Raw genomic sequence first — 72,089 nt, forward strand, 5'->3', positions numbered from 1 at the left:
TTTCATTAACTAATAGATCTACTCAAGATCAGACATGCCTTAACCGCACACTATGCACGATTAAGATTGACGCGAAACAGCCGATAAAAAAAACTCATCACTTAAGATGTAGATTAGATCAGTTTTAGATTAGCAAACGATGAGTTATACAAGATATAAGGCCGATCCAGATCAATCTCAATCGAATAGAGTGATATTGTTGTAATTAGATAAACAACGAAAGTAATAAGCAATATCGGTAACTTAATGAATCTACCAAAGACTGCCATACTAATGTAGAGTCGATAACTTGACCTTGATCTAATTCAAACAGTGGGTGTGTGAGACAGAATCACACAGGTCATACTTGAATTAGACAAGAATCGATAACTAGCCTATACCAGAGTCACAGTGGGGGTTGATCGGATCGATATAGCCATACGAATAGAGGTATAAACCATGACGGTACTTATAGACAAGTAGTGGAGGTCAACCAGATCGATGCAGCCATACTCGCTTAAGAACTCACCGAGATCTACTCTACTCCTACTCCTAAGGGGTGGCCGGAGCCGAAAAAAGTAATTGACTTTGTATTTGATTGATTATTCTTTTTACAATAGCCGGGGTTTGGTATTTATATCCAAAGTCTAAACATGAACCTTACTCGAGTATGACTCAATACAATCTTTGGTATAATGAAAATATTCCTAATTTAAGATAACTTAGACTCTAATCTTTCTCTTTTTGTAGAGTCTAGTATGTCTCGTCCCAGCGCCGATCGTAGCCTCTGTCGTTATCTACTAGCGCTATCTGAAGAAAGCCGACTCTAGTGCATCTGAATCAACTAGTTCTGATCTCCACATAGCTGATTCCTTGATGATGACATGATTTTCGGGAGCTTCCGAACCCCTGTAACTCTTCTTCTAAATTTTGGTGTAAATAGTCTTTTTCTTTCTTCGTCGTAGAGGATGAACCATCTTGTGGTGTGATGTGCATGTACATCTCATGAGCATTGATCTTTCCTAAGATTTATGTTGGTGTAGCGGTGGAAAGATCACCTTGATGAAGCATCATCACAATATGTCCATATTTATCAATCGGGAGGACACTCAAGATTTTTCTTACAACATCGGATGGTTGCATTTGAGTGAGTCCAAGTCCATTGACTTCCTCTACAAGAACATTCAAACGTGAGTACATCTCTGTGGGGGTATTAACCCCTATACCCTTACGGCTAGGCTTAGGCCGACCCGGATTAGGAGGTCTGGTCCACTAGAAGACAACGCGTGGCCCGGCCAACCTGTTTGGAATCCCACACAAGGAGTCAAGGCAGATTTGGAGATCAAGCAAGATCCTGGTCGGTTAGAATAGAAATCCTTATCCGGCCACCTATGGCAATTGTAACTGGCTAGGATTAGTTTCTAGATCTGTAACCCTGCCCCTCAGACTATATAAGGTGGGCAGGGGACCCCTCTAAAAAACATCTCTCATTGACATACAGCAATACAATCAGACGCAGGACGTAGGTGTTACGCCTTCACGGCGGCCAAACCTGGATAAAACCTTGTGTCTGTCTTGCGTCACCATCTTGTTTGTGGCTTGCGCATCTGTCTGCCGACAATCTACTACCTTGGGCATACCTCTAGGTAGACTGCCAACCATATTTCATCGATAGTGGCGCGCCAGGTAGGGGTCCCCTTTAGGGGTGTGCGTGCTGATCCTCCAGCGAACCATATGGGATTTTCTTCACCAACTTCATCCGTGGCAACCTGGCGACTAGTGTCGGCATCCCTCGACAGACGGATCTGATTTCGCATCTACTGCACTCCAACGATAAAGCGGCGGCCAGCAATAAAGCAACATGGAGCTATGTTTCCATCAAAGATCCTAATCGGCCGTACGAGCAAACTAGAGCAATCGAAGAAATATTCGAGCACGTATGCATCTAGATCTACGGAGCGGTGGGATGTAGGCTGCTCGATGTTGTCACATGCAGTTTCATCTTGAAAGTATGGATCTCATCGGGAGTGATCAGTAATCCTACAAGCTACTATATGTCGGCGGCATAGCTCCAGGTCTCGTGGCCACCTTGTACGGATTAGCCAGATCAGTGGGACCAAGGAGGAACAAGCGAGAAAAAAGAAGCCAACTCCAGATGAGATCAACATGCATGGACATGCATCACAACACACGGCTACATGCAGGAGCGGCTAGCAACCAGGCACGATCGATCAGGATCTGCACCGATGACACTTATCATTGACCAATCAAGGAGGCCCGACATGGGTTCAATCTACAGAGTCATGCTCTGGCCGCGTGATGGGCCTAGGCATCACAGCCATGCACCGGATCAGAGTCAACCATCGACAGCATGCAAGATCTGAAAAGCTCTAGTTAATTCTGGCTTTGCATGCAGCAAGGATGCATGATCTACCCAAGCCATGCAAAGCTAACAAGATACGTAGCATGTATATACGTATATACATCTGCACGGAAGGAAGCAAAGCAACTACACATGAGGTCTACTTGCACGTATCCATCATCACGGAGCCAAATACGACGACTCCAACAGCGAGCGGTCTCAGCCAAAGGCAAGCCACGTCAAGCCATCTAGTGAGCCACGTCAAGCCAAGCGAGCCGCTGAGCGAGCCGCGTCGAGCCACGTCGACCACGGACCACGTCGACCATGTCCCGAGCGGCTCCCCCAAGACCACCTCGACCACCAGACCACGTCGACCACATCCCGAGCGGCTCCACCAAGCTTCGACCACCAGACCACGTCGACCACGTCCCAAGCGGCCACGCCGAGCTCTGACCACCAGACCACGTCGACCACGTCCCGAGCGGCTCTGTCAAGCTCTGACCACCAGACCACGTCGCAATGATGATTGCCACGAAGAACGGTGCTATGACAACCACGACCACTGTCACAACAGGCTGAAAAGTACGAGGATCGGACAACTTTATCGCCATCGACCAGATTTCTATCCAAAGATAAGTACACTTCTAATATTTATATTTAATATAATTTTCATTACGACGTTTCTCCACAATGTCCTTGTCATGATTATTCTTCAAATAACATTTGTCCATGTATACAATCTTAAATATAACATACAACTATACTTAATGCAAATCCTCGACCATTCATGTTGACGCTCGATGTCTCTAGAAAAGGCCCTGTCTCCGGCTCCTCCCTACACGTGCATGAGCGTCTACCCTCTGCGTTATGGGTGATTGGCAGCGGCTCCTTAGCGACGCTTTGTTCTTCCTACACGTGCACGGGCTCCGCGCCCCGCGTTATGGTTAACGGGCTAACTAGGGCTGAAGACTTAGCTACATACTAACTGGTCGGGCGGTTTATATTAAGTATAAACACAAACTTCATATTAACACTGATGTTTACAAAGCACCAACTGCTTTATCACATCATGCTCATTTGCAAATGACTGCTGAGCGTTGTTTCTTCACTGCTGATTTTTTCTCCATAATTTATTATTTTGTACATCATGTACTACCATTCTACATATTTATATTGCAGAAATTTCAAGCTATGCTCGGGGACTTCATCGCTCGCTTCTCGACCTACGCTCGGGGACTACCTCGATCACTCTCCGACCACAGCTCGGGGACTTCGTCGCTCGCTTCTCGACCTGTGCTCGAGGACTGCCTCGATCACTCTCCGACCACAGCTCGGGGACTTCGTCGCTCGCTTCTCGACCTACGCTCGGGGACTGCCTCGATCACTCTCCGACCACAGCTTGGGGATTTCGTTGCTCGCTCCTCGACCTATGCTCGGGGACTGCCTCGACCACTCTCCGACCACAGCTCGAGGACTTTGCGTCTCAACTACATGCGACTAGCGACTCACATACAGTTGGGATATTCTTTCTCGTTTAGACCTTGCTACAAGGCTCATACCTCACCTTCTAGCAAGCTTGGGGACTACATCGGTACGATGCACCTGCCGGTGCATCTCGTATCGCCTGTACGACGATTGGATTCTCAACTTAACTGAGAATTCTTTTTAGACCCTGGCGCCACGTGCCTACGTCACCTACTATCAGGCTCGGGGACTAAGTGGGCACACTTCACCTTGCGGCGGCGAATGGTAATGGGGCTCGGTAAAAAGTAACTTACTAATTCTATACTATATTTAACAAAGAGTTCCATCATTTCATCTGCTCGAGATTCTTTGGAGATGTGCGCACGCGCCGCAGACGGTTGTTTTTACAACCTTGAGATCTATGCCAATATATGCACCTCTTCGTTATCAGTGTATGCGCCTCTTCGTTAACAGTGTGAGAGGGCCCACACTGACGCACCTCCTTACAGGTGCCATGTGACTGTTTGCTTGAAAGGACAAGAAGGCAGTATGACGTGCTATACCCGTCTACTTTTTTGACCAGATGTGTTAGATTGGACTTGACAAAGTAAGAAGATAAATAAATACACCAAATAATAGTACAAGTGGCATTTGGTTCTTCGCCGCACGTCTCGTGCTCAGGGATGGTCCAGACCACTATCGTGCTCGGGGATTGCCCAGACCACTACCATGCTCGGGGACTGTCTAGACCACTATGGTACTCGGGGACTGCTTCGACCACTACCGTGCTCAGGGACTGCTCCGACCACTACTGTGCTCGGGGACTGCTCCGACCACTACCATGCTCGGGGACTGTTCCGACCACTGCTCGGAGACCGCTCTCCTCGGCTACATGTGATTTGTACTCACATACAGTCGAGAGGCATTTATTTAGACCTTGCTACAAGGCTTATACTTCGCCTTCCAGCAAGCTCGGGGACTACATCGGTACGATGCACCTGCCGGTGCATCCCGTATTGCTTGTACGACGATTGGATTCTTAACTTAAGTGGAAATTCTTTTTAGACCCTGGCACCACATGCCTACGTCACCTACTACCAGGCTCGGGGACTAAGTGGGCACACTTCACCTTGCGGTGAATGTGTTTATTTTATCGACCCCTACGCTTTGACTGATTGCCAGAATTACTACTGTCCAAGGGTCACTTACATTTCTTTTCAGAAATACAAGTGGGCACACTTGATAAGGAAAGAAATCTTTTTCTTTTTTCTTTAAGAGCGCCATACATTCTTCGGACAACCGGAATCTTTGGCTATAATCGTGGTCTATTGCTCTCTGTTCTGACCAGAATGTTGGCGCATTCAATTGGTTAATGTTTCAATCAGTTGGAGATGACATGAAGACGGATCGCATTAGTCGAAGGAGATCAAACAGCGTGTCACAGCATAATACATGGTGCTCGGGGACTAGCTGTGGGGGTATTAACCCCTATACCCTTATGGCTAGGCTTAGGCTGGCTCGGATCAGGGGGTCCGGTCCACTAGAAGACAATGCGTGGCCCGGCCAACCTGTTCGGAATCCCGCGCAAGGAGTCAAGGTAGATTTAGAGATCAAGCAAGATCCTGGTCGATTAGAATAGGAATCCTTATCCGGCCACCCATGACAATTGTAACTGGCTAGGATTAGTTTCCAAATCTGTAACCCTGCCCCCGGACTATATAAGGCGGGCAGGGGACCCCTCTAAAAAACATCTCTCATTGACATACAGCAATACAATCAGACGCAGGACGTAGGTGTTACGCCTTCGCGGCGGCCAAACCTGGATAAAACCTCGTGTCTGTCTTGCGTCACCATCTTGCTTGTGGCTTGCGCATCTGTCTGCCGACAATCTACTACCTTGGGCATACCCCTAGGTAGACTACCAACCATATTTCATCGACAATCTCATTAGCACATTCTTTAAGAAGCATCTCAAAAGAGTTAAGTTTTTTCATGACAAGATGATAGCGTTCCTCATGCTCACTCTTTGTTCCCTCATGGAGCGCACAAATGTCCGACCATAGTGCATGGGCGTCTTTGTGGTTCCTCACCCGGTTAAACACATTTTTACAAAGGCCTCTAAAGATGGTGTTTCGAGCCTTTGCATTCTATTTCTCGTAATTCACCTCATCGCCTTGTAGGTGTGTAGCATCCTGAGGTTTTGGGAAGCCTTGTGAGGCGGCTCTAAGTATTCCAACATCTAGAGCTTCTAAATACGCCTCCATATGGATTTTCCAATATGGAAAATCATCCCACTCAAAGATAGGAGGAGGTCCATCCCCGTGAGACATCTTTCTCTAGACGGTTAAGTCTAATTCGTGAGCACAAGGCTCTGATACCAATTGAAAGGATCAAGATGCCCAAGAGGGGGGGTGAATTAGGCTAATTCTAAATTTTTTTGCAATAATTAAGTCCTATGGTTAGCCCAATTAACCCCTTATGCCTAGAAAGTGTTTCTAATGATCTACCGCACAAAAGTTTAGCAACCTATGTTCCAATCATACTCTAATATGGCAATTCTATGAATGTAAATGACAAGAATTGAATTGCTCAAAGTAAGTGCTCAAAGTAAAGAGAGAAGGAGGAATGCTGCGATATTTTGTCGAGGTATCGGAGAGTCGCCACTCCCCACTAGTCCTTGTTGGAGCAGCCACGCAATGGTGTAGCGCCCCCTTGATCCGCGCAAGGATCAAGTGCTCTCTACGGGTTGATTCTTTGACACTTCGTCATGGTCAATCACCCACAACCGCACACAACTTGAGTTAGGTCATCCACAAGCTCCGCTAGATGTTCACCAAGCTCCCAATCACCACCAAGCCGTCTAGGTGATGGCGATTACCAAGAGTAACAAGCACGAACTCTCACTTGACCATGACAAGCCTAATGAGAAGGGTGGATGCACACTTTGCTACTCTTACTTTCACTAATGAGGGCTCTTTTTGGGATTCTCAAATCTCAATCACCTCACTAGGACCTTGTTCTTCTTGGCACTCTCAAGGTGTTTCTCAACTGTTGAAATAAGCAAAAGTACCCCCTCACACGAATGGAGGAAGTATTTATAACCTTGGTTGAAAAATGAACCGTTACGTGCCTCTGCGGGGTGACCGAACGCTCCGGTCAGTTCTCCCCGAACTTTAGTGTTTAAGTTTTGACCGAAGGCTGGACAGCATTCGGTCATGATTTTCCCTCTCTGGAACCTTACTGGAGTCGACTGGACGCTGGCACCCAATGTCCGGTCACTCACCTCTCAGCGTCCGGTCACGTCCAGATGATTTCACCTTGATCAAATGAACTGACCGGACTCTGCGTCAACGTTCGGTCACTCCGGAACCAGCGTCCGATCAGCAGTTGACCCTCCATTCACTTCCAACTCTCGATCATACGTGAATGAAGTTTGCTCCAATGGATCTAAGAGCTTTTTAGAAGCTACCTAGTGCTAGATTTAGCAAGTGTGCACCACACCTAACTCACTAGACTCACCTAAGTCAAGCTACCCGTCCATACCCCCCTTAATATTATGGCCAAAGAAAAAACAAAGTCATAAACTACTCTAAGCGTCTCCTCAATACCAAACGACACTTAGAACTAGTCCATCCTTAACCTTGTCGTCCATCCTTTGAAAACCAAAACGATTTCCATTATAGGGGCATGACCACCATGATAGCCCAATCGATCTCCATTACCGTGACCTAACTTAATTGTCTCTGCAAAACACATGTTAGTCACAGTAATCACGTATTGTCATTAATCACTGAAATCCAACCAGGGGCCTAGATGCTTTCAGCTCTTACATGAGTGGGGTCTGGGGAAGGGAAAAACCGAGGCAAGTCTTCCCCCCCTCCCGCAAAATCTGTAGAGAGGCTGCTTCGAACCCGCGACCTGGTAACTCAGTCAGACAGCTCTCACCGCACCAGGACTGCCCTTCTTAACCCTCTCTCTACTTCATTCTATAAAATAGATAGCACCGCACCAAGGTCGCTAGGCTCAGTGTCAGGTTTCAGTTAATTCCAAATAGAGGCAAACAATTGCAAGGTAAGGGGAAAAACTTCTGTTATCTATCATGTTTTCCTGATTAAACTAAAATTATCGTGGCTATGAATTATGGATTTAGAATTAATTATAGTCCGTGTATTTTCCTTAGTCAGCAATCAGAAGACTCACCACAAATTATTGTGGTTGTCTTAGCCTACCAAAAGGCAGTGTACAGTTGCAATGTTGGCTCTTCTAGATGGCAAATGAAAAGATACCTGTGAATTTGATTTTTTAAAAAATTCATTGTGTATCATTCATAGTTGTAAAGAAGTGAAAACATGTAAGATGACACTCCATATACTATATGTCAAGATTGTTTTCTAAATCATGGTTTATGGTCATTTCCTTTGGTAGGCTACAAGCAACAATACAGAGGTTGTTATTGGACCCTAAGAGAATTTGAAGGTAAGTACAAACTACTAAAGAGACCAGCCCTAGCAAGACTACAAAATATATCTCTGAATATACACTACACATATATCTTTGAATATATATCTCTTTAGGTATAGATGGGATGTTACTGGATCACTAGATTTCACAGTAGCAGTAGCAAAGATAGTTTTAGTTTGTGGATGATGTTAACCATCCCGTAATAAAATAATATGTTCAAAATGTGTCTAAAAGAAATTGCCCGTACTGGTTATTATAAGTTCTCTTTGTTTCAATTCTGCAATCTATTTGTGAATAAATATTAGTTTGCTACCACATTCAAAATTTTTTAGATTAATACATCTATAAATTGATGTATCGAAAAGCATCAAGCTCATATTTGTCCAATGTTAAATGATAAAAAAATATTTTAGAAGTGCATCTATCATCGTATTGACGATTAAATAGAAACAATATACCACTGTTATTTAAACATGCTAAATGACTGCTTTCCTAGCAATAGTGTGCCGTGAACTATCTCTGTAATTTTAAAGATTATTTTGAGTATATATACATATATTTGTTATCTAAATATATCACTTATACATACTTGTGTTGACCCATTGTAACGTACGGGCGCTCTACTAGGTGAAGTCAATAACATTGTACTGGTTTTCTTTATTTCAAAGAAATTAGTTTGAATTATGTGTTTTAATGTTAATTATTTGTGATGATATGGGATTTTACATATATTCTACTTATTTAGTTGTATGTCATTAGATGTTTGGTATACCCGTAACAACGGACGGACACTCAACTAGTGCATCTACTATATCCGAACGCAAGTCCCTCACTCGGTCGGTCGACCGGGGCCCGCGTGCACGCAGCACGCACGCATCCATGCATCGCTCGCTCGCCTCAAAAGGCGTTGGCATCGGGCATGCATCGGCAGGTGATCGAGGAACGCCCTCCCTCCCGCACGCACACACAGGCCGCGGCGAACCCACGTGCGTGTCGGCAAGTCGATCGATCGACGCGCGGTCGTTCGCTGCCCGCGGGACCAGCGGGGCAGCGGTGGTATGCATGCATGTGGGACTGGGAGTGGGAGAGAGATCGAGGCCGGCCGGCCGGCCGGCCAGGCGGCGCGCGCGGCGTCGGCGTGTTGCATGGGTAAGGGGCGGCGGGCCGCCGCCCGCGGTCCATGCACGCCGCCGTCGCTTTCGTTCCCTCTTCGTCGCTGGAGACGGAGATCGAATGATCGATGATGGACTAGCATATTATTGGATGGATGATGATGATCGGGGTCGGGTCGGGGCAATGCATCATGGCCGGGACTCGATCGGGAGTGTCGTTGGCCCACGTACGTACTCCTCCATCCCTCGCCGGCTCGCTCGCTGCACATTCCTATCCTAGCTAAAGGCATCCATCAGGATATGGGCACCGGCAACGTCTCTACTACCCACAATCCATCCATTGCATGCATAATGCCATGCCATGCCATGATCCGTCGTCTCTAGACTTGACGAGAACCTGCGAGACGTATACATACGGTACGTCGTCGTCAGGCCGGCCGGCTTCATATATCGTACTGTAGGTTTTATTTCCAGCAAGTATTTTTTGTACATACTTACATCAAACTTGCTAAACCGCTGCAAAAGTCAAATTAAAGAACCCAAGAAGCCAAACTTGCTAAACGGCAGAGAGAGCTACAGCCGCAGCTGCTACATCAACTGCAAAAAATGGCTACCGAAGAGGCCCAATGCAAGAGTCAATCGATACACGACGGACCATTTTTGGGGGTTTAGGTAGCCAGTTTGTTGCGTAGACATCGACAGCTGCGCGTATAATATCTACAGTTAGTTTGTTGCATCGACATTGACCGCTGCGTGCATAATCACCATGTTCGCTTGACCATATCAGTTATGTTTATCAGTCATGATACAATATTTTTCTCTCACAATAAACCAGCATCAGCCGGCTTTCGCTTGCGGACAAATAGGGCATGGGTTCAGAAACAAGCAGAGAGCAATAGGGAAGTGTGTGCTGTTTTTTTTTTAATCGATGTGTGTTCTGTTTTATTTAGCTTGAGGCAGGCTGCGATGCTTTTCCGTTTCTGTGCGCGGTCGCTCACCATGAGACTTCTCTGCTCTGCAGCTCATAGTTCCAGAATCATGGAGTAGCTCTGGATGGATATTGGAGTGAACATCCTAGTCTGATATAGGCCATGTTCGGCTTGTTTTTTCAGCTAGAACAGTGTTTTTCTCTCACAACAATTCAGCCAGTTTCAGCAAGCCGAACGGGCCGTAGCGTCTTTCCAGCTTTCGGCTTCGGGAGTGCTGCTGCTTGTACTGCTGTACATTTCACCCCTTGATCTTCGGAAGATACACGTCGCCGTCGACGACTGGAAGAAACTTTCAGAACAAAAATTGCAGCCATGGAGAAAGAAACTACCACAGTTCAGTTCAACTGCAAGATGGAGTGTCGTCGACGTACACTAATAATGGATTATGGATGGCTGGAGTTGGGCCAAAACCAGGCCTTGGATGCTGCTTCATGTCATGTCAGTGCAACTGCAAGATGACCACCACATACGTATACACCTAACTGCTAACAACAGAAACAGCAATCAAATCAAACGTCTGGGATGAACTGATAACGGCCAGGTGGTAGAGCCCAAACTGATGGCTCCAACACAAGACGAGTCTAACACAGTTCAGAGTCCCGCAGTAAAAGTGGCTTCAGCGGGGCAGGAGAAGCCGCATGTTAAGGTACTGATCACAGGTAAAGAATCATTTCGGAAGCATTTCTTCCACGGGCCATCTACTTTACAAGTTTGAGTAACATCTCCCTACTACCAGGTGTTACAACATCCCCCCCCCGCCCCCCCCCACCCCCCCCCCCCCCCCCCCCCCCCCACCCGAGCACGTTTTGTCTCTAAAAACTAGGAACAGAATCAGAACCTATCATCCTCTTCTACCGGGTTTCCACGGACGACGAATATGGGTAAATGAAAGAATGTATTTGCTTGCTGTGCTGCCTTCACATCACGATGCGGAGAACGGCGAGGCCGACGGCTGAGATCGAAACAATGGTACCTATGCAGTACTTGATGACATCATACTTTGCTGCCTCCAACTGGGCCTTCAGTGAGTGAATTTCCTGCATATGGTGGCAAAACATTTCAGTTGGTCTCTGATGTTAAAAGATGATACGGAAAGCAAGCCTTAGTTTACTGCCACTCACCTTGTCAAGCTTTGTGGTAAGTTCAGTAGTTTCCTCATTCTGATTGGCAAGTTCATCACGTATGCGCCTGGAGCAGTGTTTCAATCAAGTTTCATAATCACACACAACACAAGGCAGTTTAACCGCAAAAGGCATGATACTAAAGAAAAGACCTATCACCGTTCAGTGATTCAGAACTATGACATTAGTGCAAAGTGTAACTCATCAGAAGGGACTATAAAGATTCCTTCAAAAGGCTTAAGGGAGACTGGATAAGAGCATCAACATTCTGCCAGTTAGCAGCGACATTCATCTGAAGATGTTCTATAAAGGTAAGTTTTTCCATTACATTAAGACCACGTGCAAGACACCACTAGAGAATATAGCGCACATGTCATGTCATTATGTGTTCATGATCTAAACATTCTGTACACTGCTAACCAACAGATGGTTGCATCTAAGAGAGAACTATGAGCATCTCAACCAAAGGCGCAAGGCCAAACCATCATTACAAACTTTAAAACCTGAACATGAATGCTTTTTCATATGCAAAGTTGAGCAATGATAATTAAAATAAGCTGAGTATATGTTCATTCAGATTCCTGAGAACCATAATCATAGCCAAAGTCAATACTATAACTTCCTTTATAATGAGCGAGTTATTCATTCTTTGTGCTGTTTGTTCGATACACAAATCTGTAGAAAGTATTGATTCTTGTGTTTTAGTGATAAGTGCAGGTGGTAGCCAGATAACGGGAAAAGAACTGAACAGTGCAGAGAGCGTATCTAAATAGAGACAAATGACCTTACCCTCTTTCAAGGTTCAGATCCAACCGCTGCCCAGCAGTGACCTTGTCAATCTCATACCTGATTCACATAATGAACAATTAGACTGAGTATATGTTCATTCAGATTCCTGATATAAACAGTTCTTGAACTTAATACTGACTTCAGTTCACTTCTCATCTTATCAATATCTCCACGAAGTTTCTCTGTCTCCCGCTGTAACAAAGAGAAATGGTTTTCCTACAGAAAGGAAAGGACCTTTGTAAGTGATTGGCCATTGTAATAATCATTATAAATAAGAATAAGTACATGACGAAGTACTCAAGACAACAGTTTTGAATACTGAAACTGTAAAGAGAAAAGCAGCAAGACGAGGACATGTGAACTGAAATCCATGCAAACACATTGCACACAAAAAGCAAGAACTATTTTTAGGTAAGATTTCAATTATCAGATTGAAATCTACAGTTCTGAAGTCTTAGGTTCAGCTAAAACATTGCAGAGCACACAACAACAACAATGCCTTTTGCTCCCAACTCCCATCTAAGTGAGAAAAACCTAGCATCATACATACAAAACAGAGTATTAGATATGCAGCTCCTGGCTCTTAAATCCGAGGCAGAATTTCTGGAGCTCCTCTCTCTGAAAGAGGGTTATGAGTATGTTCTCTCGAAAATGCGTCAGAATGGTCCTCCAAACTAGATAATGGATAGTTCAGTGCAAACATGACAGGTAGCTGAAACAATTGTAATAGTTCCATAAGATTGCAGATGAGCAGAACAAAATGATCCTCCTATACATCTAGGAGATCAAGAACCCCAAAAAACAAGTATCCAGTCTATCTCAACAATAACACATGAAAAGATGAACGGAACATTAGATAACAAGTTGGCAAGTCCAGCCAATGAACACAATCAGTAAGACATCTTGAAGTTCACAGCACGCAATAAAATATTAAAATATCTGCTACTCAATTGGATAGGGAGTAGGGATTAACTTAACCCAACACTAACGTTTCTCAAGACTATTTTCCAAAACATTATTATTAAAAAACGGTAGACTGGATTTGCAATTCCTGTGGCAAAAAATTGAAGATTCTATTGTGTTCCAATTACTAAGCATTTGTTTGTGCTTGACATTGGAACCAATGTTTTTGTAGGCGCTAGGCGGTTTCTAGGCGGTGACCCATCGCCTAGCGCCTAGGCGCGCCTAGGCAGGCCTAGGCGTTTCAAGGCGTTTTTCTAGGCGTTTTGATAAATTTGCATTCAGCATGTATAGCTGAATAAATATATAAATGTAGTTGCTGAAATGCTGAATAAATAGAAGTTCCTACAGCATGGTATCTTGTGAAAAAATAGAAGTTCTAGGGACTAGAATGTAAGAAATCAGTAAAGGAAATCATAGCAAGAAAATTTGCTGAAATTTTTTACAGAGTGGAGGGGCAAGTCGCAAAATCGCTCGGTCTTATCCACATCTCATCTGCAGCCCGAGCAGTCCGTCTTCTTTCCCGTGACCTTCTTCTCCCTTCTTTCCCGTGACCTCTCTCTCTCTCTCTCTCTCTCGTGGAGGCCGGCTGCAGGCAGGCAGGCCGCAGGCTCAGCCTTCGTGCGTTGCCGCAGCTTCGCCTCGCACCCCCACGCCATCACGACCCAAGGCCTGCCTTTCCTTTCTACTCCCTTCCCCTCTCCTTCAAACGGATGCGCATCTGATGGGATTGGGAGGGAGGCCCGGAGGAAGCGGCCCGGCAATGGATCCGGCGGCGCAGCTCCCTCCCTCGGGCGGCGCGGCTCTGGATCTGGTGGCACGGCGCCTATTCTCCGCTTATCCCCCTAGGAGAGGCGTTACCCCTCCGCCCAGCGCTGAAGCGCGCCTAGGCGAGCGCGGAATCGCGCCTTGTTTTTCATTGATTGGAACTATTTGAAAGTACCAATAAATATTTTATTAGATAAGAATATAATGTATGAGAACAGAATTCTCTTCTGCATAGCAAAGACAATCTATGGATTGTATATGACATGGTAGGAAACTCTAAAAACGCAGGCACTAGCTTCTAGAAGTGCCTATGGATATGGAACCAACAAGTCGCAAGCATGAAACTAACTGTTGAAATAAGAAGTGGTGCGATGCATACATAAAAGTGAACTTAAGTAATTCAAACATGCATGTCCGTGTTATAGTACTAATAATAGTTTTGAAAAGGAAGATTATTCTATTCCTCCCCGACTTTACTGCTGGCATACCCAGGGTATAAGGTATAAGACATTTGTCCAAAGGCTCAGATAGGTACAATACATCCATCCATTACTGTGGGTACCACACTAACATTTCACACGGATGTAAGCTGATTTGAGAAAGGGTGCTGTAACCAATACAAGGCAAGCAGTACATCTGGTAAGTCTGAACTAAAGTAACTTGATGATTTGAGAATAACTTCTACAAGGAAAGCTCAGACCACTGATGTTAACTCAAAATAAAAGGTCAAGTGTTAAGACATGCGAGCAAAATGTACCAATCTCACTGACTGTACTTAAGATGATCAAAATGGTCAAGACATAACACCCACAATAATCTGATACCCAAAAAGGCACAGATAAATGGCTGTTTCAAATGGGTGATCTCAACCCATAATCTCCATTGACCATTCGCACACATCTATTCCACAAACTAATAGCCCCATCATGTTAATGAGCAGCAGCTCTAAATCAGCTTGTACAAACATTCATTCAATCATCCCAGTACTGCTCAAATGAACAATCTAAAACAAACCAGAGAGGAAGCAATGCTAAGTGCCTTCACCCCAAAAGGCCTAAAAACACAGAGTAAGAGCTATGCAACCAATTTCAATTTTAAGCCAGCAACAGTTTATGTCGAACATGTACAAGGTCCCAAATTTAGTTCAATGAAAATCCAGCGACAGCTACTTCTCATGGCCAACATTTTAGCTTCGAACAATACCTGCGAGCTCTGCACTTGCGACTTGAACTTGGAGATATTGGCCTCCTGCAGCATCTCACTCTGCAAAAAGCCAAGCAAGACCAGCAAATGAGGAAGAAAATTAACCAACCAAGAAGAAATCCGCCGCGCAATGTCAAAGCGTTTTACCTTCTGCATCTCGGCCTTGGAGACGAAGGATTCGGAGATGCTCTCGAGGCTGTCGTTGAGGACCTCCGTGATCGCCGAGGTGATCGCCTCCGCCTGCTTGGTGGGCACGCCCTGCGACTCCAGCTTCCTGACCTGCGAGCGACACCATCATCCCGGCGAGCAGGCGCACCCGCATCAGCAACTCGCCGGAGCATTCCGCCGAACACCTCTCGGGCATTGGCGGAAGCCGAAACGGAACGGGAGTAAGATAGGAGACCCCGGAGGCTAGGCTTACCAGGGCGAGGGTGTCGACGAGGAAGGCGCGGCGGCCGTTGGTCTTGACGAGCTGCGAGATGGTGCGGGGGCAGGGCGCGGCCGCCGCACACCGCTGCGGCCACTGCTGGTGCCCGTGCAGGAGCAGCGCGCGCCTGCAGGCGACGGCGGCGGCGGCCATCTCCTCCTCCCCCCACGCGACGCGGCGGCGGACCGGGAGGCGGCGGCGGAGGGGTCGGGGGCGCGAGCCGGTGGGGGGCGGTCCGGGGCCGGGCTATATGGTCGGGTGGGTGGACGGAGGGCGATTCGGGCGGCTCGGCTTCGTTCCCGGCGAGATTGGAAGAGGTGGCAGTGGCGCTAATTTGGGAAAGGCGAGGGGGCGACGGTGCCTATATGCGGAGGCGTGTAGGCGAGGGCCGAAGCCTTGGGGAGGAAGAAGACGCGAAGCAAGGATAAAAGAGGAATAAAAGGGAGACGGTTTTCTTTTCTCTCTGGATATAATTTTGGATTTGGACTTGGACTTGGAAAAATAAATTTGGAAAATGGATTCCCCTAATCCCCTTTGCCGCGTTGTGTGTGTGTGTGGGGGGGGGGGGGGGGGGGGGGGGGGACTTTTGCTAGCCATTTTCAAAGTTCATTGAGAATGGCCTTGGTTTTTTCATTCGTAGGCTCTGTTTGGCTGATTGGAAAAATGATAGATGTTGATTTATTATGAGAAAAAAAATATTATTATTTTATTGAAAAGGTACAACGGATAAGTTAAGCGAATGGGGGCATAGTATGGAATGGAACGAGTAGGCAGTAGGTACACGGGATCACGTGCAATTTCTTCAGTTCCAGGCCAAGTAACCGTGTACTTGTAGAATCAATGAATCATGGTCACGGCTATGTAGAGAATTCGGTACCAAGCACTTGCGACATGGATAATCTACTACCTTTTGTTTTTTTTATTTATAAAATATATTTGTAATTTACAACCAGATGCAAAGAAGCAGAAGAAAAGGGAGTTCATGCAAACGAAACATTCAAATATCTGTGGGTTTTGGTCTGGGCCTCGGCTTTGCTCTGGGCGCACACACGAAATGTAACACTACACCAACGGACCAACCCACCCCAAGTCCCAACCGGCCCGCCGCCGCGGCGCTGGAGTCCCCAGCCTGGTCCACGCTGGGAAGCCGACCCGACGCGACCGTTCCAATCTGGCAGTTGCAGGCAATCACAGCCACCGGCCCACACCACCCACCAGACGCGCACGCACGCAAACGCAAACGCAAACGCCGGCAGCTGGATTCGCTGGATAGAGATCGGGTTTGGATCGCGTCGCGGTGGGCGGTGGCATCCAGACGAGCAGGACCAGCCGGGCGCGGGCCACGCGGTTCACGTTTCCGATCCCATTTCCCAGCAAACGAGGCGCGCCTGCTGACCGCCGTCGTCTTGCCTAATGCCTCCGGAGTCCGGACCACAATCCGGGCGCCGGGCGGGACGGAACGCGGAAACGCGGCGCAGCGGGACGCGGCCCATGGGCAAGAGAAAGCGCAGGTTCGCTCGATCGCATCAGTTTCGCTTATCAATCATGATACAGTATTTTTCTTTTACAATAAAATAATATCAGTCAACTTTTAAGCCACAAAAACGATCCAGCGAACAGGGTCACGGCCTCCCCTGTCCCTATCCTGCTGTGGGCTGTGCTGTGGCCAGTGGCCGTGCGTTCGTCGAGCGAGGACATGGGAGGAGGATACACGTGTCCATCCGATTCACGATGGGTATATCGAAAATGAACTATTCGAATTGACATGTGTCCACGTACTGATCGTGAAAATTGGATTTGTACGCGATTTTTTTCACGAGAACTTGCTGGCGCCCAGATGTCTAATCAGAGGCACTAGCGTCGGACGATGTCCAGATTTGCGAGCGAGCGCCTAGCAGCAGGCCCTGCCACCCAGACTTCGCCCGCGCCGCCAGACCACGCTTGGGGACCGCTCGCGCAACCTCTCTCTTCCCACGTACATCCCATGTATAATATCCCTGATCTATTTTTAAAATATTCAGATATAACACTTACAACATACAAAAGAAGATAGATGAAACACTTGAAACATGTCTCTAAAACACTTACAAAAACACCTGAAAAACTATCGCAAATATTATGCAACATCCAGATAAAACACTTGAAACATATATATAAAACATATGCAACATCCAGATAAACACACTTACAACATACGTCTGGAAACAGATAAAACAGTGGGAACAGATGCTTGCAACATACGTGTACAACCATTGCAATATATGCAACATCCTGATCTACTTTTGCAACATTTGTACGAAACACTTGAAACATACATCTGACACAACTGAAACATTTGAAACATAGGCTTGCACATGTCTGAAACGCACTGAAACACTTGAAACACAGCGTTGCCGATTGTCATGGCCTACCTGGTGGAGAACTGCGGTGGAGCAGGCCTCCCCTTCCCGCTGATGGCGCGAGATGGATGGGACCATAGGCGTAGTTGCAGGCACATGCCTCCCAGGCACAGGCACATGCCTCCCTTCCGCGACGGGCGAGGTGGATGGTGACGTTTCTGATCTCGTGCTAGCACGAGCTATCGCTGCACCGATGGAGAAGGCCATGGCGGTCTGGCGCGAGCTGTCGCTGCTTCGATGGAGAAGGTCGAGGCGGGCCGGAGGCGCGATGGAGAGGGAGGAAGGCAGGCAGCCGCTCTCGAGCACGGAGGAGATGCTGGCCGTCGAGCCCTTGGCTGCCGTGGAGAACACCGAGGCGGCACGACGGACCATGGTCCGTTATGACTGCTCGAGCTGCGGTGATTTGTTCCAGAGAATGGAGACAACAGGTTACGGTTAGGGACGAGTGAATGAGAGGCTACGACTATTGGACCATTGGGCTGATGTTGCGGCCCACGAATGGGAGGGTCCGGACGATCGGACGTCCACCATAGCATTTCCGCTTGAAAATTGGATATGTACGTGATTGCTTCTTGCACAATAACCTCCGCTCAACGAAGAACAATATAGGACGAGGGCGGCGTGCTTGCGAAATGCGCATGATGGTCTAACGGGGTGTTTAGGACTGCTTCGCTTTCGTTTTTGTAGTTCTGCTCCAGCTCTGCGTTGCCAAACACCTTCGGCTCCAAGAACTCCCCTCCAAGCAAAATGTGAAGTTAGAGGCTAACTCCACATTTTTTTTATGAAGCACGTCAAGAGGTACTTCAGGATTTAACCTTCTGTGCTTCGTGGAGTTGTGAAAAAATTACACACTTACCGCTCATTAATGCATCCATTCGCTTTCTCCCTCCATCGGCACGCCTCTCGTTCGCATGCCGCATGGCCCGCCGCTTCAAGTCGCTCGACCTGGACATCGCGCCGCCATTGCTCGCTGCTGACCAGTCCATCTCTGTCGCCCTCCTGAGCTGCACACCATGTCTTTGCTCAAGGAATATCTGCAGCCGGCGACGATCGGATGAACTGCATCCATCACCATAGGCTGGAGGCCCATGGCAGCCAGGACGGATCTATTTGTTCCTTTCTTTTTCTTGTTTTGTTCCAAACTCACGTAACTAATTGGTACGAATACACATTACAATCAGCCTACACGCAGGGAACATACAGTGCATATACGTTAAGTGCAATTTTAATCAGGGGTATAATAGACCATTGGCATGAAAACAATATATTTCTGGAGCTAGAGCTAGGCTGAGTGCCAAACAATACCATCTGCTCCACAAACTCTATAGTAGAGCACTCCACAGTAGAGTTAGTAGAATGAAGTTGCAAAAACGGGAACAGAAGCAGTCTCCAACACCCCTTAAGTAAGTAAGATTCATAGGCCGTAGCAGTACGGTATCTTCTAGCTCCAATTCTCTACTTCCAAGTCCCAATTAAAATCCACGAGATCGGTAGCTCGTGGAGTCGTGGTAACAGCTGCCTGGCCTTCCGATACATTTTTCCAATTCTGTATGTACTCACGCCACATTTTTCCAAACCAAAACGTGAATTGGGACGAAAGAGGGTGTCCCGGACGTGTCCGGGGACGATTCCGAGCAGAGGAAATTAACCGGCTGATAGATTCCCAGCTAGAGTTAGAATTCGACTGGGAACCATGCATGCATCCTTGGAGCACTCATATATGTACTCTCCTTTTGCAATAACGAAATATACTATACTATCCCTCAAAAAAAATCTCTCCGCGAGGAGGCGAGGCGCGGCGCGGCGGCGGCAGATCCACCGACGATCGACGAGGAGCTACGGTTTTGATCATGCTCAGCACCACCAAGAGCAACAGCGTGGAGGAGGACGCTGTGGCGGCAGTGGTTGAGGTTGCAGAGGAGACGAGCTCTTCTTCCATGGAGGACGACGACGCGGAGGCGTATGTTGGTGCGGTGGCGCAGGACGCGGAGGCCGTAGCCGATGTGGAGGATTCTAACGGCGTCGGCGACGACGACGACGACGGTCCGACGGTGATGAGTTGGACGGAATACGTGGTGGCCTACAAGAGGCTATCCGAGTCCGAGATCAACTACATCCTGTCTCAGCCACGGAAGCCCTTCGAGTCCACGGGTGTGTACAAGGACATGGTCGCCGACAGCTCCACCACCAAGGAGGAGCTCGAGCGCGAGGCCGCGGGTTGTTGGAGTTGTTCCAAATTCACTCCAGGATATAGGCCGGGCTTCTGACGGAGCGAAGCGGAGGCCCGTCGCCGGAGGCTTGGGCGGGAGCGTAGCGGAGTCTAAAGCCAGCCCATCAGGTCTCGCCCCTGTGCTCAGCGGGTGCGGGGGGGGCGGAGCCCCCCCGCGGTATGGTACGGTATATACACCCTTGCTAGGGTTTCGTGGAGACTTGATTCTCTTGTAAGCCGCCATAAGCGTGTAACCCAAAACTCTTGAGATAGTAAGATTGTTGCTGGCTGGTGCCCGTGATTTTTCCCCTTCACATCGGAGGGGTTTTCCACGTTAAATCGTGTGTCTTCTCTGTGGCTTGATTCTTTACTTCATATTCCTATACGTCGTTCATAACAAGTGGTATCAGAGCTTTGGTTGCTGTTAGGGTTCATGACGACGTCGATGAAGTTCGATCTTCCACTGCTGAACTACGACACGCAGTTCTTGCTATGGCAAGTCAAGATGCAGGGGATTCTGGCGTAGACTCATGACTATGATGAGGCGCTAGATAGTTTTGGAAAGAGGAAGGCCGAGTGGACTCCAGAAGAGATCCGCAAGGATCAGAAGGTGCTCGCCCTAATTCAGTTGCATCTTCATAATGATATTTTGCAGGAGTGTCTGAAAGAGAAAACTGCTGTAGAACTATGGCTGAAACTGGAATCGATCTGTATGTCCAAGGATCTAACCAGTAAGATGCAGATGAAGATGAAGCTGTTCACCCTGAAGATGAAGGAGGAGGATTCAGTGATGAGCCACATCGCTGAATTCAAGAAGATCGTCGCCGACCTAGTGTCGATGGAGGTGAAGTATGATGATGAGGACTTAGGTCTTTTACTGCTATGTTCTTTGCCAAATTCGTATGCAAATTTTCGTGACACCATACTTTTGAGCCGTGATGAACTAACCCTAAAGGAAGTTTATGAGGCTCTCCAGTCTAGGGAGAAGATGAGAGGCATGGTGCAGAATGACGGGACGTCGTCCTCCAAGGGCGATGCTTTGCATGTGAGAGGCAGAACTGAAAATAGATCCTCCAATGATGGCAATGATGGTAGAAAGAACTACGAAAGGAGAGGCCGTTCAAAGTCCAAGCCGCATGGTAATAAAAAGTTCTGTGTTTATTGCAAGCTGACAAATCATAATGTTGATGATTGCAGAAAAGTACAGAATAAGGAGAAGAGGAAAAACAAGTCGGCTGGTAAGGTCTCTGTTGCTGCTGCTGCGTCTGATGATTCTGGAGATTGTCTGGTAGTATTTGCTGGTTGTGTTGTTGGTCATGATGAATGGATTCTCGATTCCGCATGTTCATTTCATATTTGCACTAACAGAAATTGGTTTAGCTCGTATAAGCCTGTGCAGAAAGGGGATGTTGTGCGGATGGGAGATGATAACCCGTGTGACATTGTGGGGATTGGATCAGTTCAGATCAAGACTGATGATGGCATGACACGCACGCTGAAAAACGTCAGGTATATACCAGAGATGTCCAGAAATCTTATCTCATTGAGCACGCTTGATGCAGAAGGTTACAAATGTTCCGGTTCAGATGGCGTTCTGAAGGTATCAAAAGGTTCTCTTGTTTGCTTGAAAGGTAATCTTAATTCTGCAAAGTTATATGTCCTTAGAGGGTGTACTTTACCTGGTTCTGATTCCGCTGTTGCTGCTATTACTAATGATGAACCTAGTAAAACTAACCTTTGGCATATGCGTTTGGGACATATGAGTCACCATGGTATGACAGAATTGATGAAGAGAAACCTGCTGGATGGCTGCACTTCGAGTAAAATAAAGTTTTGTGAGCATTGTATTTTCGGGAAGCATAAAAGGGTATATTTCAATACTTCTGTTCACACCACTAAAGGTACTCTTGATTATGTTCATACTGATTTATGGGGTCCTTCCCGTAAGTCCTCACTTGGTGGTGCTCGTTACATGCTTACAATTATTGATGATTACTCTAGAAGGGTTTGGCCTTATTTTCTGAAATAGAAATATGATACTTTTGCTGCTTTTAAGGACTAGAAAGTAATGATAGAAAGGCAAACTGAAAGGAAGGTAAAATTGCTTCGTACTGATAATGGTGGAGAATTTTGTTCGCATGAATTTAATGATTATTGCAGATCGAAAGGCATTGTTAGGCATCACACCATACCCCATACTCCACAACAGAATGGTGTGGTCGAACGCATGAACAGAACCATCATGTCCAAGGCCCGTTGCATGTTGTCTAATGCCAGGATGAGCAAGCATTTTTGGGCTGAAGCTGCTAATACTACCTGTTACTTGATAAACATGTCGCCTTCTATTCTACTAAATAAAAGAACTCCCATTGAGGTATGGTCTGGTACGCCTGCTGATTATTCACAGTTGAAAGTTTTTGGATGCACTGCTTATGCTTATGTTGATAATGAAAAATTAGAGCCTAGAGCTGTTAAGTGTCTTTTCCTTGGTTATAGTTCGGGAGTCAAAGGCTATAAATTGTGGAATCCTGAAACAGGAAAGACTTTTATGAGCAGGAGTGTTGTTTTCAATGAATCTGTGATGTTTACTGACAGTTTGCCCTCAGATCATGTTCCAGAAAAAGAGCTGCAGCGTATGCGCATGCAGGTGGAGCATGTTGATGATGATACAGGTGTGCAGGTGGAGCCTGTTGATGAGCATGGTGACCATGATAATGATGTTGCTGAGGATGATGCTCATGATGATGTTCAACAAACTCCTCCTATTTTGCAGTTAGAGGAGGATTTACCTATTGCTCAACGCAAGTCAAAAAGGACAATTGCACCTCCTAAGCGTCTTATTGAAGAGTGTAATTTGTCTTAATATGCTTTGAGTTGTGCTGAACAGGTGGAGAATGTTCATGAGCCAGCAACCTATAAAGAAGCTATTCGTTATGGTGATACTGAGAATTGGATTTCTGCTATGCATGAGGAGATGCAGTCTCTTGAGAAGAACAGTACATGGGAGATTGTACCTTTGCCTAAGAATAAGAAGACCATCAGCTGCAAATGGATCTTCAAGAGAAAGGAGGGTTTATCTCCAAGCGAGCCTCCAAAGTATAAGGCAAGGTTAGTTGCTAAAGGCTACAGTCAAATTCCGGGTGTTGACTATAATGATGTGTTCTCTCCAGTGGTAAAACACAGTTCAATTCGTACTTTCCTTAGTATTATTGCTTCACATGATCTTGAGCTTGAGCAGTTAGATGTGAAGACTACGTTTTTGCATGGAGAGCTTGAGGAGGACATATACATGGACCAACCAGAAGGGTTCATAGTGCCTGGCAAGGAAAAATATGTGTGCAAGTTGAAGAGATCCTTGTATGGTTTGAAACAGTCCCCTCATCAGTGGAACAAGAGGTTTGATTCATTTATGTTAGCACATAGTTTTAAAAGATCTAAGTATGATAGCTGTGTTTATATCAAGCATGTTAATGGATCAACTATATATTTGCTGTTATATGTTGATGATATGCTGATTACTGCCAAGAGTAAGATTGAAATCACTAAGTTAAAGAAGCTATTGAGTAGTGGTTTTGATATGAAAGATCTTGGTAGTGCTAAGAAAATTCTTGGTATGGAAATTAGTAGAGACAGAAAATCTGGTTTGCTATTTCTTAGTCAACAAAATTATATCAAAAAAGTTCTTCAGCGTTTCAACATGCAAAATGCTAAGGCTCTTAGTACCCCTATTGCACCTCACTTTAAGTTGTCAGTTGCTCAGTGTCCTAGTACAGATGCAGAGATTGAATATATGTCAAGGGTTCCTTATTCTAGTGCTGTTGGGTCTTTGATGTATGCCATGGTTTGCTCTCATCCAGATTTGTCATATGCTATGAGTCTTGTTAGTAGATATATGTCTAATCCTGGCAAAGAACATTGGAGGGCAGTTCAGTGGATTTTCAGGTACCTCAGAGGCACAGCAGATTCCTGTTTAAAGTTTGGAAGAACTGATAATGGTCTTATTGGCTATGTGGATTCTGATTATGCTGCTGATCTGGACAGGCGAAGATCACTTACAGGTTATGTGTTTACTGTTGGCAGTTATGCTGTGAGTTGGAGGGCTACTTTACAGTCAGTTGTTGCTTTGTCTACTACTGAAGCAGAATATATGGCTATTTGTGAAGCGTGCAAAGAATTAATTTGGCTGAAAGGTTTGTACGCTGAGCTTTGTGGAGTTGAATCTTGCATAAGTTTGCACTGTGACAGTCAAAGTGCAATTTACCTCACTAAAGATCAGATGTTCCATGAGAGAACTAAGCACATAGATATCAAGTATCATTTTGTGCGTGATGTGATTGAAGAAGGTAAGCTGAAGGTATGCAAGATTAGTACTCATGATAATCCTGCTGATATGATGACAAAGCCTGTTCCTGTTGCTAAGTTTGAGCTGTGCTCAAGCTTAGTTGGTTTAATTGGATAGTCCAAGAGACTATTGTTGGCATCAGTGGTTTTCTATCTTTGTTATATTCAGGATGAAGGGTTGATTTATGATACAAGATGAATTTGTGTCAAGGTGGAGTTTGTTGGAGTTGTTCCAAATTCACTCTAGGATATAGGCCGGGCTTCTGACGGAGCAAAGCGGAGGCCCGTCGCTGGAGGCTTGGGCCGGAGCGTAGCGGAGGAGGAACAGCGTGGAGGTTTTGATCATGCACAGCACCACCAAGAGCAACAGCGTGGAGGAGGACGCTGCGGCAGCAGTGGTTGAGGTTGCAGAGGAGACGAGCTCTTCTTCCACGGAGGACGACGACGCGGAGGCGTATGTTGGTGCGGTGGCGCAGGACGCGGAGGCCGTAGCCGATGTGGAGGATTCTGACGGCGTCGGCGATGACGACGGTCCGACGGTGATGAGTTGGACGGAATATGTGGTGGCCTACAAGAGGCTATCCGAGTCCGAGATCAACTACATCCTGTCTCGGCCATGGAAGCCCTTCGAGTCCACGGGTGTGTACAAGGACATGGTCGCCGACAGCTCCACCACCAAGGAGGAGCTCGAGCGCGAGGGCGCGGGGGTGTTGGAGTTGTTCCAAATTCACTCCAGGATATAGGCGGGGCTTCTGACGGAGCGAAGCGGAGGCCCGTCGCGGGAGGCTTGGGCGGGAGCGTAGCGGAGTCTGAAGCCGGCCCATCAGGTCTCGCCCCTGTGCTCGGGGGGTGCGGGGGGCGGAGCCCCCGCGGTACGGTACGGTATATACACCCTTGCTAGGGTTTCGTGGAGACTTGATTCCTTTGTAAGCCGCCATAGGCGTGTAACCCAAAACTCTTGACATAGTGAGATTGTTGCTGGCTGGTGCCCGTGGTTTTTCCCCTTCACATCGGAGGGGTTTTCCACGTTAAATCGTGTGTCTTCTCTGTGGCTTGATTCTTTACTTCATATTCCTATACGTCGTTCATAACATGGATCACGAGTACGCCCAGGACGCCTTATCCGAGGTGCAGGGAAGTGAGCGCAGGGAGTACGCGGACAAGGGGTTCGTCGCGGTGGACGACGACATGATCGCCGAGAGGCTCGAACTGGAGCAGCATTTCAAGGAAACGTGGTCGGCGATGTTCGCTGAGCTCGGTCTGGATGATACTATGTGAGTTGAGTCACCAAGATGATAACTTCCTCAACAACAAGGAAGAGAAGGCAGATGTGGAGGTTTCTATGTAATCTACCCAGCTGGGGTGATTACAGTCTATCTATCTTTCTACCTTATTAGCAACTAGGAGTATGACTCAATGAGCAGTACATGTCGCATCCCAGACATGCTTTTGTTGATGGAAATGATGTTTTCAAGGTCTCGAGTTCGCCGAGCGTGAAAGTTTGATAAATTTTAGTATCACATCAATCTATGGTGTTATTTGTGCACAATCCTCTGATTACAACAATTCGCTGTTCAATTCTTCAATGGAAGATCTACTAAGCTTACACGAATTGGCTTTTGTGAAGCAATATGCGGGGATGTTAGTTATTTTTAGTATGAGCTGCTTTCCCCCTCGAAGAAAGAATACAATTCTAGCTTAGAGTGTTTAGCCAAACCATCTTTACTTTGATGATTTTTTGAAACTACTAACTAATAATATTCATGATATCAAATAAGTATCATTACATTTATTAAGCTATAAATTTCCTTTGAATATCTATTTGGAATCATAGTTGTTGATACTATTTTTTTTGTAAACTTAGTTAAATTTAAATAGTTTAACTTAGAACAGATCTAGAATCCCCATTCTCTTTTTGACCGAGGTAGTACTATTTTCATAAAGTAAAGTTGTAAATTTGTGTTACTGTAGGTCAGTTGCTAAAACAAACCCCAACCAAAAGCCAGTGTTTATGCATAGTTAGGACCAAATAGTTGAGCTTTTGTGATGTTTACTTTACTAGACAATAGAGTTTCTGTTCTTTCCCTCTACAGTATTTTTTTTTCTTTCAAATGGGTTACAGTTTTCTTTACCGACCAAAAGTTGCAAATATAATTGTTTTTTTGCTTTAAAGTTGATGAAGTTTGTAAAGGCTTGGGACCGCAGGGTCATGCATGATGTAAGAATGATGATGGCCTAGCCTTCCTTCAGTCTGATTAAAATTGGTGCTTTATCAATGTCATATTATCGTCTTATATTAGTAGTGTAGCACTGCCACTCGGCGATCGCGGCCCACAGCACTTTTCTTATACCTGTGTAATCAACGAGTTTGCTGAGTGCCTGAATCTGCAGCAAAATGAGCACCACTGGTCCACTGCAATCAGCCGGTCACAGGCTGGGCATGGGATCAGAATTCAGAACTACAATACAGACACAACAATCAAAGCAGAAAATTGTCAAGGAATCTCATTCTTCCAAGTTCCAACCACCAGCATAAGACCATAGTGTGCCCGGCTTCGTTGGCCACCATTTCACACCTCGCTTACCACACAAAAGGAACCACCAAAAGTACAAAAAAAAAAGACCAATTGATAACATAATTGAGAATACACTGCAAATAACATTGAACACACAAAGGATTTAAGAACACAGAAACATGACGAATCAAAAACTATTATTCCCAAAGACCAGCTCATCTATGCAACCAAACCAGCTAAGCATAGCACAAAATTGCAACCCCACAAGCAAAAACTAAACTCAGGTCCCATATTAGCGAATTAGTTACAGGATGCTAGCAGAAATGGAAACACAAAACATGTCCGAACTCAGCATGAACCGGGCGCCCAGAGGGCACCATTCACATTTATTCTCAGCATAGACAAGCAGCAGGATGGACAGCGACCAAGGCCATTGGGATGCGATGGAAAGCAGAAAAATCTCTACTGGGTCTTGAACATGTGGCGGATCAGGTCGACGACACGGTTGCTGTAGCCCCACTCGTTGTCGTACCACGAGACAAGCTTGATGAAGTTATCGTTCAGGGCGATACCAGCCTTGGCATCGAAGATGCTCGACCTAAGTGGAAGCAGCAAAATGACAAATGAATAAGGAGATTACACAAACGACAGATGAATCAGAGAACACCATCAGAATTCGACATAACAGTGTGCCTAATAATCAGTTATGTTGGCTCCTAAATGATAAGAAGCAAAGGCATACCTGCTGTCACCAACAAAGTCGGTGGAAACCAAATCCTCCTCCACATAGCCAATGATACCCTTGAGTGGGCCCTCAGAAGCAGCCCTGTAAAGCAATAGCAATTAAGTAAATGTTGTTATCAATCCTTACCAAAATAGATGGATAGACTACTATAAGATCAAGAAAGATGCAGGAAACATAAAAAGTGAACATCAAATGTGATAGTAGAGATAAATCCAACAAGGAGTGTTATTACATTCATAGGCATTGGTTTAAAAATAACAATACACGCACATTGACTGAATATTAAAATATAAATGGACTTATCACTTACTTAATAGCTTTCTTGATATCCTCATAGGGGGCACCCTTCTCGATTCTGACAGTGAGGTCAACAACTGACACATCCACGGTGGGAACCCGGAAGGACATACCAGTGAGCTTGCCATTCAAATCAGGAAGAACCTTACCGACAGCCTGCAATTCATCAATATTGAAAGTCAATATACAGCATTCCATCTATAATCATCAGAATAGAATGGATATCGACTTTACACGAAAAAGAAAAATGAGGTGAACAACGACCCAAACTAAAGAGGAAGTATAGGTTCAGTTAGAACTAGGATGGCAATCAACCAGGCCTTTTAATGCTTAATGCTCATTTAGCTATGTCTATGCTCATATGGCTATGAAAATTAGCTATATAATAACTCATGTAGCAACAAGAACCTACATGAAATGCACATACATTGGCATTAAAAATTTATTCATGAAGCTACATGAAACCAAAACACAGCGGAACAATAATTTAGTACAATCAGCTGGCCAAGTCGGTCTGAATAAATGACCAACACTTACAAACAACAACAACAACAACAACAACAAAGCCTTTAAGTCCCAAACAAGTTGGGGTAGGCTAGACTTGAAACCCATCAGAAGCAATCAAGGTTCAGGCACGTGAATAGCTGTCTTCCAAGCACTCCTATCTAAGGCTAAGTCTTTGGGTATATTCCATCCTTTCAAGTCTCCTTTTATTGCCTCTACCCAAGTCAACTTCGGTCTTCCTCTGCCTCTCTTCACGTTACTGTCCTGGCTTAGGATTCCGCTACGCACCGGTGCATCTGGAGGTCTCCGTTGCACATGTCCAAACCATCTCAACCGGTGTTGGACAAGCTTTTCTTCAATTGGCGCTACCCCTAATCTCTCACGTATATCATCATTCCGAACTCGATCCTTTCTTGTATGACCGCAAATCCAACGCAACATACGCATTTCCGCGACACTTAGCTGTTGAACATGTCGTCTTTTCGTAGGCCAACATTCTGCACCATACAACATAGCAGGTCTAATCGCCGTCCTATAAAACTTGCCTTTTAGCTTCTGTGGTACCCTTTTGTCGCATAGGACACCAGACGCTTGCCGCCACTTCATCCACCCTGCTTTGATTCTATGGCTAACATCTTCATCAATATCCCCGTCCCTCTGTAGCATTGATCCTAAATATCGAAAGGTATCCTTCCTAGGCACTACTTGACCTTCCAAACTAACATCTTCCTCCTCCCGAGTAGTAGTGCCGAAATCACATCTCATATACTCAGTTTTAGTTCTACTGAGTCTAAAACCTTTGGACTCCAAAGTCTCCCGCCATAACTCCAGTTTCTGGTTCACTCTTGTCCGGCTTTCATCAACTAGCACTACATCGTCCGCGAAAAGCATACACCAAGGGATGTCCCCTTGTATGTCCCTTGTGACCTCATCCATCACTAAAGCAAATAAATAAGGGCTCAAAGCTGACCCTTGATGTAGTCCTATCCTAATCGGGAAGTCATCCGTGTCTCCATCACTTGTTCGAACTCTAGTCACAACATTGTTGTACATGTCCTTAATGAGCCCGACGTACTTCGTTGGGACTTTATGTTTGTCCAAAGCCCACCACATAACATTCCTTAGTATTTTATCATAAGCCTTCTCCAAGTCAATAAAAACCATGTGTAGGTCCTTCTTCTTCTCCCTATACCGCTCCATAACTTGTCTTACTAAGAAAATGGCTTCCATGGTTGACCTTCCGGACATGAAACCAAATTGGTTCATAGAGACCCGCGTTATTGCTCTCAAGCAATGCTCGATAACTCTTTCCCATAGCTTCATAGTATGGCTCATCAACTTAATTCCCCGGTAATTCATACAACTTTGAATATCCCCTTTATTCTTGTAGATCGGTACCAATATACTTCTCCTCCACTCATCAGGCATCTTGTTCGATCGAAAAATATGGTTGAACAGCTTGGTTAGCCATACTATAGCTATGTCCCCGAGACATCTCCACACCTCGATTGGGATACCATCCGGTCCCATCGCCTTACCTCCTTTTATCCTTTTCAACGCCTCTCTGACCTCAGATTCTTGGATTCTCCGCACAAAGCGCCTATTGATGTCATCAAAAGAGTCATCCAACTGAAATGTTGTGTCCATATTCTCACCATTGAACAATTTGTCAAAATACTCTTGCCATCGATGTCGGATCTCATCCTCCTTCACCAAGAGGTGCTCCCTTTCATCCTTAATGCACTTAACTTGGTTGAAGTCCCGTGTCTTTCTCTCACGAACCCTAAATGACCAACACTTACAAAAAGAACAAATATTAGCTCACTCCGTCCAACATTGTGAATTACTGAATTTATTATATACCTTGGCAGCACCAGTGCTGCTGGGGATGATGTTAAAGCTAGCAGCCCTGCCACCTCTCCAGTCCTTGGCTGAGGGTCCATCAACAGTCTTCTGGGTGGCTGACAGATAAGTACTACACTGTCATTATACAGCCAACTAAATGTATCTTGTCAATAATCCTAGGAGGGGAGATAGCTCGACAGCCAAAGAAAACTTACCAGTGATGGAATGAACAGTTGTCATCAGACCCTCGATGATACCAAAGTTGTCATGGATGACCTAATTAATGACATTAGACACCATTAGTAAATCAAACTACATCAGAAGAGCAGACAACTAAAAAGAACACCCAAATAAGAGGGGGGGAAACACACCTTGGCAAGGGGAGCAAGGCAGTTTGTTGTGCAGCTAGCATTGGAAACAATGTTAATATCCGAGGTGTACCTGTCCTCATTGACACCAACAACGAACATGGGTGCATCTTTGCTTGGGGCAGAGATAACAACCTTCTTGGCACCACCCTATATAATAATTCAAAAAAAGGAAAATACAGCTATCAGAAACATCCAAATTAACAGGGGAATTTACAAGGCTCAAGGTGATCTGACAAGTAAGGCAGCATAGTATAGAAAGTACATGGGTGTATTAGATCCTAGTCACGACACTAAATCATCCTGTCTGATAATTTCTAGATCTCTATAAACACTCCAGTAACTCTTCTTATAACAACAAAACTAACATTAGACAACCACTATGCAATACCAAAACCTCAGGAAGTTACAGCTTACAGAAGCATACGACCAATTGAATACTAAAGAAGGTAGTGTAGTAGTACTAGTATTAGCAGCTCTGCCTGGCTGCAGGTTGCGAGTATGCAAGCAGTACTAATAAGAAAGTTTTCTAGTGAAAATTAGGACACGATTTGCTAAGCCCAAATACTAGGTAGCCATCACTCAATTTGTCCACCGCATGTAAATGATCACACAAATGTATATAGTCAGGAATTGGGAATAAAATGGTATGCAAACAACCTGCAAACATTCTGAAACAGCCATAGGATCATGAAGCAGCAATTATACCTTCAAGTGAGCCGCAGCCTTGTCCTTGTCAGTGAAGACACCAGTGGACTCAACAACATAGTCAGCACCAGCCTCACCCCACGGGATCTCCTCAGGGTTCCTGTAGAATCGCCGCAGTTCAAACATTAGCTCACAGCTTCAACACAAACTCAACCCATCCATGAAAGAAGCAGGAGAGGGGAGTACCTGATGCCAAAGACGGTGACCGGCTTCTCACCGAAGAGGAGGGTCTTGGAGTCCTTGAGTGTGATGTCACTGTGCTTCCAGTGGCCGTGCACTGTGTCATACTTGAACATGTAGGTCTACGCAAGATGGGGAGCACATAAACCATGAGCGCAGCACACAGATTTTCAAAATTCAGAAACTGAAGTAAGCACCAAATCTACAACACCTCAGGCTGATACTGTAATAGAGCAACAGAACCAATAGAACCCCCAGATCTACGGAGAGAACCAGTAAAGAATTGAAGTCAAACGACTCCGAACGCCACGATTAACTGAACCGAGCATGCTTGCTGACGGATCGGTGCTAAACCCACCCTAAAACCTTGTAAACCACCAGATCTACTCGAGGCACGGAACAAACGCAACAGATCGAGGCGCATACCATGTAGTCCGTGGTGATGAAGGGGTCGTTGACGGCGACCAGCTCGACATCCTCGCTCTGGAGCGCGACCCTGGCCACGAGCCTGCCGATCCTTCCGAAACCTGAGCGTAATCACACACGCAGACGCAGGGACAACCAGTCAGATGACTCCAAACCCAACAAACCGAGAAGGAAGAACTAGATTGGGGGTACAAACCCACCGTTGATTCCGATCTTGATCTTGCCTGCATCAGAAATCCATCCAGAAAAAAAATCAAAAAAAAGTCAGCAAAACCCCATTGGTCAGATCTGAGCACGGAGCAGGAGGGAGCAGCAGCAAGCCAGCAACTAGATGGAGAAACCCGGGAGCGAGGAAGTACCCATGGCGAGTTGAGGAGCGAGGACGAGATGCTCGAGACGAAGGAAGCGGATATGGGGTGAGTGGACGGACGGTGGAGAGGGTTTTAGCCCTTGTGTGCTTTTAAAGCCGATACACGAGAGAGAGGGAAAAAAAAAGGCAGATTTATCTATTGCTATAATTATAAATAAATAAATAAATAAAGGAGAGAAAGCGAAATGCAACTAGAGAAAGTGATTTGAGGAAAAATAAACTACGGGATCAAATACTTCCAGGATGAGGTGCGGGGGTGACCTGTCCGTCTGCCTTTTCCAGGAGGCGCAGCAGTCCAGGTGAGGAGTCGTCGATGACGTGTAGGCCCATTCAATGGTATGGCCCACGTATCATTGAAAGCGACGGCCGCTCCAGTGGGTGCCTTTGGCTGCTTGCTGTTGTCCACCCGTGGTTTGTGACCAAGAAGAAGAAAGGCATATTCCCACTTCCTTTCTCGGGGAACAATAATGCCGGTAAAGAATTCCGACTGAGGGCAGGTTTGATTGGAGTTTTGCCGTAGGAATTTCAAACGAACAAGATTTCTCTATTTTACTTATGTCACCATGTGTTTGGATTGCACAAATTGAGCGTCCCTTTCCTTTACAAAGGCTTCGTTTCCTACGCAAAATGAAGGAAAGGAAACATTTCCTGCGCGTGAAGGATGGCCTGATCACCGGCTAATAGCGATCTAGAGCCTCGTTAACAGTACCTACCTGAGCTGCCAGAGCCACCTTTCATGACTCCACTGACGAGGCATTAAAAAATATAAGAAATGAGTGGATCACAGCAGACCATCGGCCTGTTCGCTGGTTGGTTTTTGGGCTGGTTTGGACTGGCTGGTGCTGGTTTATTGTGAGAGGAAAACACTGTTGGCTGGCTGGTTTGGGCTGGCTGAAACCAACAAGCGAACAGGTAATATCTGTACATTTAATAACTAGCATGTGGAACCACTGTGCATTAGTATAAGCACTTAGATTTATTTCTAACTCCCTCAAATTCCTGAGATATTTTAATTCCTTTGTTCCAAACACAACTCCAATGAAATTCCTGAGTTTTTCCAATCCTCTGTTTTACCCATTCATTTAATTCCTGTATTTTCTTGTTCCTGCATTTTTTTCCCATTTCTATATTTTGTATTCATCAGTTCCAAACAGACCTGAGTTTATTTAGGGCCTGTCTCTGTCTGGCACACGTTTTTTTTATCAAATATTTATTTTTAAAATAGCTTTGTGGGTAAAGCTATTTTTCTTTTCATGTCAGGAAGAAATGAGTTGGGATGAAAAGTTTTTTTTAAACATTTATTTTTAAAATAGCTTTTAGATAAAGCTGTTTTTCTTCGGCTCTTAGAAAGATATAAATTGAGACGAAACTGACAAAAGTAGCTCGTCCTAGCTTCACCGGCCACTTTGTGGGCCCCACGCTGTGTAAAGACGAGCTCTGCCCAGTGACGCAGGCGCTGCTACGCGTGAGAAACGGGCGCCGTTCGAGTGCTTGACGACCGCTGCCGGGGCCAGCGAGCGCGCTCAGCTACCGAGAGGACCGCTGGGACACGCGTGGTTGCCGGGCCGGGACATAGCCGCTCGAGCTCGCAGCCATGGCCGGAAGGGCAGGCACGGCCACCGGGGCGCCGGCGCCGCCGCCGACGCACGGGCAGCCGTGGCCGGCGAGGTGCACGCGAGCACGGTCGCCGGGGGTGCGCGCGGCCGGCGCGCGCGAGCACGGCCGCTGGTGGCGCGGCCGGTCACAACTCGCAAGTCGGATCTGAGGGGATTGGATGGCTCGGCCTTGGCGACTCGGTGCCTGCAGCCTTCCAGCCTCCGTCGCTTGCCATGGCAGGTGTGGAAGAGGCCGCGACCGTCGTGGGTGCGGCTGCCGCTGGCGATGTAGGCATGTAGCGGCGCGGCGACCTCTCACGATCAGGAAGACAGGAAAGAGACCATGTGAGGAGACGACGAAAAATAGAGGAAGGAGGAAAAAAATAGAAAAAAGAAAAGCAAAGGGCAATACAGTCATTTTATTGTTTTGGTCTACAATGTATAGCTATTTTGCCGTTCACCAAATAAGCTGCTGATGCTGTTTTCCAAAAAAAAAAATCAGCTTTAGTAGTGAAGTTGAGCTATACGAAATGGGCCTTATATTCAAAAAGAAAAGGAAAAGAAATCCAACCGGGAAAAACAAATGTCAGTATTTGAAAAACATGGGACAAAAATTACTGTCATCGTGTCGCGGTATAAGAATGTTTGACAAAAGTCTTCGGCCATGTTCACTTGTCTTATGAGCCGTGCTATTTTAGCGAACCAACAATATTTTTCTCTCACAACAAATCAGTGAACAATATTTTTGACCATAGATTTTCAGCAAAGCGAACAGGGCCACCTAGCCAAAACCGGTCCAAATTTAATTACCATATTAAATAGTCTGGATCAGGTGTTAATCATTGTGTACATATATTGAATTAATTAGCTATGTCAACAAAATAACTTTTAAACTATTATCGGGACCAAATTAATTAGCATATATGTTCCATAAAATCGAGTAGATGTGCCATCAGCGTGGCCGCTTCAGTATGCTTGTGCTGCAATACTTGCGGCATACGGGTGTCCTAAACTTTAGCGCGGTTTACATAGGATGTTTGATATTAATTTAGAGTATTAAAAATAGACTATCTATAAAACTAATTGCATAGACGAAGACTAATTTGTGAGACGAATCTATTAAACCTAATTAGTCTATGATTTGATAATGTGGTGCTACAGTAAATATATGCTAATGATAAATTAATTAGGTTTAATAGATTCGTCTCATAAATTAGTCTCCATCTGTGCAATTAGTTTTATAATTAACTCATATTTAGTCCTCTTAGTTACCATCCGAATGTTCGATGTGACAAAGACTAAATTTTAGTCCCTAGATCAGCGTGGCTTTATTTGGCTCTGGCTTTTTCTACGATGCACCAAGGAAATAGAGACGATGAAGTGGAATGACAAAAAAAAAAAGTAATTTTATAGGTTTCAAATTTATTTTGAGAAAATAGATAAAATGGCTCGTTGCTATAAAGTAGGATACAATACACAGAGAAGCTAAAGTTAGATGTAGTTCTAACCAAACAAAGCATAATGTAGGATACAATCAGTTAGATGTAGTTCTAACCAAACAAAGCCTGAAATGTGTCAATGTGTACCTTCGTAATTAGGGGAACGAGGACCAAATTAAGATTGCAGGAATGCAGAATATTTGCAGTGGTAAGGAACAGAAGAGGGTAGCTTACTAGCGGATTTGTGTGCCCACAATGAAATGTCGGCTCCTGCAAGCAGCACAAAGGTAGCAAGAGTTTCAAAAATAGGCTCGTGATAGCCATTTTGCACGAGTCAGACCGAGACCAATTAGACAACTAGACAACCAAACAATTCAATCTTGAATAACCCTGTTCGCTTGACTTACAAACCGTACTTTTTCAATTAACAAATAATATTTTTTTCTCACAACAAAGCAGCCAACAATCCTTTCAGCCATGGCTTATGAGTCAAGCGAACAGAGCGACCCGTTAGACATATAGCATTATTACTACAGGTTCTCTCACAATAAATTAGTCAACAGTACTTTCAGTCAACGGTAACATGGAGTGTAAGCTACATTTATTACTGCAGGTTCTCTTACACGTAGCCCTGCTAATGGGTCAGATTCCAGCCCATTTTCAACCCGTTCCAAATCTAATTAATTATTTTCTAACCCCATCCCAACCCATTCCAAATCAACTTATACCCAACCCGCCCCAAGCCACTCTGTCTTGGTTTGCCATGGATTCTGCTGCCGTGGGTTGCCATGGATTCTTCTACCACTGCTGCTTCGCTTCTCCTGTGTTGATGACTTGATGTTCGCTTCTTCATCTCGGCTCCATCGATTTCATCGATACAGGCATACCAACCAAGGAGCAGCGCCGCCATGACGAGCTCGCTAGCAGCCGAGGAGTACCTTCCTTATCTACGCCCCGTGCAGCACTAGTGCATGCGGCACCCCATGAGCATAGCCAGGCGCAGGGCTCCACCCATGGCCGCCGATGCACACTGACTACTCCGGCGGACCACTAGTGCATGCGGAGATCAATTTGACGGTGCTGCACTGCTGCAGGACCATGAGCATAGCCATGCGGTGCTGCTGTGTCCATGCACACTGACTACTCCGGCGCCGCGAGGCCCTCGGCGGCAAGGTCCAGTGCGGCCAGCGCGGAGACGGCGCCGGCGATTACAACGACGCGGCCGCAGCTTTCCGTCCCAAGGACCATGTTAGTTAACTGAGCTGAGCGGCAATGACATGACACGATGCAGCCCCGCTAGGCGAATTCCGCCACTGTTGTAGGAGCACGCACCACAATAGCGTCGACGACGGGACAGCTCTTCGTTTCTCTTCCTACAAGAGCTTGGAGTGACGCGAGGAGCATTACTGCTATAACCCATGCCAACCCGCCCCAACCCGTTTCTCCTGTATACCCAACCCACCTCGACCCATGGTCAGCTATGCTTTCTCAGGTCGGTCTGCGTGACACTGAGGATGACATTGAGTGAGTCGAGTGACCAAGATGACAACTAACTCAACAAGCCAACAACGAGGAAGAGAAGGCAGAAGTGGAGGTTTCTATGTAATCTACCCAGCTGGGGTGATTACAGTCTATCTATCTTTATTTGTGTCTCTTTCTATCTTATTAGCAACTAGGAGTATGACTCAACGAGCAGTGCATGTTGCAGACCAGACATCCTTTTGTTGATTCATATGATGTTTGCAAGGTCTCAGGCTCACCGCTCACCGATCACGAACGTTTGATAGATTATCAGTCTGTTAGCTTATTGGTTTCAGCCAGACAACAATGTTTTCCTTTCACAACAAATCAGCACTAGTCGGGCTTATCAGTCTAGAAACCAACCAGCAAACAGGCTGTATATCAATCTATGGTGGTTATTTGTGTACGATCCTCTATTTATCTTTGAACGAACGGAAGTCCTCTATTTAGGACAATGCACTGTTCAGTTCTTCAATGAAAGATCTAGTAAGCTTACACAAATTGGCTTTTGTTCAGACGTCCTGCTAGAGAAACAGAGACAAGTTCCTGTTCTGGTACTCTGTAGTGCAGCCAATTTGTGGGGTTTCATGTCAGTTATTTTTATTACGAACTATTCCCTGGGTTCTGTAAAGAGTACAATTTGTAGCTAGAGTGTTTAGCCAAACCATCTTTATTTTGATGATTTTTAAATTACTAATTAATAATATTCATGATATCAAATAGGTATCATTGAATTTATTACGCAATATATTTTCTTTGTATATCTATTTGAAATCATAGTTTGCCAGATCTAGAATCACATTCTTTTTTTGCCTGAGGTAGAGTACCATTTTCATAAAGTGAGGTTGTAAATTTGCGTTAATATATGTCCAAATAGTTGCTAAGTAAAACAAACCTCCAACACAAAAGTCAGTGTTTATGTATAGTTATAGGGCCAAATAGTTCAGGTTTTGTGATGTTTACTTTATTAGAAAATAGAGTTGCTGTTGATTCCCTCTCTATATTTTTTTTCCCAAATGGGCTACAGTTTTCTTTACCGATCAAAAGTTGAAGTATAATTGTTTAGTTATAGTTTTTTTTTTACTTTCAGTTGATGAAGTTTCTGAAGGCCTAGGAGTGCAGGGTCATATTGCATGATGTAAGAATGATGATGGCCAAGCCTTCGTCTGATTAATTTTGGTGCTTTATTTATCATTGTTATATATTATCGTCTTATTATAGACTGTCTAATTATCTGGCTTGTCCCATTACAATTGTGCACACTTCCATGTTATCAAGGAAACAGAACATGACGATGCTGGCAGTCAGAACGACTTTCTTGATCAAAGTTATCAAAATGATTGCAATGGGAATTTTTTTGTTATTTCATAGTTTTTTTTCCTATCATTAGAAGAACAAGAAACAATCAATCTTTTTTTCTAATGCGTCCTTCTGAAAGGTTGATTACTTTAGCTATGATATCTTTCCTGCAACTATTGTTGTGAACCATCATAGTTTTTCAGTCATAAGTTCATGATTTTTCTAATGCATCCTTCTGAAAGGTTGCTTATCACAGTCCCTGCAGTTCTTTGCTTCTGCGGAGCAGTGGTGCCTGGGGCATCCTAGCTGCTTGCCACTTGTCTTGCCAGGTGATTGCTCTGTTAGTCTTAGTCTGTTGAAGAGAAGATGTCCCTGTGTTTGGAGTGACTAGTGATTCTAAAGATGTTTTGCTTTCCAAGCTACTAAGCACGGATGAACCCTTGTATCATATTATTTAGGTCTTGCTGAGATTTAATTTGCAACCAATTCTGCTATTGAGAGAGAGTTCTGTACGTTTTCCATATATTTGCTGACATCTATGAAGAAAACTGGGTTTTCATACTGTATCGAAAAATTACCATGGCATATGTGAAATTGAGTTTTAGTAGTACTTCATACATGAACATATGTACTATGAATGAGAGTTAATTTTTCCACAATCTTTAGTTACCTTCAGAGCTACGGCTATCATAAAAGAAACAGGATTTTCAGAAGAGGGCACATCAATAGAAATTACAAATTGGTGCCTTAAAAGAAGGAGAAGCAACACTAGAAGCAAGAGCTTCTGCCGCTTGATGTATTGGAAAAAGAGAAGGGGGAGGAATACATCAATTGCATTCAAACTCCCAGTGTTTAGTTACAGTACCATTAATCGACATCCGTTAGCCAAAGGAGCACACTCACTCACTCCGAATAGTATAGTAGTGTAGCAGTGCTATGTTTAAAATTTCAACTAAGGTTCTGAAAATAAAACAATTGCATTTAGATGACAGCAGCAGGAGTACGCGGACAAGGGATTCCTCCCGGTGGACGACGATTATATTGCCGTGAGGCTCGAATTGGAGGAATATTTCAACCAGACTTTTTTCATGAAGCTCTCTGAGCTTAATCTTGATGACTCCGTCTTCGGTGATGAGTGACCAAGATGACGACTTCCTCAACAAGGAAGGAAAGGGAGATTAATTTGCAAGATGAACCCTTGTATGACATATTAGATCTTTCTGAGAGTTAATTTGCAACCAATTCCGCCATTAAGATTTAAGCTTTGTACGTTTTCCCTATATTTTCTGATATCTATCTATGAAGAAAACTGGTTTTCATGCATCTGTGAGTCAATTTTCCATAGTTAATCAACAGAAATTACAAATTGATGTCTTCAAAACAGAGAAGGGGACTGCAACACTAGAAGCAAGAGCCTCTGTCAGGGAATTTGGCATTGATGTCTTAAAAAAGAGGAGGGACAAGAAATCCGTAGTACATCAATTGCATTGCATCCGAACTCCAAATGTTTAGTTACAACATCATTGACCGATAACCCTCAGCCAAAGGAGCAGCGCTCAATACAGACATGTAAATAGTGGTAGTGCGGCACCGCTATGTTTTAAGCTTAGACAAAGATTCTAAAAGTAGAACAGCTTGCATTTATATAACAATATAACATGTTTTTTCATGTATGATCTATGACAGTTCATTGTTGAAAAATCAGAACTCTGTAACTTCATGTTCGGGTCTCAGATTCGCTTAAACAAACAATGCAGACATATACGAAGCAAATAAATGGCTGCTAGCAAGAGTTTGTTTGCAGCATGAACTTTTAGGCTACAAACTGCACAGCTCTCAAGTGAGCATTTGAACATTTAAATGGCTCCATGCTCCAGCCGACTGTCCAGTACCTGCAAAAACTTGGTCCAGCGCCAATGCATGTTCCCAGCGGACACGGCCGGTCCAATATTCTCGGCGTCACCTGCATGCGGCGCACGGCGACGGCGCCACAGCCGGGCGGGCCGGGGCCTCCACCATCCTGGTCCTGGCATCCTGCCGTACGTGCGTTCGTCGATCGAGCTGAGGACGTGGGTGGAAACACGTGTTCACCCGTGATTGACCTTGGAGGTTGGAGCGGACAGAGGACAGGCAAGCACGCACGACGATGCCGGCCGACGAGTCGAGCAGGAAGAGGCCGTGTACCTTTTAACCACGTACTGCTGCATTCCAATTCCAGCCGTGGACCGGGTGAACTTGTTAGACTAATGTAATTAGGCCTATAATTGTGGATGTAATCACGCCAATTGTGGTAGGCTTGCATGCCACCCAAGCGTGTATATATGTACTCCTGTACTCATACTTGGAATACAATCAATATTCCCACATTTACATGGTATCACCACGGTTACGATCCGCTTCCGCAACCCTAACCTCTACTCGCGCGCCGCCGGTCCAAGCTCGCCGATCCACTCGCCTGGAGCGCCGCCGAGCCGATCGCCGCGCCTGATCGCCCGCCCTGCCTTGCCAGTGCGGCCGTCGATCTTCCTCCCGATTGCCCGCCCGTTGCCTTTCCAGCCGGGAGCGGCCGCCGATCCGAACACGCCATGGCGGACGACGACATCACGGACGAGGCCGCCGCCGCTGCAGCCAAGGCCGCCGAGGAACGTCGCCTCGCCGGCGAGGCTACTGCACGCGCCGACAAGGCGCGCTGTGACGATGAGATCCGCCTCCGCACCGCCGCCCTCGCCGAGTATGAAGCCGCCCACGAAGCCATCTGGGCGCAGGCCACCGCCGTCGTCAACGTGAAGGCGCTCATCCCCATCATCCTCGACAAGGCCACGAACACCTACACTAAGTGGCGCGGGATGTTCCTCACCGTTCTCGGCAAGTACGCGCTGACCCGCCACGTGCTCGAAGATGAGGCGTTCCCCGAGCGCCCCGCATGGCTCCAGGCGGACTGCGTCGTCTTGACGTGGATCTACGGCACCGTCTCCGGCGATTTGCAGCAGTCGCTCATGATCCGCCAACGCCCTGCACGTGAGACATGGTGCTACCTCGAGGATGAGTTCCTTGGCCAGAAGGAGTCTCGGCCCTCCTCCTCGAGACGCAGTTCCGCAACCTCCGCCAAGACTCCATGTCGATCACCGATTTTTGTTGAAGAATAAGGCATTTTCATATTTATTTTAATCCATAAAAATAACGCAATAAAAAAGAGAGTGAAGTCATGAATAAAAAGATAGAAACAATTCATGACAAATGTTAACATGATGATAAGACAAATTATAGAGCCGAAACATATGTGAAACATTGTTTTACATAGCTGAAGCATCACAGACATGATCATAAATATAAAAGATGTGTTCTCAAATATCAAGATCATGATGATCACAAAAATAAAAGAAACCAGAAAACCAGTACTAGCATAATCATCCAAATCAACCAAACAGAGCATGCTGAATATGAAAGCAGTATTGCCTAGGAACATCATAATATTGATGATGAAACTCAGAAGAGGGTGAAGGAGATTATACCCTGCGGCGGAGCCGCTCGCACCAGGAAAAGCCATGGTGGTGCTTTGTTGTTGTAGTCGTCCCGCTCGATGCAGTGCAGAAAAGGACGCCGTGAAGAGACACCGCTACAGGTTCACCAGCGAGTAGTCGTGCCACCACCGACACTCCCCAAAAACGTAATCGCCCGTCTTCACCCGAGCAGGTGAAGCTCACGATGGAGACGCGTTCCGGAGGCCTACTCTTCCATCTCTGGTGCTCGCCGGAGGTGGAACGGGAAGAACTTACGCTGCTGGAAAGTGGTGTATTTCGCCAAGAGAGCTTAACCGAGAGGGGAGGATTTGTTTTATAAGCAGAGGCCAGAAGACGAGAAGCCGACGGCACCGAGGGGTCACACCTCCCTTCTGCGGTGGGAGAGACGGAGACGGAGAGCCAGAAGTCACGGGAGTTAACCTCCAATCAATTCGTCACAGGAAACGGAAACGGAGTTTCAAAAATAAAGGCCTCGCCCGCCCGTCCGCTCGCTCGCCGCCGCCCGCCCGCCCGCCTGCCTCGCCACGCCACGCCCACGCGCACGGGCTCGGGCCGGGCGGCGGCGGCGGCGGCGCGCGCGCGCGCGTGTGGCATCCAGGTGATTCACTTTTACTTCTCAAATAGATCGATCAATGATCAAGTATTTAAGTAGAGTCGCCTCTCGATTAAATTCCCATATGGTATAAAACTATTAATGTACATGTACGGACCATAGAGTTTAATAGAGATATTAAATAAATGGGCCAAGCCCATAATATCTAACAATCCCCACCAAACTCTAGGGTACGCATTTTGAAGTTCTCAGAACCACATTCCTTTTATATACCAGTGTTTCGATGGAGACTGTTAAGTTGAACATCCATCTAGAAAGCTAGCTACACTCATCCACAACTGAACAATTGACAAAACCTTGAATTGACAGTTTTGTGCGAGATGAGTTTCACATAGCCTCTTAACTGATACTAGGCTGCCAAGTACCTTCCCTCTGTTTTGAAGCATATAAGTCACACTTCGAGGCCTTTTCATGAGCATCTAGAGATTACCCACATCTCATAGATTGTGACTAGCAATCGAGCTCATATAGGTGTGTTCCTTATAGGATGTTCTGTAGGACAACATCCCCGCTATACCAAGCCACTCGGATCACATTAAGAACTTAATCATCCTGCCTAACAGTATTGGAGAGACGGTGCATCTCCAACGAACTGAGCTATAATCTAAGGGGTCTCTCCCTCAGTCAATCAACAGCTTGTTTCGCCATCCTAATTCACGGGATCTCCGATCACATAGGATAGGTTACCACTGTTGATGGCTCTATGTGGGTCTCAAACCCAGTTCCCTCGACGCACCTTCTATCACATTGCGTGATAGATCCTTAGTGAATTGATCTGCCAGATTATTTGATGTATGGACATAGTCCAATGCAATTACTCCGGAGTTTCTCAGTTTTCTGACAGTCTTCAAACGTCTCTTCACATGCTTTGTGGACTTCATGTTATCCTTAGAACTGTTTACCTTAGTGATCACAGTTTGATTATCACAGTTCATGGAAATTGCCGGGATTGGTTTCTCAACAATCGGCAAATCCATCAGGAGATCACGGAGCCACTCTGCCTCAGCACTAGCGGTATCCAATGCGGTCAGTTCTGCTTCCATTGTAGACTTCGTTAAGATAGTCTGCTTGCAAGACTTCCAAGAAACAGCACCACCTACAAGTAGAAACACGTATCCACTCGTGGCATACAGCTGATCCACATCAGAAATCCAATTAGCATTACAATAACCCTCTAGTACCCTCGGATACCCGGAAAAGTGAATGCTGTAACTCATTGTCCCTTTCAAGTAGCGCAGCACTCTCTCAAGAGCATTCCAGTGAGTATCTCCCGGATTTGACACAAACCGGCTCAGTTTGCTTACAGCGAACGAGATATCAGGCCTGGTTGCGCTAGCTAGGTACATAAGAGAACCAATTATCTGTGAATATCTCAATTGGTCTCTTGCAATTCTGTGATTCTTCCTTAAATGAACACTTGGATCGTACGGAGTAGGAGCAGGCGTACACTCACTGTACCCAAATCGGTTCAAGACCTTTTCCACATAGTGAGACTGCATAAGAGTTACCCCACCACTTCCTTCCTCCCTTGAAAGCTTAATGTTGAGAATAACATCAGCCTCTCCCAAGTCTTTCATCTCAAAGTTACTCGACAAAAAATCTTTTACTTCTTTAATCATATTTAGATTGTTGCCAAATATTAATATATCATCCACATATAGGCATAATATCACACCATCACCACCACCAAACCGATAATATACACATTTATCAGCTTCATTCACAACAAAGCCGGCTGATGTTAGAGTTTTATCAAACTTCTCATGCCACTGCTTGGGGGCTTGCTTTAGGCCGTACAGGGACTTCAATAACTTACAAACTTTACCCTCTTGACCATTTGCAATAAACCCATCAGGCTGATCCATGTAGATCTCTTCCTCAAGCTCTCCATTTAGGAAGGCTGTCTTAACATCCATCTGATGAATGAAAAGACCATGTGAGGCAGCCAGGGATAGCAACACACGAATGGTCGTCAATCGAGCAACAGGTGAGTAAGTATCAAAGTAATCTTCACCTTCCTTCTGTGTATAACCCTTAGCAACAAGCCTAGCTTTGTACTTCTCAATTGTACCATCAGGCCTCAGCTTCTTTTTAAACACCCATTTGCAGCCCACAGGTTTGCAACCAAATGGACGGTCAACCACTTCCCACGTCCCATTGGACATAATGGAGTCCATCTCACTTTGCACTGCCTCCTTCCACATGTCAGAATCAGGAGAGGAGTATGCCTCAGAAACAGTTGTGGGAGTGTCATCCACGAGATATATAATAAAGTCTTCTCCAAAGGATTTTGCAACTCTTTGCCTCTTACTCCTTCGAGTGACAGTATTATCATCCTCCTCAGGATTTTGCTCAAGCTCATGGGTGTTATCATCAGCGTGTATATTCGATTCGTGAAGTTCAGGAACAGGATCATGACTAGACATGCTAGATGCACCTATTTTCATTGGAAATTCATTCTCAAAGAACGTGGCATCTCTAGACTCCATGACCGTTCCAACAGCCATATCAGGAGCACTAGAATTTATTATTAAAAAATGATAGCCCACACTATGAATGGCATAGCCTAGGAAAACACAATCTACAGTTTTTGGTCCAAGCTTTCGCTTTTTGTTTATTGGCACGTTCACTTTGGCCAAACAACCCCAAACGCGAAGATAAGAAATATTTAATCTCTTTTTCTCCCATTCCTCAAATGGAGTGATTTCTTTGTTCTTTGTGGGCACTCTATTTATGACATGATTCGCAGTTAAAATTGCCTCACCCCACCATTCCTTAGATAAACCAGCTGTCTCCAACATGGCATTCACCAAGTCAGTTAGAGTGCGGTTCTTTCTCTCAGCAATCCCATTGGATTGTGGTGAGTATGGAGGTGTCCTCTCATGAATTATACCGTGCACCGCGCAAAACTCAGAAAATTCATTAGAGAAATATTCTCCCCCGCCATCGGACCGCAACCGTTTGATATGTTTTTCAAGTTGATTCTCAGCCTCAGCTTTAAAGGTTTTAAAATAATGTAATGCCTCATCTTTTGTTTTAATTAGGTACACATAGCAATATCGAGTGCAATCATCTATGAACGTTATGAAGTATCTCTTACCACCTTTTGTCAAAATTCCGTTCATTTCACAAATATCGGAATGGATGAGTTCAAGTGGTGCCAACTCTCTCGCCGCAACTGCCTTGTGAGGCTTGCGAGGTTGTTTTGCCTCAACGCATGTATGACATTTGGAGCTTTTGGCAACGTCAAATTTAGGAATTAAATTCAAACCAGCTAAGCGGGACATGCAACCAAAGTTAACATGACATAATCGAGAATGCCAAACATTCATCTCAACATTAACGTTATTAACGACATTATTCACTACAAGAGGTAAAGTATCAACCAAAGACAAGCGGAACAAGCCTCCGCTCTCATAGCCTTTTCCAACAAAGGTTCCATACTTCGACATAACACATTTATTTGACTCAAACACAAGTTTAAAACCGTCTCGACATAGCAGAGAGCCACTAATAAGATTTTTCCTTATTGAGGGGACATGATGCACGTTCTTGAGTTGCACGGTCTTCCCCGAAGTAAGCTTCAGATCCACCGTACCAACACCATGAACACCAGCACGCGCGCCATTCCCCATCAGCAAGGCTCCACTCCTCCTGACCTGGTAAAAAGAAAACAAGGACTTATCAGCACACACATGTATATTTGCACCTGTATCAACCCACCAATCAGGTGAGGAACAAACTGTAAATGCAGATAAATTACCATACCCAGAAGCGTCTGCATCAGTCTCAATGGTGTTGACTGTCTTTGCCTTTGGTGGGGGCTTCCACTTAGCCTCAGGACACTCTCTAGAAAAGTGCCCAGTGTTCTCACAAGTGAAGCAGTTCATCTTTGCCTTGTCTAATCCCATCTTCTTATTATTACCTTTCTTGAAGAAGGTAGTGGATTTCTGCTTAAGCTCCTGCTGGGGCTTCTTCTTTTGTGGCTTAGGACGAAACTTTTGCACCACATGTGCACTAGTAGTCGCCTCACCATTCCCGCCCTTGCTCTTTCCCTTAACATCCTTTGCTCTTGCCTTGTCCTCAACATCAAGAGTGCCAACAAGTTCAGCAATGCTAAACTGCTGCCTCTTGTGTTTCAAGGTAGTAGCAAAATCAGTCCAGGAAGGTGGCAGCTTAGCAATAATGCACCCTGCCACGAACCTGTCAGGGAGAGGACAGCCGTACAGCTCCAATTCCTTCACCAGTCCCTGTATCTCATGAGCCTGTTCGACTACAGGACGGTTATCAACCATCTTGTAGTCATGGAACTGCTCCATGATGTACAGCTCAGAGCCGGCGTCGGAAAGACCGTACCGGGCCTCAAGGGCTTCCCACACAGCTCTGCCAGTCGGGAGTGGTATGTAGGCATCAACCAGAGAATCATTGATGATGCTCAACAGTGCAGCCTTGCACATGGTCTTAGCATGTCCCCAAGCCTGTTCATCCTCATCGGATCTCACAGTAGCAGGCTGCTCATTGAGCACATGGCCACAGCGCATGGCCGACAACCACAGAAGGGCTTTCTCACGCCACCTCTTGTAGTGAGTGCCCTCAAACGGCGTAGGCTTTAGCATGCCCGCAAAGCCAACAGATGAAAATGGCCTGAAATTACGTTTTTGGAATGTTGAAGAATAAGGCATTTTCATATTTATTTTAATCCATAAAAATAACGCAATAAAAAAGAGAGTGAAGTCATGAATAAAAAGATAGAAACAATTCATGACAAATGTTAACATGATGATAAGACAAATTATAGAGCCGAAACATATGTGAAACATTGTTTTACATAGCTGAAGCATCACAGATATGATCATAAATATAAAAGATGTGTTCTCAAATATCAAGATCATGATGATCACAAAAATAAAAGAAACCAAAAAACAAGTACTAGCATAATCATCCAAATCAACCAAACAGAGCATGCTGAATATGAAAGCAGTATTGCCTAGGAACATCATAATATTGATGATGAAACTCAGAAGAGGGTGAAGGAGATTATACCCTGCGGCAGAGCCGCTCGCACCAGGAAAAGCCATGGTGGTGCTTTGTTGTTGTAGTCGTCCCGCTCGATGCAGTGCAGAAAAGGACGCCGTGAAGAGACACCGCTACAGGTTCACCAGCGAGTAGTCGTGCCACCACCGACACTCCCTAAAAACGTAATCGCCCGTCTTCACCCGAGCAGGTGAAGCCCACGACGGAGACGCGTTCCGGAGGCCTACTCTTCCATCTCTGGTGCTCGCCGGAGGTGGAACGGGAAGAACTTACACTGCTGGAAAGTGGTGTATTTCGCCAAGAGAGCTTAACCGAGAGGGGAGGATTTGTTTTATAAGCAGAGGCCAGAAGACGAGAAGCCGACGGCACCGAGGGGTCACACCTCCCTTCTGTGGTGGGAGAGACGGAGACGGAGAGCCAGAAGTCACGGGAGTTAACCTCCAATCAATTCGTCACAGGAAACGGAAACGGAGTTTCAAAAATAAAGGCCTCGCCCGCCCGTCCGCTCGCTCGCCGCCGCCCGCCCGCCTGCCTGCCTCGCCACGGGCACGGGCTCGGGCTCAGGCCGGGCGGCGGCGGCGGCGCGCGCGCGCGCGTGTGGCATCAAGGTGATTCACTTTTACTTCTCAAATAGATCGATCAATGATCAAGTATTTAAGTAGAGTCGCCTCTCGATTAAATTCCCATATGATATAAAACCATTAATGTACATGTACGGACCATAGAGTTTAATAGAGATATTAAATAAATGGGCCAAGCCCATAATATCTAACAATTTTTGCCGTCGTCTGGAGACCATGGCCGCGTCTCTCGCCGAGTTCGACGACCCCATCGGTGATCGCCAGATGGTCCTCACCCTTATTCGCGGGTTGAGCGGAAAATTCCGCCACATGGGGGCCTTGTAGCGATCCAAAGAACCATCTGCAAGTAGTTTGTGGCAAAAACCCACTTGCCGGTGACCATGTTAACACCAGGAGGCCGTGGCACAAGACTCCAGGTGTCATTGGCAATCAAGGCGTCGTACTCAACTTGCATAGCGGAGCGCCAATTTGGATCGGACAGAGCACCACGGACAGAGTTGGGCAGTGGCGACATATATGGATGACATTGTTCTCACTGCTTCCTCTGCCAGCCTTCTGAAGCAGATTATTGGGGCTCTCCAGCGTGAGTTTGCTATGACCGATATGGGTCCGCTTCACCATTTTCTTGGCATTTCAGTGACACGCTCTGCCAGTGGTTTATTTCTTTCTCAGCGACAATACTCTCAGGACATTTTGGAGCGAGCCGGGATGAGTGAGTGCAAGCCTTGCAGCACCCCTGTCGATGTACACTCCAAATTATCCGCAGATGGACCTCCTGTCGCTGACTCCACACAGTACCGCAGTCTCGATGGCGCCCTGCAGTATCTGACATTTACCCGTCCGAATATTGCTTTTGCTGTTCAGCAAGTGTGCCTCTACATGCATGACCCCAGGGAGCCCCACCTCGCGGCTCTCAAACGGATTCTACGGTACCTACGAGGCACTCTTTCACTTGGTTTGACTATGCGCCGCTCGTCACCTACAGAGTTCATCGTGTACACGGATGCAGACTGGGCTGGATGCCCGGATACCCGTCGCTCCACCTCTGGCTACGTAGTGTTCCTAGGTGACAATCTGGTGTCCTGGTCCTCCAAGCGTCAGCACACGGTCTCACGATCCAGCGCTGAGGCCGAGTACTGTGCTGTGGCGAATGGCGTAGCTGAAGCCACCTGGCTGCAACAGCTACTGTTCGAGCTTCACCGCCCTCCTCGCCAAGCCACTTTGATCTATTATGATAACGTCAGTGCAGTATATCTCTCCAGCAATCCAGTGCAGCATCAGCGAACGAAACATGTAGAGATCGATCTCCATTTTGTTCGAGAGAAAGTTGCACTCGGTCATGCTCGGGTCCTTCATGTTCCCACGACATCACAATACGCTGACATCTTCACCAAGGGTCTTCCTACCTCGCTGTTCCAGGAGTTCCGGTCCAGTCTGACCATTAGCGATGCCCCTGATTAGACTGCGGGGGAGTGTTAGACTAATGTAATTAGGCCTATAATTGTGGATGTAATCACGCCAATTGTGGTAGGCTTGCATGCCACCCAAGCGTGTATATATGTACTCCTGTACTCGTACTTGGAATACAATCAATATTCCCACATTTACAGAACTGGGTGATCAATATAATCAACACCACAAATTCAGTAATGCTGACGGTGACGCTGACGCTGACGCTGAAGCAGAGCTAACTAGTGCTTCACACATAACAAAGCGATACATTGATGTTGATCCACGAGATTCAGATTCAGGGCCTGTTCGTTTGGCCAGGAATGGTCACATGGAACAATTCCCAACTGGATTGATCGTCTAATCTATATAGCTTTTATCAGTGAGATTAATTCTTGGGTCAATCCACCTTAACCGAACAAGCCCTCAGACTTTTGCATAGAAGAAAGGGAAAGACGTGTTACAAGATGGGATCCGCGTTAGACGTGTTACACGATCCTTGAGTACATCGATGCAGCGACACATTCCTGCGTAGAAGAGGTAAGTAACACCAAAAGATTTGTTACGAGAGGAAAACACTGTTTATTCGCTGAAAAGTATTACTAAAGTAGTTCAAGCGAACAGGGTAGCGAAACGAAATACATTCCACGTGGAGATATCGCCTTTAAAAAAATATTTGATATTATGAGCGTGCCGGAAAAAAACCATGACACAACCAACTTTTGGCGTGGCAAGTTCTGATAACGAACCAAACAGGCCCTAAGTTGCACCTAACCTGCAACATCTAGACTTGGTCCATGCCAGCCACCTTCATGCGGTCAAACAAACACGAGCACCGAGAGGAGAGGAAGGCAACCCCTCCGTGCTCCACTGCCATTGCCCTCGACGCCGTCCTCCCTCCCACCGCCGCCAACCAGTCGCCCTCAATCCTTGACCCTGCTCACCCTCGTACCGCAGCCAATCACTCGTCATCAACCCTCGACTCCGCTCGCCCTCGCACTGCTGCCTAGTGGTGGGCATTCGGTTCTTGATTCAGTTCCTCGGTTATTGAAGAAATTATGTTCCCTAGAAAATGGGTTCGATCGTTTCAAAAAAATTTAGGAACCAAGCATTTCGGTTCAGTTCTAATTCTAATCGAACTAACCGAATTTTTTCAGCAAAGGTTTTAAAGCAAATTTAGGCAATACTACCTCTATTTTAGATGAAAATAATAATTGGCAAGGGAACAATATAAGAGCAATATAGTAACACAAATACATAGTAATTCAATATGAGACATCACACATAAATCAAGCATAATCTTATAAAATACAGGTAAGTGAAGTACAATTCATATATTTCGGTTCTTTTGGTTAGTTCGGTTATGTGAGAGTAGGAACAAAAGTTTTCTTAGTTATTTCAGTTCCTTGCAATTTGGAACCGAATAAGAAACTAAACTTTTTTGTTCCGATTCCAGTTCTTTCGGTTCAGTTTCTCGGTTTTGGTTAATTATACCCACCCTACCACAGCCGACGGCTCTTCAATCAGTACGGTATCTCTCTTTTCCTTCCCTATTCCATTCCCAATTATTATTCTAGATCCACTCTGTTGTCGTACGACACACCCTCGTTCATCGGAGGGGGAGCCATAAGATAGCAGACACATTGACGTGGCCACTTGGGTTTTTGCTTGTAGCTTCTAGTTGTAACCAAACAACCAGGGAATTTTGGTGCTAGGTGTTGGGAGAAGCACCCATCATTGTGCCCCCCCTCCTCGCCGCGAGCCATTTGAGTGCTTGTCTAATGCCGCACTTTTTGCAACGTCCGCACATCCGCCTAATGTTAGTCGTAGGTCTTCGCTAAGCTTCCTCGGGCGAGCAACAAATGGGCGGCGAAGGGGCTGACAACAAAGAGAGAGGGGGCCTCTCTCTCACACAACGGAAGAAGGCGAGAGCAAAAATTGGCGAAGGAGGAAGCGAGAAGGCAGAGCCCTCCTCTCCTACGCGGAGGAAGCTAGCGAAGACGCTTTTGGTAAAACCAGCTCCAGGGTCCCGTTTGTCGGGGTGGTTGAAAGCCTTTCTTTTTTGGATTGTTACAAGGGTCTAGCCATGGTGCCCCAGTCCAGGAAGAATATACTTGGAATATAGGTTAGGTATAGGGGCACGGTGGTCTTTTGTAATAAGGGCAAGGCCTATAAATAGTGTCCCAAAGCAACAATGTAAAAGAGGATGAATAGTGATTCCATGTGATCCCACTTACCTTCGTTATTCTCCTTTTGCTCTATCTTCGCTACTTCCTTCACAATTCCAATAGTTCAGTGGTCACCGTGTTCGAAGACATCGGTCAAGAACAACACTAAGGTTATAGAGCTGTGTTGTAGTATGATTGTAGTCACTTCATTAGAGTGGTGCAAGGTTATAGAGTTGTGTTGTTGTATGATCGTAATCCATTGGTGTGGTGTTAGATTATAGAGTTGTGTTGTTGTATAATCGTAGTCCCTCTATTGGAGTGGTGCTAGATTATATAGTTGTGCATAGTTCCCTTCATTGGAGGGCTCATTTATTTTGTGGTATTTCACAAGTAGATGGTATTCGGGAGGAAGTTAGTCCTTTTATCGGAGCAAGTTAGTGTTAAATAGGTTGATCAACTTTACTAAATGTTAGTGTTCAGCTTTACACAATTATTTTGCGTAGAGACTTTTTTTTATGATTGATGAGCTCATTTTTCACTATGGTGCACATATAATGGATGTGTGCCAGTAGGAATGTCCATGTTAGAAGCTAGTCATAATTTTTTTTATTAAGAGAAAGGATAAATACCCAATGGATATGGTAAGTATATTGCTAAGAAAAGGAAGTTTACCATTTATTTCTAATGTTGTGGACTCTTTCACTAGGCATCAATATAGCAGGCGGCCACGCCGTCCATCTGGCTCAACTCTTGACTTATTATTGTTAGTAATGTGCACCTAATCTATAAGGGCACCTTAGTGTGTCTAATAAGTTTCTATTTAAGGAAATAGACCTCCCAAGGTGGGCAGGTTTTACGTTCGACGGTGACTACCGACGATTCAGCCGTGGCCACCGGCGACGAACCCACTGTTCCTTTGCCTCGCTACCCCTTGCGTTCTAATTCTTAATTGTTCCCCTCTCCCTTGCGTACTCCTCGTCACCCACGCCATATCATCGAAGTTCTAATAAGTAATAACAATAAGTGCGCTATGAATTGGCTGACAAGTAAAAGAATAATGTTAATTGCAATTATATTTCCTTTTGATTTTAGGAAAAAGCTTGCTATGAACTGAATGACAAATACAACAAGCAGGGCTATGCCATTGATATAAAAAAAGAAGCTTATCGACCTTTTCAACACTATCGCTAAGGCTCGCAGTGAGGTCAAACGCACGCTGGGTTCATCAGACTACTCCAAGAGTTAAAAGAAACTTTGTGACTAAAAAGGTTACATTTTACAAGAAGCTGACTGAGGCTAACAAGATTCGTGGTCAGATAATCGCTCCCCTGTCTCACACCTCTTAAGTCAAGAAATATACAAGGTATTCGCTAGGAGTATATCTTAACATGGCGAACAATATGCCAAATATTTAGGTAGCAAATGTGTTTTGTGCTGAACTATTATCATCTACCCAGCAGCTTTAAGATTGACCCAGAGCGACTAGCCAGAATAGACAAGTGAACTTTTGTTGAAGGCTATGGCAAAGGCTAAATAGCTTGGGAGAAGTGTAGTTCATATCAGTGAGAGATAGTACTTTGTGTCTTCCTGAGATCCCTGTGACTATCTAAAAGGTCGAAATATGTTCTATTTTGTTAGCTCAATGTTTTTCCATTTTGGAATCAAATTGCTCGTACCCCATGACATGACGACGACGACAACGACTATAGCGTGTATAGCAAGCAGTAAGTGGTACTAAATAATTAGTTGGTTCTCTACTTATATGAATATATGTAATGCCATGCTCAATTTTTTTTTCTGGTTTTAGAAAATTGTTGATTAGCTTGCATTTCAATCCCTTTCTTAAAAAGAATTTAGAGTAGTGTTCTTTGCATTCTACTGAGTCTAGAAGCAAGCCAGCAAATAAATCATAATTTAGAGTTTTGTCGGTGTTTCGAACAAACACTGGCTAGTAAATTTATAATTGTTGTGCGTTAGGCTCGGATGGTGTACTAAAAGACACAAGGTTTATACTGGTTCGGAAAGAACGTCCCTATGTCCAGTCCACTACTGCTCGTGTTATTAGTACCGAAAAAGATTCGTAGTAGGGGTACAAACGGTCGAGAGAGGGACAGTTCCCAAGTCTCTGATGGAAAGGTCGAAAGGATGCCAAGAGCTCGATTGCTGCTTGACCGCGTGTTGTGTGTCCCAAACGATCCGTCAAAAGTCGGTCCCTTTAGTGGGGTGCCCTGCCCTCCCTTTTATAGACCAAGGGGGAGCAGGGGATATAGATGGGAGAAAGAGGAAAAAACCAAAGGTAGAGAAGGTCCTTTGGGGGAGCCGGGTCTTCCTTTTCTCGTGTGCATGCCCTGCTAACATGGCAGACCATGTTAGAGATGGCGTGTTCGCTGATCCTTATAGGGTCGTGCCATGGCTTCTGTCAGCAAGTGGGTGCGTCCTATCCTTCGCCGGCGGATGGTGCGGCGTGTCAGAGGGCCAAGCTGCGACCCTTCGGGGAGTAGGCGGGGAAGTGACCCTACGTCCGTCACTGTAGGTGATGTGAATTCTGTCTTGGATCATAGTGGTTGTCGCATGCTTGTGTTAGTATCCGTGTCCGAGGACTGATGGCGGCGCCCACAACACTATGAGACAAAAGTCGGCGCCTACAACACTGTTCGGGCACTGTTAGGTCGGAAAGGGCTTAAAGCGCCCGTCCCATCGTATCCTAGCGATGCCTTCCCACAAACGTACAGGGCATGGCCCTGGATACTGCGGTTGACTCGAATGTCCTGGCGTACCCTGTGCTCATCTTTATAAAGGATCAGGGTGCAGTCGTCGGGCGAGGTGGAGTCTAGCCATCGGGGGTCGGACGAGGCAGAGTCTAGCCCTTGGTGGTCGGGCGAGGCAGAACCAATCTTCCGTCGTTCGAGCAAGAAGCGCAGTAGCGTTCTTGTCTGACCTGAAGTGTCAACGTTCGATGGTTATTAGTTCCTCCTCATTGGGTACCCCGGTATTAGATCCCCGACAGTAGCCCCTGAGCCCCTGGGTGATTCGGACAGAATCACCCGGGGGGTGTTTCATCTTGCCAAAGGGTGCGCACGAGTGCATCCGATGGGTGTAGCCCCTGAGCCCTCGGGTGATTCAGGCAAAATCACCCAGGGGGTATTTTGATTCATCAGAGGGTGCGCACGAGCGCACCCATCGGGTGTAGCCCCCGAGCCCCTGGGTGATTCAGGCAGAATCCCCGAGGGGTAATTTCGGGCCCTTCGCGGGTAGGGCTGTGAGATTTGGTTTTTATCTACTGGATAGCTTTAAGGGAACCCTGGTATCCCGTTCATGGGGATTTAGTCTAGGGTCAGCCTGGCTAGGGCTTGACTACGGATCAAGGCCCTACTGATGCTCATGTACCTGAGTCCTGGTCGCTCGTGGGCATATTCCTCGTTGGGATAGCCATCGAGACTGTTGGGCCGGCCCCCTAGACTCCTGGGCCCATGAGGGCCAAAGAAGAAGCTTTTTGACCCGTATCCCCTCTGTGGGAAAAGAGTCCGGTCCGCTTGGGAAGGCAAACCATCTAGCGCAATTTTGGTGGAAAAGGATAGGGATCGCGGGCGCGTATCCTGTGATGTGACGCGGCGGTGTGTCATGGCAGGCTTGGAGATCGAGGCAGATGGTTGCCCTTCTCGCATCCGTTGCCCCTATAAAACCACGGGGTTCACCCCTAGGGTTCCATACTTCGCCTCCTCATCTTTGTATCTACAACCTCTACCGTCAATCGCCTGAGCCTCCCACACCCATATTGCTACCGCCGTCGAGCTCGCATCCGCATCGTAGTCGCCAACGAGCTCACATCCACCCCCTTTCCCATCGTTTCAATGGAGCCGTGGTGTAGATCCAACATTACTCCTCAGCGCCTGGAGGACCTCGTTCGCCGTGTCCTGCTTCGTCCGTTGTCCACCGTCGAGGAGTGGTGGCTGCCTGGTGATGAGGACAAGCCGTCGCCGCCCGAAGGGTATGTTGTGTCCTTTGCTCTCTTCCACGAGCGGGGATTCACCGTACCTGCTCATAAGTTCCTTCAAGGGCTGTTGGAGTACTACCAGGTGGAGTTGCAGCACCTTAATCCCAATGGGGTCCAGCATATTGCGGCGTTCATCACCCTGTGTGAGGGGTTCCTAGGGATTACTCCCCACTTCGATCTGTGGCGGTATTTCTTTGCCATCAACCTGTCGAAGAAGTGGGTTGGGAAGCAGGTGTTGAGCATGCTTGTAATAGAACTGACCAATTATACGAAATTAAGTAAGAAAATCACCCACCAGAGCAGACGATTTAGCAAACTTAAGCCCGTATAACCCGGTAGTCCGTGAAATCACGAAGGATTTCAAACCAACTCACATACCAGCCAAGATCGTAATAAGTTTAGCGGTCACCATCACATATTACATAAAAGTTCACATCACCGATATATCAGAGTTTAAACATAGTTATTACAAAACGAGTTCAAATAGAAGTAGCGAAAGCCATTTGTTCAAAACCACACACACTCACACGGAGTTTAAATGCAGTGCCAGCTAATGATCATCTCCAACAAAAGCATTAGATGAGACGTAAGGAATGACCATGCCCATGGTCCTAAGCAACACCCATTGCAGGATAAAGGTAGTTGATACAGTAGCCGTAATACATCTGCCCATCTGTAACAAGTGGGAATAAAACCCTGAGTACGAGAAGGTACTCAGCTAGACTTACCCGACATAACCGAAAATAAAGTGACACCAAGGATTATGAAGGGCTTTATAGTAGGGTAGCTGACTCATTTGCAAAAAGGCATTTTTAGCATTTCAAGAACCTTTCCAAAAGCATTATTGTCAAGTTAATTGTTATTAACATGTCGACTACATTTGCACCTATACTAGAGCAAGCATGTGATTAAGCAAATAATGATAACCACTGATCATTAACAACTTCCATAATGTCATATTCATTATAACTATCCAAGTGTTCCATCAACATTACTATGATGAAGTAACTCAAGTCAAGTGTTCACTATCTAGTGAACGATGGTGATTCGAATTGATTATTAACCAGCTGGTAATTTATTCCTTACACAAACCTCACTCACCCGCTAAAGTGAGGAATCGGTCACCGAGTCAACTATCTAGGAAAAATCTCGAGTTTGCCAGGAACCACATGTACCCGGGGGCCGACCGACTGCCTTTCGGTCTTATCATCACGCCACCATGTCCTACCACACCTGCTTCGGTACAGTGCGCTGCGGGCAATCTACTCGGCCCGAATAATCTCCTAGCTTCGCGGTCGAAAGATACTTTATTTGGTCAGCTAAATGTAAGGCATGCGTTCAACATGACCTGAGGCCCAACAACGGTCGGTCCTTAATTGACACAGACGGAAAGCACTACAGTCCAAAACTCTGTAAGTCTCTGTCCAGTCTCAACTTCAAATTAACACTTAATTATACCATGACTACATAGTTATCCAAGCAGATCCAGGTAACCACCTATAGCTCGCAGGTGACAGGAAATCACCCGACTTCTACCGGTCTAAGCCAGCTAAGCATTGACTCGACTGCGGATACCAGGGTAACAAGGATATAGTATAACAAAGGTAGACAAGGTATAATACAGCAACGGTTACAAACAACTCCTAAACATAATGCATCAATTAAAGTAAAGCATTAATTAATAATCGCAAACCAGGGAGAAAAATGCTCCGAGGCTTGCCTCTCTCGAAGGAGCTCGGGTGGTGATCGGGGCACTCCGGAAGTTCCTCAACGTCCTCCTCGTCTGCTTCGGTCACTTCTTGCAGCTGCACCTCGAGCTGCTCCTCGGGCTCCTCGGGTATGACGACTGGGCTCTCGGTTTGTGATCCTGTATGATGCAGGTGCATAAGTGATCATGCAAAAGGTGCATCGGATGAAATGAACACAATGAATATGCTTGCATGCAAGGTAGTCAACATCATCCAAGAACATGTACTACAAGCACATGTCATCTACTGCATTCTCTTCTACTACTAATATGCTAAGTCAACACATCTCATTAAATGCTTCAAAGATACACCAAAGCTTCATTAATTTCTTAATCATGCATAAAGCAATATTTGATTAAACCCTAATTAATAATAGGTTTGAATAGTAACATCTAGTTTTATAGCATAGAAAAATCTTAGAAAATTACCATAGCACAGTACTATCCTAAGTAGTCTACCATCAAATTTTTATGGCATTTAGATAAGTGGAATAGCCTACACAAAAATGACAAGCTTGGACCTAAATATGATCATGAAAATACTTTGTATTATGAAAAATGTCAAACAACAGATTTAATATTTTTCCTATGATCTTCATAGCCTACAATCACTGTACAAAAATTATCACATGCATATTTTATACAAATTTTGCTCTCTAGCAAAAATAACAAAAACCAGCCATTAAAGGCACTTGAACTACACCTCATAATTTTTCTACAGGACATGCATGGTATATATTTTTCCTAGAAAGTACATTACACAAGAAGAGTAACAAACTTGGAATCATATTTTTCTGATACATATAAGATTTACTAAACATTTTACAAAATATCAGTAATATCAAGAATTAAATAAAGCTCTACATTAAAGTATCTCAAAAATGACATGCAATATTTTTATCATGTAGATCTAGTGACAAGAAACACAACAAAATTTGTTTCAACAAATTTGGAGCCATTTTGAGCAAGTTATAAATTCCCAAAGCATTTAAATAGAAATCTGAAAATCATTTCTTAAATCCTTTATGAAAATCCATGTTCAAAACTGCTAGATCCACCCGGCTTTCTACCCAGGCATGCACCCCTACGGCTGACAGTGGCCCCCGAGGGTCAGTCGGCCCCACCTGCCAGCCCCTGAGGCAGAGGAGGCTACGCTGACCGGCGTGAGCTCGCCGTCGGCGAGGTGGCCGGCGACGAGGTCACCACCAATGTGACCACCTTGCCAAGGCGAACACATCAGTGCAAGCGGCAGGGCCGGAGGAGCTCGAGAGTGAGCTGGCCAGCGGCCATGGTGGCGCGATGGTGCAGCTCACCGACGGCCGGCCATCTCCGGCCGAGAAGGGGCGTGAGAGGTGGCGCGGGAGCTTCACCGAGCTCGTGCGGTGCTCGTACGCGTGAAGGGAGAGCGAGAAGGAGGATGGAGGGACGAGGTCCACGGAGTGGAGCACTCCGATGAGCTCGGCCACGACTCCGGCAAGAGATTCTCGGGGAAGGGGAGCTTCTCATGGCTTACCGAGGCGAGCACGAGGTGCGCGAGGAGGAGGCGAGGCTTAGGGCAAGATGGAGATGGCTCAAGTGAACTGGAGCAGCCAGAACGGCCAACTCCGGCGAGCTGCTGGTGCAGGCGGTAGCGGAGGCGAGCGCTGCTGCTGCTGCTGGCGCTAGCGGAGGCGAGAGAGCGAAGTGGAGGAGTGAGGAGGAGCGCAACGCGGTCGGGCAGGTGTAGGCACGACAGGTGGGGCGTGGGGCAGGCCGGTGGTGCCGCACGGCGTGCTCACCGACGCATGGCGACCACGCGGCGTGCGCGCTCTGACGCGGCCGGGCGCGTGCGCAGCGAACGGGCGCGGTGCGCGGGAGCAGGGGCACGGCGCGGAGGCAGGCCGGGCCGGCCTGTGCGGCTGGGCCGAAAGCGAGACGGTGGCCCATTAAAGGTAAAATGAGATTTTTCAAACTATTTTCAAATCCTTTTTCATTCAAACGAAATTTTAGACTATTTCAAAGCAGTTTCAAAAGTTGGTGTAAAAATCAAAGTTGTTCCATTTTTCAAGATCTACAACTTTGCTTTTATGACCAAAGTCAAATTCCAAATAGATTTTGAATTACAAAATAAAATCAATATTAATTCAAAACCCTAATTTTAAAGAGTTATTTTTAAAGGCAAAATTTGGTAAAAATTTAAATATGAACTTTGCTCCAAATTGTATCCTAAATATTTATAAGCTATCTTAGTGATCAAAACAAGAAATCATGGCATCCAAACATGAGCATGGCATTTCACATTGTTTTAAACATAATGAATTTCAATCAACTTAAGCACCACATGAAATGATACTTTATTTCTTTCGAAATGAAATGCATGAATGATGCTTATGCATGAGGTGATGATGATTATGCTCATGGGATGAAATGGTAATGCACGCTTAACACCAAGGTGTTACAATGCCGATGGGATGTGCCAGCATTCATCTGCGCAACAACCGGCCGAACGACTACCCGTTGATGCGTGTGTCGACCTCTAACAAGGGGTGGCATTTGTAGTGGTTTTACGTCAAGGACGACATGGCCGCCCCTTATCGGTGTACTCCGGGCGCCTCATCGAAGAGGTCCTAGGGTCATGGAAGTGGGGTGTCCCGGACAAAGATAAGAAGAGGATCAAGGACCATCTCGCCGCCCTCCAAATTCTGAAGGAGAGAGGTGTGAAGGGATTGGGGATCATCGGCGCCTACCACACATGGAGGGTGGCGCCGCTGATGAGCCGCACACTCCCCCTATACCTGATGGCACCCGGGGAGTCGCCTGAAGGGATGACGCTCACTGACAAAGTGCTCCCCCCACAGAAGTGGCGTAATGGATCTAGGAGGCGATGGAGCCTTCAAAGGACACCGCCGGCGTTGTCCTTGACTTTGTATATCCGGTGCTGGGACATCCTCCAATGCGGTTAGAACCGGGGTTCATCGATTTTGTAAGTTCCCCTTTCCTATGCCTTCACTTGAATTTTTGATCCCTTGATGTTGACCTCGGGATAGCGGGACCAGCCAAAGAGACTCATCCTCGGGGATAGCCTGGCTCTGCTGCCGAAGGACCAAATCCTAGCGACAGCGAATCGCACCGCGACCGAGTGGGATAAGAGGACGAGGGAGCTCAAGAAGAAGAAGATGTTGCGAAAGCAGCAAGCGCAAGATCGAGGAGAGGAGACAGCCAGTGACGATGACGACGATGACGATGACGACGATGAGGTAGTTGCTGATGTGGATTGGGATGTCCTAGAGGGCGAGGATTCGCTGATAGGCACCCAATTATCCATGCAGGGACCCTTCCCATTCCACATGGGGGGAAGTGAGTCCATGAGGCCAGCGGAGCCGGGCCTGTCCTTGGGTCCAGTGGGAGCCGGTGGATCCGCTGCCACACCTAGGGTGCCGGCGGAGGATCGGTGGATGGGGGGAGGCAGATCTACCACTACGCCCGAGGTGTTGATGGAAGGGGGTGGCTCTAATGCAGTGCCCCATGAGCCGATGGGGGTGGGCGGCCCTGCCGCCACGTTCGAGGTACCGACAGAGAGGGGTGGCTCCATCACCACGCCCTCAGAGATAAGGGAGGCGAAACCCTCTGCCCGAGAGCAGGGGATGGGTTCGAAGCAGTCCTGCTGGGGCGAGTTGGAGCAAGAAACTGGGGGTTCATCCCCAAAACGTTCCTACCGCCCAACAGCGCCAGAGTAAGCCACCGATTTCTCTGTTTTTCCTGTTTTTCTGTTTTTCAGTGTGACCTTATGCCTTTTAACTTTTTGTAGACTCTTGCAATGGGGCCATTCCTTGGTGCTGGCGCCCAAGAAGAGTGTCGCTCTTTAGGTGGAACGGGTGTCATTGCCTGACGTCGCTCCTATTTTGGGCAGGAGCGGAGCCGATGTTGTAGCCTCGTTGGCCGTTCAGGCACCGCCAGCGATGGCGCCCATGCCCTCGATGGGTCAGGTGGGCGCCGGGGCTAAGGAAGCGCCCTCGAGGGTCACCGAGGAGACGATGGTGGAGGTGACTCCACCGCCAACATTGGGGGGATGGAGCCACCGCCCACACTTGTGGTGCCTCCAGTGGTGGGCGAAGAGTCGCAAGTCGAGCCCCCGGCATCGCAAACGGAGGTGTCCGCGACTGCGCCAAGTCAGAAGTAGCCAGACATAGCCACGACGGTGTCCGAGGGAGCGGCGTAGTCCGTGCAACCGGTGGCCCTGGTGGTGATGCCTGAGGCGGGCCAGACAGAGGAAGATGTGGCCAGAGGGTCTCTAGGCATAGTGGCGGTGGTGGAGAGGATCAGCGGGGGGTCGCCCGTACTGGGTGAGCTGCCGCTCCGGTGGATGGTGCCTCTGGACCCAACGTCGACTCTCTTCTCACTCGACGATGCTTCCGAGAGCATGGAGTGGGAGAGTCTCGACATTGGATTCTCAGCCATGATGGATGCCTTAAGCTAGGCCAGGGGCGTCCTATGTGACATCATCGTTCCCACTGGCTAGGTATGCGCTTGATCTTCCCTCCTGCTTTCTTCTTTTCTTCATGTATTCTTGTATTTTTGTATTTTTGATACTGGTCTTCTTTTCAGTCCCTTATTGTTCGTAGCCAGGGGAAATCCCAGTTCCTCCGCGAGCAGAACGTGGAATGGGACCGCCTCACTGAGGAGGCCCGATCGTGCAAAGATGTGAGCGCCCAGCTTGCTGTCGCCCAACAGCGAGAAGCCAAGGCACGTCGGGACGCAGAGGAGGCCCACGGGATGTTCCAGGATTTGTCGGCGAGGGTGCAGCGGGACGAGGAGGTGTCTGCCAGGGTCTGAAAGGAGCAGGACGAGCTGCTCTAGAAGGATGCCGAGGCCAGCCAGTGGGCCGTCGACCTCCTGGCTGAGCTAGAGATGGAGCAGAATCTCAAGCTAAAAGCCAAAGACAGGTCCATGGCGCTGTCGTAGAGGGCGGATCAGGATGCCAAGGTGATTGCTTGACTACATCGGGAGCAAGACGAGCTGCACCAGACCACAGAAAGGCTTCGGTCAGAGCGCGGCACGGTCCATGAGGAGCGGGACCGGGCCATCCGAGAGTGCGATGAGGAGCGTTAGGTGGTCAGCTCCCTCCGAGTGGATCTTGGAGTCGCGGTGGCCCAAAGGTTGGAGGCCGAGAGCATCTCTATCGGGCTGGGCACGGAGCTTGCCGAGGTGCGAGGGACTCTTCAGGCCGAGAGTGATGAGCATGATCTTCTGCGCGCCGCCATCGGGGTGGTCTTTGATGACCTAGGGGTGGCGCAGCTGGAGAAAACCAGCTCACTTGCGGCCTATGCCGTGGCTATCATGGTGCGGGTGGGCCATCTTGAGGAGAACGCCTTTCACGCCGGGATTACCCAAGCCTTTACTGTTGCCCACTCTCATTATGATCGGGAAATCAACTTGGAGGTAATGAGCCTCGACTTCGCGCCTAGCTACGAAAACTCCGAGTTGGATGAGATTGAGAAGGCGGTGACTCCCATTGCGCTGAACCTGGCGAACAGTCTAAAAGACATGGTTCTCCTTTCAAGGAAGTAGTTAGTTTGAATAAGTTTGATAAACATTTATCTGTAATATGTGGACAAGTGTTGGTACTTTCGTGTCCAGAAACAGTTTCATTTCATAATTTTGTTTCGTTCATTTTGATCAAACTTTCTTCCCTTTTGTATTTGAGAAAAAAGGTTTATGCGATCTGACCCTTATGTTCGTTAAGATCATAGGGCCCAAGGTGCACAAGGGGGAAATTTCAATTTATGCTAGTGAGCAAAGTTATCGTAGCCATCGGGGCATGGGTTTTTTGTCATCTTACTAGGCGTGCTCGTTTATCTATTCCCGCAAGCCTTACCGCTAGTCTTGACATGAGGAAGAGGTCTGATGCAATGACTGTTTCGAAGAAAAAAGGAGGTATTCGTACCTTTATCAGCCCCCGAGTGAGATTTGACCCTTTGTGCTTGTTGGAGCCGGATGTTACTGGAGACCGGAGCGAGGGTAGTGAACTTACTTTTGTATTCGCATGTACCCCCTACTTAGGATTTTGGCGGTCTAGCGGTTCGTCTAGTTCTACTCAAAGTTCTACACCTGCACCCCACGTCTCTGGTTTTTTAAACCTAAGGAGGGGTCAGGCGATGAGGATGTCTAAACAAGTAGACACCCTTGGCAGCCCCCGAGCAATGTGAAAGGTCCTTGTTTGGTTTTGGTAATTGAGTGACAACCCTAGGTGGACTAATTGTGTTTATGTGAGATACACAGGTGATTAGTCCACAGGTACATGTGTGTGAGCAACATGTGCCATGAAGGTGAAAATGGCTTGGAGATGTTGCAAAGCTCACACATGTGATGATGAAGGAGCTTAAATGCACATGAGACATGACATTGAGTCATGTGATCAAGGTGGAGAAGATCAAGACAAGACTTGGCTTGATGGACTGGTTGCAAGCATGAAGGGCAAGTCGAAGGCTTTGGAGTGATGGACCGCATGGCAGTGAAGCTTGAGCAAGACTTGGCGCCGATGGACGATGGCAACGGTGAAGAGCAAGTGAAGTCAAGATCGATGAACCAATACGATCACATGATGATATGAAGTGGATCATATCATTGTTGATCATGTTGGTGCATGTGTTGCATCGACATTGGAGGAGATGAAATGGAATGCGTAAGGCAAAGGTATAACCTAGGGCATTTCATTTCACTGGTCATAGGTGTGTAGAGAAGTTTATGACCGGGTTTAGGATAGATGGCCGTACTATCAAGAGGGGTAAACTTGCTTGCATATCGGTCATCTAGTGCCACTCGAGTGATCTAACTTTGCATTGTCGCTAGGATCGAGTGGCGTGGCAAGTTGAGTGGCTAATATCCTTTGGGAAATGATTGTGAAAAGCTAACACACATACACATTCGGCGCTTTCAGGAAAATGGAATGCCTATTTTCTATTGCGCCGAATGCAAATTCTTGGTGGTTAGCACATTGGAGCAAGGGTGAAGAAGTTAGAAGTGAAAACGAGTTGATTGCGAAGATGCTGGCGTCGGTCAACTGACCGGATGCTGGATCCAAAAGCACCAGACACTGACTGCCTGTGTCCGGTCGCGCTGACATGGAGTGTAGCAGTAGCTGGAGAGTGACCGAACGCTGGTGCTGCGTCCGATCGCGTTCGACCGGACGCGTCCGGTCATGCTCGGGAGCTTACTGGAAATGACCGGACGCTGAGGGTCCAGCGTCCGGTCAGTTGAAGCTGCTATGTCTAGTCAAGTCAAGTGACCGTTGGAACCGGGACACATGGCCGTGTACGGGCGACCGGACGCTGAGGTCCAGCGTCCGGTCAACACGACCGGAGCGTCCAGTCGGCCTGACCGTTGCCCAGTGAAGGGGTAACGGCTAGTTTAGCCCTTGGGGCTATAAATAGAAGTGGCCTTCAGCCATGGCTGGAGCTGAGCACCTTGGGGGACTTTGTGTCCATGCTTGAGAGTGCTTAGGAGCCCTCAATCACACATATACTTGATAGTGATCATTCGATTGTGTGAGTGAGCGATTCTAGTGCGATTGCATCGTGAGGTTGCATCGAGTGGCACTAGGTGATCGAGTTGCAAGCCGGTGGTGCTTGTTACTCTTGGAGGTTGCCACCTCCTAGATGGCTTGGTGGTGGTCTTCGTCGAAGCACGCAAGAAGCTTGTGCGGCGCTCCGGAGAAGTGCTTGTGAGGGGCATTGTGCTCGCCCCGCGGGAGCCACGAAGAGCAACTCTAGTAAAGCGTGTCATTGAGCTACCCTCACTCAAGGGGTAGGTTCTTGCAGCGCCCGATGTGCGGGCTTAGCGGGTGATGCTAATTAGCCGCCGAACCACCAAGTGAGCGGTCGACACAACGGGGACTAGCATGTTGGCAAACACGTGAACCTCGGGAGAAAAATCATCATGTCAACCTTGTTCTTCCCGTTGGTTTGCATCCCCATTACACAAGCTTGCCATTACTTTTATACATATTAAGCTTGTGTAGTTGCTCTTGTAATTAGATAGCTTGTGTAGCTTGCTAATTACCTTCTTGCTTGTGTAGCATAGAAGTAGCTCCCTTGCATGGCTAATTTGGTTTTAGTAACCTTGTTAGTCACATTGCTTAGTTTGTGTAGCTAAATATTTGCGCTCTCTAATTAGGCATTGGTTGCCTTGTTATTGAGCATTGCTAGTGAGCTTAGTTAGCTTTGTGCTTTTGCTTACTAGCATGTGTAGGAGCTCCCTTGTTGCTTAAAGTACTAGTGGCATAGGTTTGTATAACCTTGCTCCTAGAATTGTTTAGGAGAGCTCTAACTAGCCCAGCACCTTTGTTGCATAATTGTTATCTTTGCAAGGTGCTAGAGAACATAGATAGAGGGGTGTAGTCTTGGCTAGACCGATAGTTATAATTCCGCACTTGTTTCGGTTAGCCGACGTGGTTAGTTTTAGAAAAGACTATTCACCCCCCCTCTAGTCCGCCATCTCGACCCTTCACAATGTCCGTGCCCCTGCCATTGCTAGGGTTGGATGCTCGGTAATGAAATTAACACGCGAAGTAGGTAACAGAGGCGCTTATCTTTCAGTGGTCGTTCATTTGTTGTTTTACCTGGGTCGTCCGATCGACCCAGGAGGCCTGTTGCCCCCCTAGATGGGGTTCCATCGTTGGGTCGCTCCATGGTCTTGCCTAGGGAAGCAGTGTGTCACCTGCATGTGGGTATGCTCTGATTCTCGCTGATCAGAGCGCGTTCTGTCGGTAGTGGTGGGCCATGCCCAGGCAACGTCCTGTTTTGACCAGGCAATGTCTCATTGATCAGAGCGTGTCCCGTCGGTCTAGGCACATCCCCTTGAATTCCCATCAGCATTGATTTCCCATCTGCATTGAATAGGGGAAGGAGGAGAGTTTTTCGTCCCAACCTTTCACCTTTCCTCAGCTGCTGTGCCTCTTCCTTAAATAGGGAGGGGGAGGAGAGTTCTCGTCCCATTCCTTTGCCTGCTTATGAGCCACTACCTCTTCTTCTTCCTTTCCACCGAATGCGTTCGTGCGTCGTGGTGGTTCCTAAGTGAGAGAGGGTAATGCCAAGGAGAGAACAACTCATAGATCCACTCATGAATCTGGAGCATGATGTCGAGCTAGAGGTTATCCAATGTAGATGAGATGGTGTCGGCCGCCTTTGCCGAGAAGGGGCCGCCTCCACCGAAGGAGGAGGTGGACTAGAGAGTACTGAGCGTCATCGGTTTTGCCGTCGTTCGTGGCGGCCTTTCTTCGGCTAGAAACGCCCCCCACACAGACGCTGTTGTCAAGGTTGTGGTTGATCACGATGGCATGGTCCCTAGACACTCCGTCGGAGGTGCCATTGTTGGGGTTGCGGCTGATGATGATGGCGCAGTCCCTGGACGCCCCGGCGGAGGTGCCGTTGTCAGGGTTGCGGCTGATGATGATGGCGCAGTTCCTGGACGCCCTAGCGGAGGCACCATAGTCACCGATGTGGTGCTCGACATTGTAGATGACGGCACCCTCGAGGATCCCACGAAGCGGTAGGACATCGCCGATGGGGAGCGTGGCGCGGTGACTGTAGTAGTACTCGTAGTAGAGCTGGTTAGAGACTGTAATCTAATAAGTTTGTGGGGGAGCCCCCGAGTGAATAGTCTTTTGTATTTATGAATACATTAGACCTTTTCATGATGAAATCACTTTATAAGTAATGAATTTTGTGCGAAAAAATGAATAAGTTTTCAACTTTTGCTATGGCAAACAGCTTTTCGGCTTTTCTCCCTCTTTTTGTAAAAGAGATTTTGGTGCCTTCTGACCCTTCTCATAGTTAAGGTCACAAAAAACTCGGAATGCGGGAGCGCCAACTCGGATCATGCTGGTGAACAAGGAGGCCGTAGCCACCAGGGCATGGGTTTCCTGCAGTCCTACCAGTTATACTCAGATTTTGTTCCCAAAATTCTAGCCTTTAGGACTTACCATGAGAAAAGGGGAAAAACACAGAGATTGTATGCAAAGATAACACAGAGAGTGTTTGCAAGATAAACGTACTTATATCAGCCCCTGAGTGAGGTCTGACCCCTCATACTTTGCAGGGGTCGGAAGTCACTAAAGATTGGGGATTTTTGGAGACAAAACTGATAAGAAAGAATTTGCATTTGTTTAAGGGTAAAAACGATGTAGCTGCTCAATGTTCTAGGTGTTGGTGAAGACCTCGCCGTCGATGGTTTTCAACTTGTAGGCGCCTGGCCAGAGTACTTCCACGACGACGTATGGCCCCTCCTAGGGCGGGGAAAGCTTGTGATGGTCCTTGTTGCTCTGCACAAGGCGAAGGACAAGGTCCTTGATGTTGAAGGCTTGGTCCCGCACCCGTTGGCTATGGTACCGACGCAGCATCTGCTGGTACTTGGCCGAACGGAGGAGGGCGATGTCACGGGCTTCATCTAGCTGGTCCATGGCATCTTCGTGGGATGCCTTGGCTCCCTGCTCGTTGTATGCTCTGATTCTTGGCACTCCGTAGTTGAGGTCCATTAGGAGGACGGCCTTGGAACCGTACACCATGAAGAAAGGTGTGTATCCGGTGGCCCGGCTAGGAATTGTCCTTAGGCTCCAGAGCACCGCAGGGAGCTCAGTGACCCAGCGTGCACTGAACTTGTTCAACCGTTTGAAGATCCTACGCTTGAGGCCCTATAGGAGCATGTCGTTTGCGTGCTCGACCTACCCATTCGTTCGGGGGTGCGCGATGGCAGCCCAATCGACTCAGATGTGTTGTTCATCGTAGAATCTAATGAATTTCTTGCTGATGAACTGCGTGTTGTTGTCTGTGATGATGGAGTTCGGTACTCCAAAGCAATGGATGATGTCGAGGAAGAACAACACAGCTTGCTCAAACTTGACCATGGAGATCGGCTGAGCTTCGATCCATTTTGTGAACTTGTCTATGGTGACAAGCAAGTGGGTGTAGCCCCCAGGCACCTTTTTGAGAGGCCCAACTAGATCGAGCCCCTAGACCACGAAGGGCCACATGATGGGGATCATCTAGAGTGCCTAGGCCGGGAGGTGAGTTTGCCGAGCAAAGTACTGGCAGCCTTCGCAGGTGCGTATGATTTGCTCAGCGTCGGCCACTACAGTGGGCTAGTAGAAGCCCTATCAAAATACATTCCCAACCAAGGTTCTAGGCATGGCGTGGTGACCGCAGACCCCACCATGGATATCACTTAGCAGAAGCTTCCCCTGTTCGACAGGGATACAGAGCTATAGGATCCCGGTGTGGCTCCATTTGTAGAGTTCACCTTCTACAAGAACGAAGGATTTGGCACGATGTGCGAGCCATTGAGCATCCGTCTTGTCTATCAACAGTGTGTCATAGAGGAGGTAGTCGAGGTAGAGTGTTCTCTAGTCATCTAGAGGGTTAGGCACTATCACTAGTTCCTCTTCAAGCTCCATGACCTTGGGCCCGAAGGGAGCCATCGATTGGTCAGCCCCTGGGGCTAGATCAGATGGGCCATTGTTGGCCCATTTCGCCCCTTCATACCGTACCAAGGGCTTATGCTGGTTGCTGGCAAAGATGCCCATTGGCACCGGCTCTCGACCGGACGCTGCTTTTGCAAGTGCGTCGGCCGCCACGTTGAGGCGCCTTGGGATGTGGTTGAGTTCGAGGCTGTCGAATTTGTCCTCCAGCCGTCAGACCTCCTAGCAGTACGTAGCCATCTTGGTGTCATGGTAGCTGGACTCCTTCATGACTTGGTTGATGACCCTTTAGGAGTCGCCTCGGATGTTGAGGCGTCGGATGCCCAGCTCGATGGCGATGCGTAGGCCGTTGATGAGTGCTTCATATTTGGCCATGTTATTTGATGAGGGAAAATGGAGACGAACCATGTACCTCATGCGGACCCCAAGGGGTGACACGAAGACTAGCCCTACACCGGCACCCCTCTTCATCAGCGATCCATCGAAGTACATCGTCTAGTATTCTTGATCGGCGACCATCGGTGGTGTTTGGACCCCGGTCCATTCTGCGATGAAGTCAGCCAGCACCTGGGACTTGATCGCCGTTCAGGAGGCTTATGTGATGCCTTGATCCATCAACTTGAGTGCCCATTTTGTAGTTCTTCCTGTGGCGTCCTAGCTCTGGACGACCTCGCCGAGAGAGAACGACGTCACAACCATTACGGGATGCGACTCGAAGTAGTGGCACAGCTTCCTTTTGGTGATGAGGATGGTGTAAAGGAGCTTCTGGATCTGGGAGTAGCGGGTTTTGGAGTCAGATAGTACCTCGCTGATGAAGTACATAGGGCACTGCACCTTGAGGGTGTGCCCCTCTTCGTCCTGCTCTACTACCAGGACAACACTGACCACTTGCGTGGTGGCTGCTATGTATAGCAGGAGGGATTCTTTGTCGTTTGGAGGAACTATGATCTGGGGCTTTGTCAGAAGTAGTTTGACCATGTCAAGCATTTCCTAGGCCTTGGATGTCCACTCGAAGCAATCGGCTTTCTTCAGGAGTCGATAAAGGGGGAGACCTCGTTCACCGAGGCATGAGATGAATCGACTGAGGGTGGCGAGACACCCTATGATTCGCTGAATCCCCTTTATGTTTTGAATTGGGCCCATTTTTGTGATGGCTGAGATTTTCTCCGGGTTGGCTTTGATGCCACGCTCGGAGACGATGAAGTCGAGCAGCATGCCCCTTGGGACCTCGAAAACACACTTCTTAGGGTTGAGTTTGATGCCGTTCGCTCAGAGTTTTGTGAAGGTTTGCCTAAGATCGTCAACGAGGTGGTCAGCCCGCTTGGACTTAACCACGATGTTGTCAACGTAGGCCTCAACGGTCCGCCCGATGAGGTCTCCGAAGCATTTGAGCATACAACGCTGGTACGTGGCCCCAGCATTCTTCAGACCGAACGGCATTGAGACATAGCAGAACAATTCGAAGGGGGTGATGAAAGATGCCGCGAGCTGGTCAGATTCTTTCATCATGATTTGATGGTAGCCAGAGTACGCATCAAGGAAGCAGAGGGTTTCGCACCCTGAGGTAGAGTCGACTATTTGGTCTATGCGCGGCAAAGGAAACGGATCCTTTGGGCATGCTTTGTTGAGGCTCGTATAGTCAACACACATCCTCCATTTCCCACTCTTCTTTTGTACAAGAACGGGATTAGCTAACCACTCTAGGTGGTGTACTTCCCTGATGAATCCGACGGCCGACAGTTTTGCTATCTCTTCACCGATGGCCCTGCGCTTTTCCTCGTTGAAGCGACACAGGCGTTGCTTCACCAACTTGGAGCCTAGATGGATTTTCAAGGTATGCTCAGCGACCTCCCTCAGAATGCCTAGCATGTCCGAGGGCTTCCACACAAAGATGTCTTTGTTGCCGCAGAGGAAGTCGACGAGCGTGCTTTGTTATTCGGAGGAAAGCGTGGTACCAATGCATACCATTTTACCCTTAGAGCTGCTGGGATCTATGAGGACCCCCTTGGAGCCCTTTGTTGATTCGTGTGGCAGAACCTCCTAAGAAATTGGGCCCATGTGCACCTATCGTTGTCTTACCAGACCTCGGATAGCGTTCACGAGTTCCCAACAACTCAACAGGTCTGTCGGGTGTCCTTGGGAAACCTGAATCATCTACGATTCTCTTTTCAAACAGGATCCCAATCATAGACATTGCAGATTACAACAGTTTATTTAAATATATATATATCAGAGTAAAGATAGCGGAAGTCTTAAGATAACATAGTTTACAAACTAGTTGTTTTCAAACTTACAATACCATAAGTGTCATACAACCATAGTAGCGGGATAATATTACATTAACTTTATTTATCATACAAACTAGTGCCTTGTCCAAAGGCCATTCATCACTCCTCATTGTCATTGACTTCAAACACAGACATGCAGCAGGGACCAAAACAAGCCTACGCATGCGACTCACCTGCAACAAGGGTTAACAAACCCTGAGTACAAAAGTACTCAACAAGACTAACCCGACGTAACAGGGGTGGAAGACTTTTAGAGATGCAGGGGTTGGGGCAAGATGAGGATATAGCAAGATTCAAAGTTCTTTGCCAAAAGCTTACTATTCTTATCCTATTTTCAAGTTTTACCCCTAAGTCCTTTTAGTTCATTATCTCAACTAAATGTACACTTCCCATATTCCATTCCTTTTCATTCCATTCTTTTCTCATATTTTAGTAATTCACCAGTACTGCATTGCTTCTGTAATGAATCGAGTCTCCATATCCACAGAGCACCGGCAATTTGAATTGATTCAAGTCCCAGCTGGGGATTCCTTATCACACGACATATGTAGAACTTAATCTTGCATATATCAACCTCGCTACCGGATCCTCCTATACTAAGCCGTCTCCACGCCACCCGAGAGCACAACACACCTCAAATCCAACCACATTCCAGCCATGAGGGTACATGCTACTCCCGCCATCTCTCCACTCCCAGTGCGTGGGCATTCGTCTTAGCATCGGATTAGCCAAAGTAGGCTTACCGGAGTATGTGACCAGTACTACAAAGTGTCTCGTTCAGAAGATCCACAATGAGTGGCCTTTAAGCGACATAGTCGGCAACATTACCCAAAATTCAAGATAAGTCA

The 72,089-nt window shown here is 46.8% G+C and overlaps 2 protein-coding genes across 2 annotated transcripts; both read right to left on the reverse strand.

Moving 5' to 3' along the window:
* Nucleotides 1-11,167: 11,167 nt before the first annotated feature.
* On the reverse strand, nucleotides 11,168-16,034 carry LOC136527781 (protein FMP32, mitochondrial-like). Its single transcript, XM_066520620.1, has 7 exons — nucleotides 15,630-16,034; nucleotides 15,356-15,487; nucleotides 15,209-15,268; nucleotides 12,417-12,493; nucleotides 12,278-12,334; nucleotides 11,489-11,555; nucleotides 11,168-11,404 (listed from the first exon to the last, which is right to left on the reverse strand). The coding sequence occupies exons 1-7, from the start codon at nucleotides 15,786-15,788 to the stop codon at nucleotides 11,285-11,287; spliced, it is 672 nt and encodes a 223-aa protein (XP_066376717.1). The 5' UTR covers nucleotides 15,789-16,034; the 3' UTR covers nucleotides 11,168-11,284.
* Nucleotides 16,035-27,280: 11,246 nt separating this feature from the next.
* On the reverse strand, nucleotides 27,281-32,662 carry LOC136529883 (glyceraldehyde-3-phosphate dehydrogenase 1, cytosolic-like). The gene is made up of 11 exons (XM_066522931.1): nucleotides 32,533-32,662; nucleotides 32,374-32,397; nucleotides 32,174-32,274; nucleotides 31,754-31,869; nucleotides 31,568-31,667; nucleotides 30,863-31,009; nucleotides 30,707-30,767; nucleotides 30,510-30,607; nucleotides 28,156-28,298; nucleotides 27,843-27,926; nucleotides 27,281-27,698 (listed from the first exon to the last, which is right to left on the reverse strand). The coding sequence occupies exons 1-11, from the start codon at nucleotides 32,534-32,536 to the stop codon at nucleotides 27,563-27,565; spliced, it is 1,014 nt and encodes a 337-aa protein (XP_066379028.1). The 5' UTR covers nucleotides 32,537-32,662; the 3' UTR covers nucleotides 27,281-27,562.
* Between the last annotated feature and the right edge of the window lie 39,427 nt (nucleotides 32,663-72,089).

Source organism: Miscanthus floridulus, chromosome 19, assembly GCF_019320115.1.
Source record: "Miscanthus floridulus cultivar M001 chromosome 19, ASM1932011v1, whole genome shotgun sequence".
Lineage (NCBI taxonomy): Eukaryota > Viridiplantae > Streptophyta > Magnoliopsida > Poales > Poaceae > Miscanthus > Miscanthus floridulus.

Bases quoted from the DNA above. Each gene is read 5' to 3' on its own strand.
- LOC136529883 (XM_066522931.1), bottom strand. The intron at 30,608-30,706 runs GTAAGTTTTCTT...CTTATCTGTCAG, and splicing joins AACTGTTCATTCCATCACTG to CCACCCAGAAGACTGTTGAT. The intron at 28,299-30,509 runs GTATATAATAAA...GATGAATTGCAG, and splicing joins GCAGCACTGGTGCTGCCAAG to GCTGTCGGTAAGGTTCTTCC.
- LOC136527781 (XM_066520620.1), bottom strand. From the start codon at position 15,788: ATGGCCGCCGCCGCCGTCGCCTGCAGGCGCGCGCTGCTCCTGCACGGG. The intron at 12,494-15,208 runs GTATTGTTCGAA...TCCTTTCTGTAG, and splicing joins CGCAAGTGCAGAGCTCGCAG to GAAAACCATTTCTCTTTGTT. The intron at 11,556-12,277 runs GTAAGGTCATTT...ACACTGCTCCAG, and splicing joins GATCTGAACCTTGAAAGAGG to GCGCATACGTGATGAACTTG.